The 72,089-nt window shown below is 39.3% G+C and overlaps 2 protein-coding genes and 1 long non-coding RNA gene across 3 annotated transcripts; all 3 read left to right on the forward strand.

Moving 5' to 3' along the window:
• The first annotated feature begins 2,671 nt into the window (after nt 1-2,671).
• LOC142175841 (uncharacterized) lies at nt 2,672-6,309 on the forward strand. The gene is made up of 6 exons (XM_075242841.1): nt 2,672-2,870; nt 3,002-3,544; nt 3,647-4,049; nt 5,112-5,382; nt 5,491-5,953; nt 6,098-6,309. Exons 1-6 carry the CDS (start codon nt 2,672-2,674, stop codon nt 6,307-6,309), a joined length of 2,091 nt encoding a protein of 696 aa, XP_075098942.1.
• Nucleotides 6,310-20,017: 13,708 nt separating this feature from the next.
• On the forward strand, nt 20,018-24,105 carry LOC107763177 (uncharacterized). The gene is made up of 3 exons (XR_001642954.2): nt 20,018-20,327; nt 22,015-22,397; nt 23,839-24,105. It is a non-coding gene; the product is annotated as an uncharacterized LOC107763177 (long non-coding RNA).
• A 3,770-nt stretch (nt 24,106-27,875) lies between these two features.
• LOC107763176 (uncharacterized) lies at nt 27,876-39,319 on the forward strand. The gene is given in 20 exon segments (XM_075249268.1): nt 27,876-29,136; nt 29,232-29,789; nt 29,926-31,233; nt 31,325-31,480; nt 31,483-31,651; nt 31,776-32,037; nt 32,178-32,394; nt 32,647-33,008; nt 33,142-33,234; nt 33,489-33,624; nt 34,008-34,144; nt 35,015-35,083; nt 36,171-36,243; nt 36,318-36,393; nt 36,695-36,768; nt 36,913-37,020; nt 37,461-37,625; nt 38,372-38,476; nt 38,587-38,667; nt 39,003-39,319. Coding segments are annotated over 19 exon segments (3,810 nt in total). The 5' UTR covers nt 27,876-29,136; nt 29,232-29,702; the 3' UTR covers nt 39,135-39,319.
• Nucleotides 39,320-72,089: the final 32,770 nt, after the last annotated feature.

Consider the following 72,089-nt stretch of genomic DNA (forward strand, 5'->3'; position numbering starts at 1 on the left):
ATGCTCTTATTAGTGTTTTTCATGCTTTGCAGGCTATATATGACCAGAGAAGGTTATAGAGTACTTTTGGGATCAAATATGGAGAAAAAGAGGCTGATCGTAAAATTCCGTCAAGTAAACCACGCGAAACAGCTCAAGTCAGAACTGAAAGAGTACTGCCGCGGTTCCACCGCGACCGCGGCAGAACCGCGGTAGAAGAGAGTTGAAGAATCAGAGGCCATGTTTGGCCGCGGTTTGACCGCGACCGCGGTGGAACCGCGGCAAGAGGCAGAAATTTCAGGGACTAAAGTGCAAAACACGGGATTTTTAGCCCAAACCCCTATTTTAAACACTAGACTTCGCCCAAGAGATGAGGTATTGTTTTAGAGAGTATTTTGGCAAGAAGAACAAGTGTGAGAGATCACCCAAAATATCTTGGTTTCTTCTTCTCTTTATTTTTCTTGCAAGTTTTATGATGAATATTGTTTTAGTTTATTTACCCATAGTTATGAGTAGCTAAATCCTTTGTCTAAGGTTTTGATGGAACCTATTTGGGGATGAACTTCTTGTTTATGTGAATACAAATTGCTAGTCTCAATCTTTATTTGTTCAACTTTGTGTATGTTGTAGTTAATTGACAGGATCCTCAATTAGCTGTGCCTATTTAGTGTGCATAACTCGGGAGAGAGTGCATATTTAGGTTATTGTTGAGCAACACCACTCCCAAAGTATAAGAGGGATCTATAACTGCGGGTTTAAAGGCGGGATTAGGGATAACGAAGCCTTGGGTGCAATCTTAAGTGAACTGTGTTAATTAAAGCTAGCTAGTGTATCTCGGGAGAGTGCAATAGTATATTACTGTGATTACTCGGGAGAGATTTACGGTAAGAAAAGTGTTCATGATTGATAGAGGTGTGTTGGTCAATTTGTATGAAGCATAAACAGAAGGGATTCCATCAATATGGGAAGTCATTACCTTAGCATTTTCTCATTATTGTTCACAACCTTAGCATCCTTAGTTTACAGCTGTTTATTTATTTGCAATTTTAGTTATTGAAGACACCATCAACTGTGGTTCAAATGTTTGGGGAAATTGGTTCTCAAGAGTTTAGTAGTTCTAAAGATAGTGATTGATAGGTTAATTCTCTATGGATTCGACTCTGGGAAGAATACTCAGGTTATATTTGCAACGTCCGCATTGTCCTTTTTATAAGGCATAGTTGGGCGTGATCAAATTTTAGCGTCGTTGTCGGGGATTTAACAAAATTATCAATTACCATTGATAGAAATACAAAAATTCTTAGTATAGTCAGTCTTCTCTACACCAAGTTTTGATTGAAAATTTTGACGGTTGTTGACGTGGTTGCACAGGTGTATGCCTAGAAACTCTACGAGGATTGGAGAAGTACTTAAAGGACTCTCAGACCCTGAGAAAACATTCCGGATATTGAACCGTGCCAACAAAAGACTTCAACAACCTCATCAAACACACAACCTCGAAATTGACGTGGGTGACGTAGACAATGTCAACGGAAATGTCAGAGATAGGGCACCTCCTATGCTTGAGGCTGCACTATATGACTGGGCACAACCCACAGCTGACAATCTGGCCACTGCCATTGTTGTGCCCGCGATACAAGCTGAATCGTTCCAGATCACGAACAATATGTTGCACTTGCTGCAAAACAAGGGACTATTTTCTGGGACAATAGCCGAAGATCCTCAGCAGCACTTGAAGAACTTCCTGTCGATTTGCAAAACTCAAAGGCAACCCAACGTAACTCCGGAAGCAATCAGACTGTTATTATTTCCATTCTCGGTGACAAGAGCTGCTCAAGTCTGGCTAAACTCACTCCCCATAAACTCTATAGAAACTTGGGATGAGTTAGTCAAGCAATTTCACATCAAGTTCCACCCACCCAACAAAACAGCTCAACAAATTGATGAGATCGTGAGCTTTAAACAGAAACCAATGGAGACACTGCATGAGGCATGGAGCCGGTTTAAAGGAATGTTGGTTATATGTCCATACCATGGTATTCCAGATCAGATATTGGGACAACGGTTTTACATGGGACTGTCAGATAGCATGAAGAACATTGTAGATGCCTCAGCTGGTAGGGCATTTTTTAGCAAAACTTGGAGAGAAGGTCAGAGTCTGCTTGACAAAATGGCTCAAAATTCGGGGTGGACGACGAGGAATGCACCTATCACTCCAGTGGTACACTCAGTGCCTTTTGACCCATCAAATTCCATGGCTGAAAATGTGGCGACCCTTTTGACACAGATGAGCATACTCACCAAAAAGGTGGAGGAATCGGGGCAGAAACAGCAAGTGCACATTGTAGATACTACCAATGGGGGCTTGTGCACATCTTGCATTAGTCGGCCAATTTGTAATCCGTGGAATGCTGAACATGATCATCATCATCAGTACCCTGAGGACATGAACTATGTGTCAAACTATGGAGGCCAGAGACAGGGCAATCAGAACTGGGGTCAGCAAACTCAGCAGCCATACAGACCACCTCAGCCACAGTACAACGCTGGAAACATGGGAGGTATGAGACCTCCCAACAATATGACACCTTATCCAAGACCACAGGGGTACAACAATCAGCAGCAAGGGTATCTCCCACCTTAGCAACAGCATGGTGGAAGGCAAGAAGATGGGTTCACAAGACTTGAAGCAATGATGCAGCAAGTGATTGGGTCCAATGCAAAAATAAATGAAAGAGTAGATTCACATGACGCAGCAATCAAAAATATTGAAGTGCAATTGGGCCAAATTTCAATGTCTCTGAAGAATCGTCCTCAGGGGACATTACCTACAGACACCCAGATTAATCCAAAAGATCAGAGCCCAAAGCAGCTGATGGCGGTGAGTCTCCGTAATGGTAGGGATCTAGATGTAGAACAAGAGAGAGCTCGAGAAAATATACAGGCTGAGACATTCATTCCAGTGCCCATTGAGCTGGATGAGTCTACGATACTGACAGAAGTGACAGTCCAACCTACTCAGGAAGAAAAGAACATTCAGCGGAGACCGAGAAAGTAGCTGAGCCAGTTGAAGAGCCAGTAGTTGAAATAGAATCTGATAAAGAGAAGTCCCAAGTGATTGGGAAGAAGAGACCTCTTGCACCCTTTCCACAGAGGCTGGCCAAGCATCAAAAGGAGGAGCAGTATAAAAAGTTCTTTGAAATGCTCAAACAAATCCAGGTAAATATTCCACTGATTGAAGCTTTAAAGGAGATGCCTGGGTACGCAAAAATGATGAAGTACTTGATGTCCCAGAAATTTGATTTTCAAGACTTGGCTACGGTTACACTTACTCAGACCTGTAGTGCAGTGGTGACGAGACCTATTGCTGAAAAGCTGTCTAACCCAGGTAGCTTTACAATTCCATGCACTATTGGGAATTTTGCCTTTGCTAAGGCACTCTGTGATTTAGGGGCCAGCATTAATCTCATGCCCCTGGCTATCTATAAGAGGTTGGGCATTGGAAGAGCTAGACCCACCTCCATGTTGCTGCAGCTGGCCGACAGGACTGTGAAGCGTCCATTCGGTATCCTTGATGATGTGCTGATTCAGGTGGGGAAATTTGTATTCCCTGCAGATTTTGTGATCTTGGATTGCAAAGTGGATGAAGAGATTCCTATAATCTTAGGAAGACCATTCTTGGCCACGAGGAGAGCTCTGATTGATTGTGAGACTGGGGAGCTCAAAATGAGACTTAATGATGAGGAAATAACGTTCAATGTGCAGAAGTCTATGAGGCGATCAAGCGAGTTCGCCAATTGCTCTCTTATTGATGCCGTGGATGTTATTGTAGAGTCTGATGATGAGGTGTTGACAATTGAGGACCCCCTTGCTGCATGTTTGATGAACTTAGATGAAGTGAATGGTGAGGATTTGGCGGAATGGGTGTTGGCATTGGAAGGAAGAGAGTTCTTGGAGATAAATATAGAGTGGAAGCCCTTGCACTTAGAAAAGAGAGAAACTCCGCCAGCCAAGCCATCCATTGAAGAACCACCAAAGCTAGAGTTAAAGCCATTGCCAGCCCACCTCAAGTATGAATTTCTGGTACTTGACTCCACATTACCTGTTATTATCTCATCTAGTTTGTTAGATGTGCAGGTTCAAAAACTTTTACAGGTACTAAAGGAGTACAAAACTGCCATAGGGTGGACCATGGCAGACATCAGGGGGATCGGTCCCACCTATTGCATGCACAAGATTCTGCTGGAAGAGGGGCACAAACCTTCCAAGGAACATCAGAGGAGGCTGAACCCCAACATGAAGGAAGTGGTGAAGAAGGAGGTGATAAAGTGGTTGAATGCGGGAATTATTTTTCCAATCTCTGACAGCAGCTGGGTGAGCCCAGTGCAATGTGTTCCTAAAAAGGGTGGCATGACGGTTGTGACAAATGACAACAATGAATTGATCTCAACAAGAACCGTCACAGGCTGGAGAATTTGTATGGACTATCGAAAGTTGAATCTAGCCACCCGGAAAGACCACTTCCCACTTCCCTTCATTGATCAGATGTTGGACAGATTGACAGGGAGGTCACACTTCTGTTTTTTGGATGGGTACTCAGGGTACAATCAAATCTCCATTGCACCAGAGGACAGAGAAAATACCTCTTTCACTTGCCCGTATGCCATTTATGCCTTTAGACGGATGCCCTTTGGCCTATGCAATGCACCTGCCACATTCCAACGGTGCATGATGGCCATATTCACTGACATGGTTGAGGATATAATGGAGGTGTTCATGGATGACTTCTCAGTGGTGGGGAATTCATTTGATGAGTGCCTGATAAATCTGACGCATGTGCTGAAACGGTGCACCGAGACTAACTTGGTTCTGAACTGGGAGAAGTGTCATTTCATGGTACAAGAAGGTATAGTCTTGGGGCACCGGGTGTCAAGTAAGGGAATAGAGATGGATCGCGTGAAAGTTGATGTAATAGCAAAGCTGCCCCCACCAACTTCAGTCAAAACCATCAGAAGCTTCCTTGGACATGCCGGTTTTTACCGGAGGTTCATAAAAGACTTCTCCAAAATTGCCAACCCCCTCTGTAAGTTGTTAGAAAAAGATCACCCGTTTTTGTTTTCTGATGATTGCAGGGTAGTATTTGAGGAGTTAAAAAAGAGACTGGTCACAACACCCATCATTGTTGCCCCCAACTGGGAGCAACTGTTCGAACTAATATGTGATGCTAGTGACTATGCATTGGGAGCAGTGCTGGGCCAGCGGAAAGACAAACTGATGCACCCAATCTACTATGCTAGTAGAACGCTGAGTGGAGCCCAGTTGAACTACACTATGACTGAAAAGGAGATGTTGGCTGTAGTGTTCGCGTTTGACAAGTTCCGATCCTACCTGATAGGGTCCAAGGTAATTGTATATACTGACCATGCAGCTCTCAGGTACTTAATAGAAAATAAATAATCTATGCCACGCCTGATTCGTTGGGTGTTACTATTGCAAGAGTTCGATCTTGAGATTCGTGACCGTAACGGCACTGAGAATCAAGTCGTTGATCATCTTTCACGACTTGAGGGAGCTAAAAATGTAGTTGAGGTTGAAGAAATACTGGAAACTTTTCCAGACGAGCAGCTGCTCGCCACCACTCATCAGGAAGCGCCATGGTATGCAGACTTTGCTAACTACCTGGCCAGTGGTATAGTCCCTCACGACCTTTCATCGGTCCAAAGGAAAAGATTTTTTCGTGAAAGCCGCCAGTATTACTGGGATGAACCTTATCTGTTTAGAATATGCCTTAATAATATGATCCGGATATGCGTCCCCGAGATAGAGCAATTTTCTGTTTTGCAGGCTTGTCACGCATCGGCGTATGGTGGATACTTTGGAGGGGTTAGGACAGCGGCAAAGGTGCTAGAGGCTGGATTCTTCTGGCCGACAGTGTTTAAAGATGCGCACCTATGGGTGAAGGGATGCAATGAATGTCAGCGAACCAGGAACATTTCCCGACGCCACGAGATGCCCATGCACCCAATTCATGAGGTGGAAGTGTTTGACGTCTGGGGGATTGACTTCATGGGTCCCTTCGTCAGCTCTTATTGCAATAAGTACATTATTGTTGTTGTAGACTATGTGTCCAAATGGGTGGAAGCTGCGGCGTTACCCACCAATGATGCAAAAGTGGTGGTGGGATTTCTAAAAAAGAACATATTCACCCGCTTTGGGACACCACGAGCAATTATCAGTGATGAAGGCACTCATTTCTGCAACAGGGCCTTTGAAAAGTTGCTTGCTAAGTACGATGTGCGCCACAAGGTGGCTACTCCTTACCACCCGTAGACTAGTGGACAGGTTGAAGTGTCCAACAGAGAAATCAAGAGTGTGTTAACCAAAACTGTTAATGCCACAAGAACTGATTGGGCGAGGAAGCTAGATGATGCTCTCTGGGCTTACAGAACTGCCTTCAAAACTCCAATTGGTATGTCACCATACAAGTTGGTGTTTGGGAAGGCCTGCCACCTGCCAGTGGAACTTGAACATAAAGCGTGGTAGGCATTGAAACAGCTGAACTTAGACATGGAAGTTGCGGGCACGTCAAGAGTCACTGAATTGCATGAGCTCGAGGAGTTTAGATATCTTGCTTTTGAGAGCACTAAATTGTACAAGGAGAGAATGAAGAGGCTGCATGACCAGAACATTGTTGAGAGAAATTTCAAACTCGGGGACATGGTACTGCTATACAACTCAAGACTACGTCTGTTCCCAGGTAAACTTAAGTCACGATGGTCTGGACCATTTCGAGTAGTTGATGGTTTCCCTTCAGGAGCTGTTGAGATTTCCACAGAGAATGACTCTCGTACATTCAGAGTCAATGGTCAGAGATTGAAGCCATATGTGGGCATGAGCAAAAAAAAAAAGATGTGTCTGAGTTGCACCTGACTGACCCTCAGAGGTCGAGCGAGCCTTAAATGCGCTCATCTTGTGTCGTGCCGTGACGTTAAATCAGGCGCTGCATGGGAGGCAACCCACGAAACTGTTGTAAGTGTAACACATTATATAAAAAAAAAATTATCAGACAACTGCCCAGACCGCGGTTCCACCGCGACCGCGGTCAAACCGCGGTCAGAGACCCTCTCTGAACTTCATCTACCACGCTTCTACCGCGACCGTGGTCAAACCGCGGTGGGAACCCATCTCTGAACTACGCGACCGCGGCAGAACCGCGTCAGACCCCGTCGGCCCAGGTATGAGAATTTTTTTTTATTTTTTTATATTCACCCCCCCCCCCCCCCCTTTTTTCTAATTAACCTAATCCTTCACCCACCCCAAAACATTTATTTCCCCTTCCCATTCAGAATCAAAAACAACCCCTCCCAAAAGAAAACCCAAATCCTCTCTTCTCTTTCTCTCTCAAATTCCTCCACACAACCCTCTCACCAACACCCACCCCTTCCAACCTTCATCAAGTAAGTGTTCTATTTTTTTATTCTCTTTCCTCTTCTAATTAGTGTAAGCTAATCTAACATTACTTAGTTAAACCCTAGGTGGGAATAATGTAGATTTTCTTTCGCTTTTGTTTCTTCTCTATTTTTATTGTTGTATTTGCTTCTTGTAGATTTGTTTGGTGCTAAAATGGTTGGTTTTTTCTTATACTTCGATTGTGGGGGTTGTTTAGATGATTTGGAGGCCTAGAAATAATTTTTGCGGTGTAGTTTGGTGGAGGGCCCTTTTTGGCCAAATATTTGGGGTTGGAGGTGCTATTTTGAGGCATTTTTTTGTCTATCCTAGGTTGTGGTGGTGTTGTATTTGGTGACTGGTGGTGTTATAATTAACGTGTATCACTTGAGGGAGTAAGTGTGGGGTGTTGTATGCTAGGATTTGTAAGAAAGTTGTGGGGCCATTGTGGAGGTTGTAACTTGGAACACCTCATTAGTTGGAGGTTTGGCATAGTGTATGAATCGAATAAATGGGGGTTAGTATTTGGTGTCATCGGGTGGTAAAGTCTGAGTACCTATCCGGCTGGCCCGTGTAGGATGTCTTTGATGGTTCTCTTGTATTCTTTGCAGGTCATATGGCTCGTAAGAAGCAAAAGAGATCGGCAAGCACGTCCCAACAGCCTACATATGATGCCTCAAGGTTTGACTCAGAATTGGCAGATGGCGACTTTCATGCCAAGGCATCAAAGAGCTTCATCCCTGAAATTCCGATTGACAGGGCGGCCCTCCGTGTAGAAAAAGAGGAGATGTATGAGGAAATCCGGTGGAGGGAAATGGAGTTCTTATTTAATGAACCTGAAACGGTGAACAGGATGCTTGTAAGGGAGTTCTATGCGAACTGCCCATCACATACGTTGCGGGAGGTGAATGTGCGAGGCAAATTGGTAGATGCCTCAGTTGACACTATTCAACAGGTGTTGCCGCTGCCCCGGTTTACTGGTGACGTCGACTATTACCAGGACGCACCAGGAGTCACTTGGGATATTATAACTGATGCACTATGCACAGGGGGGGCAACCAATCTGGATACGTGACCATATCACCCTGAACTCCAATTCATTCACCCATTTGGCTAAGTGCTGGCTCACTGTCATTTGCAGCCGGTTCTTGCCCTCTGGAAACACGACTGACGTGAACTTCCAAAGGGCCCTCTTGACGTGGTGCTTCGTCACAAAGAAAGATTTTGATGCGGCAAGACTTATTGGTGATGAAATGATCATACGGTCCCCGCTGAGGTCAAAGGGATTCTATTTCCCCTCCCTGGTGACTACATTGTGCCTACTGAATAATGCACCCACCATCCTACTGATGGAGAGTTTCCCCCTAAAGAAGCTTTCAGAGCTTCCAGCATAAGAGTGGGCAGGAGTACCTGCACCACCATTCAGATCGAAGATGAGGAGGATGACCCAGTTCCCATGGCATCATCCAGGAGATCTTATGACAGTACCGGACCCTCTCGGCACCCTCATGCTGGGATAGGCTTATCCAGATCACAGTCCACCCAGCCTATGTTGCGTACTATGGAGGACGAGGTCGCGGATCTTCGCACCTCGGTGGAGGGCCTACACACACGTATGGATGCCATGTCTCAGCGGCAAGCCAGGTCTGAGAGCTGGTTCATGTCCTAGTTCCGTGCTTTGGGGAGGGCGTGCCATGTGGACCCCAGCACCATCTCCAACTCTGATTGAGGCCCAGGGAAGTCTTCTTACCCTTCTGCTCGTTATTTTTGATATGACATAGGGACATGCCATAATTTTAAGTGTGGGGTGGGAGACTTGCTCGGGTAATATATTGTAGTGTATATAGACATGGTGTATGTTGTAGTATTTGATTGGTGTTGTGGTATATAATTGACTGTACTCACAATAGAAGTAACCGACTGGGCCCAACGACGGACACTTGTCGACGGGTCTCTTGAGGGTCAAAGTCGGATTTAAAAATAAAAAAAAATTGTTTAGAGGACTCTTCCTGAGGACGGACCACTTGGACAGTACTCTTGAGGGAAGTAGTCCATATAGTTTTAAAAAAATTAAACTAGGTAGTGTAGTAATTTTCCCTTGGTTTTTCTTTTGACCACGGTTCTTTTCCAAGGGCTTTTCTTGAACCGGGTTAGGTAGATTTTTCGTTTGTAGTTTTAGGACCAAAATGGGTGAAGGCTAGAATGCAACCCTTGATGTACACACCTGAGAATAACAAAAATGAACATGAGGGTGCGACGTCTAGGCTCGTTTGTAGATTCGTAAATCTATGCCTTAATTTTGCACATCCTGTCTTGCTTGAACGCTCGTATGAGTGTGTTGATAAACTAATTCGGAATGAGTTACATGCCAAGTGTGTGAGAGCTATTACTTGTATTCTGTGCTTGCATGTGATACCTAGAACTTGCCCTGTGTGTTTGAAAAGCGAAATAGAAGTTGTTTGGTTTTAGAGATGATTGAGGCATTTGTTTGTGTAGCCTGTATATTTGTGAATCCACCTGTATATATTGCCATAGTTAACCCCTTTGAGCCTGAAGCCTGTTCTTTGATAACCCTATAATGACCTATATCCCTGTGTTTGAATAGTTTGACTATTTGACCATGTACCTCCTAGAAGCACTTGAATTGCTAAAGAACATACAAAAGTCAAAGTGTGGGGTGGTAAGGAAGTAGAAAAAAAAAGGGGGATCAGGAAAGAAATACTTGAATGGTGCAATGGATTTATAAAAAAAAATTAAAAAAACAATTGCACCTAAAGAAAAGTGGGGGATCACCTATGAACTGAAATATGGAAGAACGAGTGGGCTGGGCATGGAAATTGAAATAAAAGGAAGTGTGTATTAAAAGTGCTTAGGGAGGCTAGTCACTATATCCAAATATATCCTACCCGTCCCTTAGCTGCCATTACAACTAAATAAAGACCTCTTGATCTTTAACTGAATAGTTCCAGTAGTAGAGTACTACACTAGGGGCAAACTTATGGTGTGTCTGTGTGGCATGTGAATGTTCTTTGTTGAGAGTGAGTGAATTCTGCCTATCTTTGGTTCCTTGTTGCTTGAATTTTATGTGTGTGGAACTTCTCTCAAAATTATGATGTGAGGGCATGTGACTCAGGAAGAAAAAGTGAGTTTTCACCTCTATTAGAGTAACTAGAGTGAGCATGAGTGTGTCATGGTGTTAGAGTCTTCATCTGAGGCGTGACTGTTGCATTGCTTAGGTTGTTCTTTCATAATGGCGGGTGTGGCATAAAAATTGGGTAATGCATCGAACGATTAGGCCTGGAAGTGTGGTGTAACTTGCTCGAGGACGAGCAAAGGTTTAAGTGTGGGGTATTGATAAGAGGTGAATTTAACTATAATTAGGCCCTAAATAATCACCTTCTTTTATAGTTTGGATGATAAAAGTGATAACAAAATGCTCTTATTAGTGTTTTTCATGCTTTGCAGGTTATATATGACTAGAGAAGGTTATGGAGTACTTTTGGGATCAAATATGGAGAAAAAGAGGCTGATCGTAAAATTCCGTCAAGTAAACCACGCGAAACAGCTCAAGTCAGAACTGAAAGAGTACTGTCGCGGTTCCACCGCGACCGCGGCAGAACCGCGACAGAGTGCAGACGCAGACAATTGAAGAATTAGAGGCCATGTTTGGCCGCGGTTTGACCACGACCGCGGTAGAACTGCGGCAGGAGGCGGAAATTTTAGGGACTAAAGTGCAAAACACGGGATTTTTAGCCCAAAACCCTATTTTAAACACTAGACTTCGCCCAAGAGAGGAGGTATTGTTTTAGAGAGTATTTTGGCAAGAAGAACAAGTGTGAGAGATCACCCAAAACATCTTGGTTTCTTCTTCTCTTTATTTTCCTTGCAAGTTTTATGATGAATATTGTTTTAGTTTATTTACCCATAGTTATGAGTAGCTAAATCTTTTGTCTAAGGTTTTGATGGAACCTATTTGCGGATGAACTTCTTGTTTATGTTAATACAAATTGCTAATCTCAATCTTTATTTGTTCAACTTTGTGTATGTTGTAGTTAATTGACAGGATCCTCAATTAGCTGTGCCTATTTAGTGTGCATAACTCGGGAGAGAGTGCATATTTAGGTTATTGTTGAGCAACACCACTCCCAAAGTATAAGAGGGATCTATAACTGCGGGTTTAAAGGCGGGATTAGGGATAACGAAGCCTTGGGTGCAATCTTAAGTGAACTGTGTTAATTAAAGCTAGCTAGTGTATCTCGGGAGAGTGCAATAGTATATTACTGTGATTACTCGGGAGAGATTTACGGTAAGAAAAGTGTTCATGATTGATAGAGGTGTGTTGGTCAATTTGTATGAAGCATAAACAGAAGGAATTTCATCAATATGGGAAGTCATTACCTTAGCATTTTCTCATTATTGTTCACAACCTTAGCATCCTTAGTTTACAGCTGTTTATTTATTTGCAATTTTAGTTATTGAAGACACCATCAACTGTGGTTCAAATGTTTGGGGAAATCGGTTCTCAAGAGTTTAGTAGTTCTAAAGATAGTGATTGATAGGTTAATTCTCTATGGATTCGACTCTGGGAAGAATACTCAGGTTATATTTGCAACGTCCGCATTGTCCTTTTTATAAGGCATAGTTGGGCGTGATCAGAGTACATATCATGATTTTAGTTTGCATTTTTCTGTTCATTTTAGCTTTCTTGGGGGACTTGTTTTAACAATCACCACATGCAGGCACCTCGAACAGTTTGTACTTATATAACATGGTTCTAGTTGATTTTGGACGCATGGGTTTTTCTTGATGCATTTCACAAAGTTAATAATGAACTTTGATTTGCTACACCTGTAAAGTTGTTGTTTTGCAGCTTCTCATAACTATTCTCTATTGGATGCAAAGTTATAGCTCTGTGTGATATCCATTTCAGCTAATTAACTCTGTTCAATGCTATCTTTCTCTCATTAGACAACTTCTTCGTATGATAAGTTGAGAGGAGTGCTTTTGATTTCTTTTTCATCTCTGCTTTTATGAAGGGGTAATCAGTTTTAACGGCTCTATCTCATTCAGCATAATTAGCACTTCTGATTAGTTGAACTTGCTACTTTACATACCAATGGATGAGCTCATTGTTCAACCTTGGATTAGGATATGGCTAAAGTATCTCCAATGGTATGCTGAGATTAGCATAAATTTTGATTTATGATCGTACTATGATAAGTCAATCAATTAAGACAGAGAAATGACTCCTTGATTTCTTTTGGTATAATCAAATGTTATGTTCTGGTTTACTGCAGAACTTTTGATAGGGTCGTGTGGTTTATCATGATAATTAGAGAGGCTTGGGTCCTGAGTCTTGATTATCATGCTACCCTATGTGTCTCTAAAGTCATGGAGTGAATGTAGTCCTTTTTCTAATCAAGAACAGGCCCCTAACCTGGTGGTTCGCTGAGAATCATGTTTTCGACAAGTATTATAGGTAGAGTGCATTGTAAATGTTCGAATTGAGGTATTAAACAAAAATAAAAGGTACCTTTAATAACTCAATTTAGTATATGACATGCACATTGAAATGAAGTAAATCAGGAAATTCGTACTCTACTTGTTCTCTTAGATAAAGTGCAGCAAAACTAAGCAATAAAAAGGAAATGGGGCAAAAAGAAATGCTGTAGTAACATCCGAATGACCATGTAATGCCAATTTCTCCTTTTAAAACTTATCATGGCAAGTAACTGAAGGCATAAAGAATCCCTTGGATTAGGATCAAATTTTCAGTTACACACTTTACCTGTGTAGAAATTCGCTTTTAGTCCGGGGGCTAGGAATGGCAGGCGGGGCGGGGCGGGTTTTTGTCTGAACTCGCAAAATTTAAACCCGTCCCGCCCCGTATAGGATTTAAACCCGCATTCACCCGCCCCGCACTCCACCCGCATTCACTCGTCCCGCACCCGTATTTTTTTTTTAATTTATAATAGTGGCACAGTGTCATTCGGACGATTCTAACAATTAGCATCCCATTCTCGTGGGGTTTCAAGTTTCAATTTTAGACTATAAATGTGAAAGATCTTTGTTTCCAATTTGAAGAAATAAGAAAATTCATCACACTTTAACAAGCACGTTATTAGCTCCTTTCATACTGTAGAATTCTTTTATAGTGATATTCTATTACTTGGAGGATTGACTTGTGATGACCCAAATGGTTATCACTCTCACTCATTTTGAAAGTAAATTCTGTGTTTCGAGGCTTTAAAATCTCTTTTTCTCTTACCTCGATTTGTGTGCGTAGTCCAGGCGCGTTTCTGAAAAGTTTTTATGTGAAAACTAAGTGAAATAAGGAAATTGACTTTTAAAATTGATTAAAGTTGACTTTGGTCAACATTCTTGGTAAACGGACCCGGACCTGTAATCCAACGGTCTCGTAGGGTACGTAGTAAAATATGGGACTTGGGCATATGCCCGGAATCAAATTCCGAGGTCCCAAGCTCGAGAAATAAATTTTTAAAGAAAATTATTTTCTGAAAAATATAAAGGCTTTTAGAAGTGAATTGATGTAAATTCTTGATGTTATCGGGACCGTATCTTGGTTCCGGAGCCCGGTACAAGTTTAAAATAATAATTAAGTTGAATCTGTGAAGTTTGGTAAGAATCGGAGTTCGTTTAGTATAAATCGAACCTTTATTTGAGAAAATAAAAATTTTGATGTTCTTGAGTGATTCCATGAATTTGAGGTTTAATTCATAGGTGTTGATGTTATTTTGATGATTTGATTACACGAGCAAGTCTGTATGATATTTTTGGACTTGCGTGCATGTTGGTTTGGAGCCCCGAGAGCTCGGGTGAGTATTGGATAGACCACCGAGTGAAATTGGACTTAGGAAAACTGCTGGTGTATTGCAAGTCTGCAGGTTTCGCAATTGCGAAGCCTGGCTCACAAATGCGAGCTCGCATTTGCGATGACTGGGCAGGGGAGGGTGACCTTCGCATTTGCGAAGCTCCAGTCGCAAAAGCGACTCCAACAGTGTTCGCAATTGCGAACGGTCGTTCGCATTTGCGAAGTTAACAAGGCAGGCCTTCCTTCGCAATTGCGAAGCCTTGGCCGCAATTGAAAGTTTGCATTTGCGAACATGACATTGCAAATGCGATATCTGCGCCTGTGTAAAATCAAACTTAGACAAAATTTTCTTTATTTTTCAAACTCCCTCAAACCCTAAGCTCTCTTGGGCGATTTTCCAAAGAAAAGTTTTTCTCCAAATCGATTGTAAGTCATTTCTAACTCATTTTCGTCAATCTATAACATCTTTTCACATGATTTCAATTCAAAATCAAAGGTTTTCATGGAAAAATTGGGTGTTTTTGGTAAAACTTAGGATTTTCGATTTTTGGGGATTTGGACCTCGATTTGAGGTACGATTTCAAAACAAATTACACATTTGAGTTCGTGGGTGAATGGGTAATCGAGTTTTGGTTCGAGCCATGGGTTTTGACCATGTGGGCCCGAGGTCGATTTTTGACTTTTTGGGAAAATCATTAGAAAACCTATTTTCATGCATTAGAATTGATTCATTTAGCATTTATTGATATCGTTAAGCAAATTGTGGCTAGATACAAGCAAATTGGTGGTGGAATCAAGAGGTAAAGCGGTAGTTGAGGCTTGAATTGTGTTTGTGGCATTGAGGTAAGTGTTTGGTCTAACCTTAGCTTGAGGGATTATGAGTTGTGTCTTATTTGCTATTTGTTAATTGTTGAGTATGATGTATAGGTGTGGTGACGAGTATCTATATGTCGGTGTCAAGCATGTCCGTGTGTCTTATACTATGATTGATGTGACTCCGTTTTGTATTGTCCATGCTTAATATGATGATTTCTAATGTTGAACAAGGCTTATGGAAGTATTCTTGGTAATTAAACATTGTAGAACATTGGCTCAAGTTGAGAATTGAGTTGTGAAGTAATTTGTGAAAAAGAGAAGAGGTTTATGATATTATCTCCCTTGTCGTGATGTTATTACTTTGTTATTATCTCCCTTGCCAGGATTATATTACTCATGATATTATTTCCCTTGCCGGGATATTATTGATATACCATTGTTTCCTTGCCGGGATTCTATTGTGACACTATTGATTTCCTTGCCCGTATTGCTTTATAGTTGTTGTTTGGGTAAGGAAGAGTGTAAAAGCACAAAAGGTGATGTCGTGCATGATGTTGGTGAGAGAGTGTTAATGCACGAAGGGTGATGCCATGCCATGATATGAATGATAATGCACGAAGGATAATGTCGTGCCATGATTATGTGATGTAAAAGCACGAAGGGTGATGTCGTGCCGATTATATTGATTCTTATGGTAAGGACGAGAGTAAAAGCACGAAGGGTGATGTCGTGCACTTGTCTTTATTTTCCTTATTCTTGCTTACAATTGAATTTTGGTATTCCGTATGTTTCTTTACTGAATTTCAGTTTGTACATGATATTTCCCCGAGCATGTTTCCCCTTCCCATCTTTAACTGCTAGTTTCTATCATTATTACTTGTTGTATATGATATAACTGCACAAGTTTATTTGATAGTCTTGTCCCAGCCTCATCACTACTTCGCCGAGGTTAGGCTAGACACTTACCAGTACATGGGGTTGGTTGTGCTGATACTATACTCTGCACTGTGTGCAGATCCCGGTGCTGCAGCTTTTGGACCACAGTGAGGTTGTTGCCTTCAGTCCAGTAGTGGAGACCCGAGGTAGTCCTACAGGCGTCCGCATGCCTTGGCGTCTCCTTCTACCTTTCCATTCTGTTTCTTTTATGTATTTTAGAGACAGCTTTGTATTTATCTTTTAGACCACTGTTTGTAATATTCGTAGATAGTCCGTGACATTATGACACAAAATTCTGGGTAGAGTTGTATGTTGGATTCTGCACTAGTATATGGTTAAACTATTAGTTTTCGTCTTTCGCATTTCTGTTTATTATAATTCTTCCGCTATTGATGACCTGTTATATTGAACTGTTAAAAAGGCTAAGTAAAAAGGGTAATGAATCCATAATACTCGGCTTGCCTAGCTTTCATGAGTAGGCACCATCACGACTCCCGAGGGTGGAAAATTCGGGTCGTGACAAGTTGGTATCAGAGCTCTAGGTTGCTTAGGTCTCACAATTTACGGACAAGCTTATTAGAGTCTGAGGGATCGGTACGGAGACGTTTGTATTTATCCCCATAGGCTACAGAGTTAGGAAAAACTTCACATCTATTCTTTCTTGTCGTGCTACTTGATTTCTCAATGCTAATTGAACTTCCACTCTGTTCTTTTGTAGATGGTGAGAACACGTACCGCTTCATCAGCTGACCAGCAGCCCGAGCCTCCTGTAGCAGCTCTTGCGAGGGGCAGAGGCCGAGGCCGTGCTAGGGTCCGAGGCAGAGGCAGAGCTCAGCCCAGAGCTCGAGCAGCAGCACTAGCGGCAGAGCCTTAGGTTGAGTTTGACGATGAGGTTCCACCAAGATAGTTCCAGCAGGACCAGCTCAGGTCACAGAGGGGTTCATCGCCACCCCGATACTTTAGGATGCTCTGGTCCGTCTAGTGGGACTTATGGAGAGTGTCGCCCAAGCAGGCTTGCTTCCTGTAGCACCAGCCGTCTCTCAGGCTGGAGGAGGAGCCTAGACTCCTGCTACTCGCACTCCGGAGCAGGTGGCTCTCCAGTTTCAGACTCCAGTAGATCAGCTAGCTGGGGTAGTTCAGCCTAGTGTTGTGGCACAGACCGGTGAGGGGCCAGCTATGTCTGTTGATGCCTTGTGGAGGTTGGACAGGTTCACCAAGCTCTTCATTACTACTTTTGGTGGTACATCTTCTGAGGATCCTCAGGATTATTTGGACAGCTGTCATGAGGTTCTACGGAACACGGGGATAGTGGAGACCAATGGGGTCGACTTTGCTGCTTTTCGTTTGTCTGGATCCGCCAAGACTTGGTGGAGAGATTATTGTTTGGCTAGACCAGCTGGGTCACCAGCTTTGACTTGGGATCAGTTCTCTCAGCTATTTTTGGATAAGTTTCTTCCTATCACTCAGAGGGAGAACTATCGAAGGCAGTTTGTGTGTCTCCACCAGGGTTCTATGACTGTTACTCAGTACGAGACTGTTACACCCCATAAGTTTAACAACCTTGATACCGTCATATATATATTTGATATGGTATTTTGAGTGGAACATTTTTGTAAAAAAATAAAAAAAGTTTGAAAAATATGATTTTATATAGTTATTAATATTACTACTTTCGAATTTGTTTTAAATTATACAAACAATACGAGAAAGCTTATGAGATTTTCTTTAAAGATAGAAATTATTTTTTTGCACAAGAAACGAAAGTTATCTTTTTACCATTTTAAAAATTAAGTGTACGAGAATTTATACTCTTTATATGAGATTAGAAAAATTAGAAGTTGAGAAAATACGTGCATTTTTTATAGAAGTTGAGAAAATACGTGCATTTTTTAACATGGATGTTTTAATGAAATAATAGTGTATGTATTTATTTTGTATGGTACCACATAACCATAATAGTAAAATATATTATAGTATCATATATAAAATGTATTAAAAGTAAGTAATATTTTAAGTAATTCGAAATAATTTTTAATTATGTGGGTAATTGATTAATGGAAAATTAACTATTTAATAAAGAAATGTTTGGATAAAGACTAACCCTCCCATGTGGCAGCCCCCATGCTAATTAAAGTGACTCGCCATTTTAATTGAAAGGTGGCAATATGTAGTGGTGCCATTGGAACTTTTGTCAAAACTTCTTCTAATCAAAATACGGGGGGGCTATATATATAAATGTTTGGTTATATGCTGTTGGATAGTTTTCCTTAAGATGTTGAAACTTGAAACTTGAAACTTGAAAGACTAGGAACGTTGTAAAAAAAAATCATTAGTAACAATGGAAAACAAAATCCATAAGACATGTTCCATCCATTCCTCTGATTTTTGACAAGTACTGATATGGATATGGATATGGATATGGATAGTACCACTTCAAACATGTATTCTTCTTCTTTGTCACTTAGTTTCAAAGCCAAACAATTTAATGGATGATAGATACTTTGTTAACATCTAATGAAGATCTACTGCTTAAGTCCAAAATGATGACAGTTATTGGTATGATGTTGAACCCCTCTTGTTGTGCAGATTTTAACCATGAATTTCTTAGTATATAGAATCATTAGATTCAGATGAATTTTAAAATGCGAGGCTATGTATGAGGAACTGTTTAAGTAGCAAAAGGAATAAAATGTAAAAGAGTTGGACAGTTCAGCATGGAAAGGAGTATTAATGGTGCAGAAAACCAGTGAATTGTATCTAAGGGTGTCTAACGGGCCGGGTCAGCCCGTTTCTAGACCGGCCCAGATCGGTTAAAATCGGGCTGGACCGGTCCAGATCGGTTAAAACCGGAACCAGCCCGGACAGGTAAAAGGGGGCCAGGTGGGACTGGGTTATAGGGGTAGGGGGTTTGGTCCGTTCACATTTTGACCACCGGTTAACGGGACCGATCAAATCCGGTCAACGAACAACACTGTTCATCCGGGCCCGGCCCAGACCGATTTAATGGTAACAAATTTTTTTTTTAAATGTGGGCTCAAGTTCTAACCGTTGGCAACGGTCCATTTCACATTATGGTCGTTGCCCAACGACTTAATTGCATTTTTAGTCTATTTTTGGCTTTTTTTTTAAAACTACCCCCCTTGAAAAACTATAAATACCCCCCCCCCCCTTCCTCTTCCTCATTTCTTCACTCATCTCTTAATTCTCAATCTCAATTCTCAATTCAAGTTAAATCATGCCCCATACTTCTAAAGTGTGCGCATATGTTTGGGAACACTTTGAGCTGGTAGAAGAACATGAAGAAGTTCAGAAAGTAAAGTGCAAGAACTGTGGTCAAGTCTTAAATCTTCGTTCAAAGCCTGGCACAGGCAGTTTAAGGAGGCATATAAAGAATTGTCTTGAGCGTCCTCCGGAAATTTGTATTTAAGTTGATTTGAGATAATTTGTGTTATTTTAAAATTATTAGACGTATTTATGCTTAATGTTTTAGTTTGTTAGATTAATTTGAAGTATTATTAATTTATTATGCATGAAAATTTAGTTTTACTATTTTTTTGTTAATTTACTTGTTAAATGCAAACTTCAATTTTGTAATTTTGAAATAAACGTAGCGCTTGCAATTTATAAGTGCAATTTTTTCTCATCTTCATTGTATTCTTATATTTTTACTTTATATTAATATAACTTACAATAGTTATACAAAAATACAAAATACAAAAAAAAAAAAATTAAAAATAACAATAACCCGCCCCGCCCCGCCCCATGAATCCGTAACCCTTACGGTTCGATTTTTACGCGGATGAACCCAAATCCGTTAAACCCGGTATGTCCCAACCCGTAACCGGCCCGTACCATAACCCGTACGGGTATTAAATTCCCCTACCCAGCCCGGCCCGGCCCACCCGTTAAACACCCATAATTGTATATGAGGTTTTTAAATTATTATATGATTAAAGGTGTTTTGCGGGAGGAAAAGGTTCTGCATATTCAAATAGTTAGAGAAATACATTAAGGGCCTTATCAAAAAAAGAGATAAGGGATAAGATTCTAATTTTATACAATCTGGGCGTAAACAAGACTTGCACTCTAGCGGATAATTTTACAAAGAGGGGACTTTTCAGAAGTATTTTCGATGTATCCGCGGGTGTATCACAAATATTGTGAGGTTGGGTCAGCTGTCAATATTATGTTCTCTTTTCTTCCTTGCCTTCCATTCCAATGTTTATTGTCGCTCGTACGTTACTCACTGCATCTGTGTGATACTGCGTTGAACACAACACTGAAAACACTGAAGGAATTGTTAAGAGAATCGGCTTAGGTATGTTAAGGTTATTTCTTCTTTCTTCTGGCGTGATCCAAATGATATAAAAGAAACGAGTAAACGCACAGCTTTCATAAACGACTCTATTAATAGAAATACTAGGGGTCTCTATGTTCTTGATTCCCCATGTGACATATTACAAAGATGTTATCAATGCATACTGGGGGTTTCTATATTTAAATTTTATATATGTATGTTTATTTGCTGATGATATAAATGGAGCATGTCAAATAATGAATTCACTTACCATGAACCCACCAAATTTGAACTTGAACCACATCATATAACTAGTTCCCTTGTGAGAAAATACCACTGCTCCACCTTTTTTAGTGCTACCTGGCGTTTATTATTATTTTGATGAAATTGGTAATTTTATTTATTTAATGAGAAATCCCCTCATACAAGGTGTATAAGAAAGTGGAGAATCTCACACACAAAAAAAACATGATCCTTTACAGGGAGCTATCTAGCTTTTATATAAAAAAATATGAAAGACAAATGAAATCCTAGGAGAAAAGAACACATGACTGCCAAACCAGTCATTCATGTCCTTTCTCTATGCAAAACTATAATTAACCATTAATGGTATACAAAGAAGAGGACGAATCAAATTTACAGTAAAGGTCAATTTGTTAAACCAGAAGAGATATCTGAAGAAGATGAATAGAAGGAAAGAAAGAAGGCCATCTTCCATCTTCTAACTAATTTTAATTGATTTACTCGTAAAAGAAAATAAAGAAGGAGACAGATCCGGGTAGTTTTTGGGAGGATTCAGTATCCAACTTTTTGAAATTTTTACTAATCCATCTGAAATTGGGAATGATTCTATTTTAGAATCTTTATTTGTTATGTGAATACATCTGCCATTCAACTTTTCTTTCTATCAAGAATAGTTCATGAGCCCCAAGCCAATATTCTTTCACGGATGCATTTGTGTTGTCTTGATTTCAAATTAATTTTAGTTACTGATATTGATATGTTTCTAGCATATTTGGTTTCCCTTTGTGTTGTCAGATAGTTAAACATTTTCTATTATATTGCAAATTCTTCATACGATTGTGATATTTCCTTTAGTTGTCCGCTTATTGTATCTTGAGATTATTAACATATTTTCATGCATTTCATTCATTTATACATGTACATTAACTCATGATCAGATGGCGTTATATACGTGTATATTATATGTGTATATTATATATATATATATATATATATATATATATATATATATATGTGTGTGTGTGTGTGTGTGTGCGTGTGTGTGTGTGTGTGTGTGTATGGGATATGGGAAAAGGTTACGACGTTATATTCGCACCACCACCTGATCAGCTGGTATACGATGATAAAGTTGCTCACAGTGGCTGAAATATAACTCAAACGGTGTTGTATACGCGTATATATGTATATGTGATATGGGAAAAGATTACGGCGTTATATACACACCACCACCTGATTATACGTTGATGATTTGCCCACAGTGGCCGAGATGATATGATGGGATTCCCTCATAAGCTTGATGAAGTTATGTACGTGTAGACCTATACATTACATGACATTTACATGCATATACATGACATTATAAATATTTCATGATTTACAGAGCTATCCAGACTTATAGGTTAAATTATCTACTCCATGTTTCTTCCATGTCCTTAATTAATGTTGACTTACTATTATGTTTCAGGTCCGCCTTACATATTCGGTACATTATTCGTATTGACGTCCTTTTGTTGGGGACACTCCATTCATACCGACAGGTATAGACAATCAGTTTGTCGAGCCCTCAGACTAGACGAGATTTGCATTTAGCGAAGGATCGGTAAGAATCCACCTCATTCGGAGTGGAGCCAAGTCTATGAGTCATCGTGTCAGAGTTTTTCTACAGATTTATGGGCGAAGCCTTGGCCGCAATTGCGAGTTCGCATTTGCGAACATGACATCGCAAATGCGATATCTGTGCCTGTGTAAAATCAAACTTAGACGAAATTTTCTTCATTTGTCAAACTCCCTCAAATCCTAAGCTCTCTTGGGCGATTTTCCAAAGAAAAGTTCTTCTCCAAATCAATTGTAAGTCATTTCTAACTCATTTTCGTTAATCTATAACGTCTTTTCACATGATTTCAATTCAAAATCAAGGATTTTCATGGGAAAATTGGATGTTTTTGGTAGAACTTAGGATTTTCGATTTTTGGAGATTTGGGCCTCGATTTGAGGTCCTATTTCAAAATAAAGTACATATTTGAGTTCGTGGGTGAATGGGTAATCGGGTTTTGGTTTGAGCCTCGGGTTTTGACCATGTGGGCTCGGGGTCGATTTTTGACTTTTTGGGGAAATCATTAGAAAATCTATTTTCATGCATTAGAATTGATTCATTTAGCATTTATTGATATCGTTAAGTAAATTGTGGAAAGATAAAAGTAAATTTTGGCTAGATACAAGCGAATTGATGGTGGAATCAAGAGGTAAATCGGTAGTTGAGGGTTGAATTGTGTTCGTGGCATTGAGGTAAGTGTTTGGTCTAACCTTAGCTTGAGGGATTAGGAGTTATGTCTTATTTGCTATGTGTTAATTGTTGAGTACGACGTATAGGTGTGGTGACGAGTAAGCATGCCCGTGAGTCTTATACTATGATTGATGTGACTCCGTTTTGTATTGTCCATGCTTAATATGATGGTTTCTAATGTTGAACAAGGCTTATGAAGGTATTCTTGGTAATTGAACATTGTAGAGCATTGGCTCAAGTTGAGAATTAAGTTGTGAAGTAATTTGTGGAAAAGAGAAGAGGTTTATGATATTGTCTCCCTTGCCGGGATGTTGTTGTTATGATATTATCTCCCTTGCCGAGATGTTATTACTCATGATATTGTTTCCCTTGCCGGGATGTTATTACTCATGATATTGTTTCCCTTGCCGGGATATTATTGATATATCATTGTTCCCTTGCCGGGATTCTATTGTGATTCTATTGAGTTCCTTGCCCGTATTGCTTTGTGATTGTTGCTTAGGTAAGGAAGAGTGTAAAGCACGAAGGGTGATGCCGTGCATGATGTTGGTGAGAGAGTGTTAATGCACGAAGGGTGATGTAGTGCCATAATATGAGTGATAATGCACGAAGGATAATGCCGTGCCATGATTATGTAAGGTAAATCACGAAGGGTGATGTCGTGCCGATTATATTGTTTCTTATGGTGAGGACGAGAGTAAAAGCACGAAGGTTGATGTCGTGCATTTGTCTTTGTTTTCTTATTCTTGCTTATAGTTGAATTTTGGTGTTCCGTATGTTTCTTTACTGAATTTCGGTTTGCACATGATATTTCCCCGAGCATGTTTCCCTTTTCCATCTTTAACTGCTAGTTTCTGTCATTATTACTTGTTGTATATGATATAACTGCACAAGTTTATTTGGTAGTCTTGTCGTAGCCTCGTCATTACTTCACCGAGGTTAGGTTAGACACTTACCAGCACATGGGGTCAGTTGTGCTGATACTACACTCTGCACTGTGTGCAGATCCTAGTGCTGCAGCTTTTGGACCACAGTGAGGTTGCTGCCTTCAGTCCAATAGCGGAGACCCGAGGTAGTCCTGCAGGCGTCCGCAGACCTTGGCGTCTCCTTCTACCTTTCTATTCTATTTCTTTTATGTATTTCAGAGACAACTTTGTATTTAACTTTCAGACCACTGTTTGTAATATTCGTAGATAGTCTGTGATATTATGACAACAAATTCTGGGTAGAGTTGTATGTTGGATTCTGCACTAGCATATGGTTAAACTATTAGTTTTCGTCTTCCACATTTTTGTTTATTATAATTCTTCCGCTGTTGATCACCTGTTATATTGAACTGTTAAAAAGGCTAAGTAAAAAGGGGTAATGAATCTATAATACTCAGCTTGCCTAGCTTTCATGAGTATGCGCCATCACGACTTCTGATGGTGGAAAATCCTGGTCCTGACATGACTGTAATAAACAAACAATGAAGTGTTATCCGTTTCAGAAAACCAAAGTGTGTTATCCATTTGTATTGGTACTCACTCTTTTCTTTCTTCTAAATAAAAAGAATACTCGTTGTATCTTATATTACAAAAATTAAAAAATCTAATTAGTGAAAACACTATATGTGAAACCAAAATATGAAATTTGTGAAGTGAAATTTGAAACTTCATTTAATAAAAATGACCATTTGATAATTACAACAGTAGATAATAAAGAATAAATTCTCCTCTTGATTATTGAATCTGATCAAATTAATGTGAAGGTGGTAATCTTTTATCGAATAAGGTAAAGGATAATACACGGAAACTGCCACTAGTTTGCTTCTCAAACCGAAAAATATTATTTAGCCTATTAAAATTAAATCCCCACCTGCGACCCGTCCCGCCCCGTATTTTCTTTTAATTTAAAAATTGAACCTGCCCCGCCCTGCAATCGCAAAATTTTAAACCCGCATCGCCCCGCCGACGTTTAAACTCGCCTCGCCTCGCCTCCACCCGCACCGTCCCATTGCCATCCTTACCGGGTGCGAGAAGAAGATATCTATGATTACATATGCAATTGGACGGACCAACTTTAGTAAAATAGAAGAGATGATAGAAATTTGAATGATTTGAGCATTTATAAATCCAAAGAGAAGTTGAAAGGTTAGAACACAAAGAGATACATTTTTCTAAAAGAATTCTGGTGTAGTTAAAGTTTAACGAGTTATCGATGTGTTTTAGCTAGCTTTTGGCTGTAGATTTTCAAATTTTTTAAAAAAATCTGATTTGGGTGAAGTTTGATTTAAAGATGAAAATATGTTTGGACATAGTTTTTCAAAACATATTTCATTTTTTTTTTGAAAAACATAAAATGTGGCTTATACCCATAAGTTCTAAAAACTATCAAAAATACCCAATAATACCAAACAAATAAACTTGTTAATCCTGTATATGCAGTACCTTCATCGATGCCGTTCATTATGATTATCACAAATCATAGTCCTGAACATAGATAAGTTTGGTACAAAATTATCATTTTTATAATGAACTACGTAATACACTATTCTAAAACCATAACCTGATATTTTAAATCAACTGCTAATCACACAATTACTAGCCATTATAATTCGTCAAATTACAATAATAAGATCCATCCGTCCAAAAAAAATGATAGTAATTAGATGGTGGTTAGTTGGGTCATAATAGATGGTGAACTTTTTTTTTTATAAAATATAAAAGTTTGGGGTAATATTTGAAATTGTTAAAAAATCATACAGTGATATTTTGGGCCAAAAACAGATCTAGAGCTAGTTTTGGGATTTGAAAATTTTTCTTTCAAAATCTACCAAAACATGAATATAAAATTAATAAACAAATATATTTTGCCAAAAAAATATTTAAAAAAAACTTGAAAAAATTTATGGCCAAATGGGGCTTAGCATGCGAAGAAAATATCAGCATATATATATATATCCATTCGTGCATGGCAAATGAAAAAAGGTGAAAGAGGAGAAGAATATAATTAAGGAGATCATGGAAAATGTAAAGCCTAATTAATCTTCAATTCCTAACGAAGAAAACGAAACAATTCCTAAAGTCGCATTTCCCCATGCATTTATGACTTCACTTCTTCCACTGCATGCATCTTATAAATTGCAAGCCCTTTCACTTCCTTTAAAATCTCATTTGCTTCATCTTCCTTGATTTAATCACTAGCGATTTGCAACACAAATAATTTAATCCTAAAACCAGAAAAGGGAAGGAAAAGCACTTTTTCCTACTATATATATATATCTTTTCTTGTATGCACATTTCAAGTTGAACGAAAGTATTACTCTAAAATATCATTTATTTACTTACAATATTCCCCATGTTCGATAAACTTGCTTCATTGTTTGCTTCATTGAAGCAAGAAAATATTGTTCCACACAAAGAAGAGGAATGTGTTGGTGCAAGAGAGAAAACAGGACAAGGTGTTCGAATAAGGGAAAAAACAGGAGGAGTAATTATTCCAGGCTTGACAGATGTGATTTTTTCTTGGTCTTTAGCTGATGTCCTGAACAGAGATCTTCTCAAGGACAAGGTTCCAATCTTTCTTGCCCATATGCATGCCTAGAAATTATCATTGACTTTAGTTATATACTTTACACTAATTTTCATATTATAGTTTAAATTGTTATAGCATACTACTTACTATTTAATAATATATAATTGTATAAATATAATTTAGAAGTTAGAATCTTTAAGAATTATTTCTTCCGCCTTCATTCCCCACTTCTCAAACGGTACAATAGGATTTTCTGTCCCAACAGTTTCTTTTCTAGCTGTAGATAACACTCGTGTTTTACTTTTCTTTTGTTTTGGTTAGTTTATTACCTTATACTATAGAGTTATACTCCTAATTAACATCGTCCTAACTCCCAAACATTGTTTTTGTTTTTTTGCTATAGAGTTTTTTACTATTTTTATTTTAATACATTCTCCATTTTTATACTACAATGTCATTTTATTAACATATAAAATGGTAAAGTTTACATATGACAAGATCCTGAGACAATCTCAAAACTTGTCATATTGACCCTTCAACTAATTTTAAGTGTTAATACCACCTTTTTGTGCCATCTGGCTCCTAATTAAGTATGCTGACATATTTTTTATTTATTGTTTGATTTAATGTATTAAAGTATTAAATAATTTCTAAAAGAATTATTTGTTTATAAAAATACCCTCATAACCGGTCCATCAATTTATCTTTTTAAAGAAATACGTTGAGGAATATTTTTATATGAAAAATATTTTAAAAAATTATTTGATTTGTCTACATGTATTGTAGTATATAATTGAATATTTATTTATAAAAAAAATACTAAGTATTAATTTATCTACTAGGGATATAATTTTATTTCTCACTTTCTTGGATTATTAGGCAAAGAAAGTTTGAATTAAAAAAATAAAAGAAAAATAAGTTGATTACAAGTGCATTATAGTACATAGTAGTAGAGTATATATTTATGAATTTACAATGAAGAACTTGGTAGAGTATAGATATAAATAGGTGGAACAATCTCAGTATCAAATTTGTATTAATATAATAACATATTTTAATCAAGTATAAACTTTGAAGGGCAATTTTAACTTTAACTAAGCTAATGCATGCATTAATACCTGTTACGTTGTTAATACCATGGTTTCCAATGCATTAGTTATGCATATAATAATACCAAAGGATGCATAACTAGTGCTTGTATAACTAATGTATAGATTCAAAAAGTATATCAAACAAGTTATTATTAATATATAAAGTTGATTCATACATTATTTTATCTAATGCATCTTAGCAAACGACCCAGAGTATTTTATACTAAAGAGTGCTGAGAACCAAAAAAAGAGTCCAAATTAGTGATTTTTTGCCACGTGACATTCTTTGTTATTAAAAATGCTTTTTTACTACAACAATATATCCCCTATTATTTTAATTTTGTTATACATTTTTCTTCATTATTTTTCTTCCCTCCTTTGCCTTAACTCATGCCGGAAGGGGTTCGGGTGTTGCTAGTTGCTACAGCTAGTTTTTGGGAGTAGAAAAATAGTTCTCTCTTTTACAGGATTTTGACATGGGGTATTAGGACCAATATTAAAAATAAAAGGATTCAACAGAAAGAAACAAAAAAAGGGTCAAAATACACACCAGCTTGTTCTTCTTCAAATGCTTTTTAGGCAATCAAAAGAGGGGGAGAAAATGGACAAAAATAAAAATGAAGAGAGGAGTAGGTGGGAGGAAGAAAAATGGACTCACTATAACAGACACTGAGTACCATGCTTTATAAAAATGAAGCGGGGAAAAAGAGAGAGAGAGAGAGAGAGAGAGAGAAGTGGTAAAACCCTATAACTAATTGAGATTTTTATACTAATATTATTTCTGAATAAGATTTTATAGTATCAGAGCACGAAGCATATAGTTAATGACTACGATGCAGAGGTGAAATTATGCAGATTTCTGATAATTTTGGCAAATGTTGCATTTTAAGAATTTGTGAGGGGAAACTATGAGGGAGTGAGATTTGTTAAATTATGTGGAAACTTCGGTAGTGCTCAGTTTCTGGAAATTAGTTGTGTGTATATGTGCTGCAAAATGGAATTTGAATCTGGAAAAAAGAAATGAGTTTAAGAAAACTAGTTTCCGGAAATGTCTGGAAATTCATTTTTTCAGTGAAAATTCCACATTTTCTGGCAATACGCGCGATCTATCATCAGCCAAGGAGGGGTTTTCAATTGAATCGCCTTCGTGACAAAATTATACTGAGTAAATAGGGCAAAAATTAGTTTTTTCGTGCATATATTACCTTTTTGAATCCTTTTGACATAAGGTAATGTAATTCAAAAATTGCTTTAGGTTGCAGGTTTGAATTTTTTGAATTCCCTTTTTAAAATTCCTGGCTCAGCCATAGCAAAGTCATGTCTAATAGGCACATTTTGCACAAATGTTTGCTGGCCTATTAATCATGATCTCAGTCGAGGTGTAAATGAAATTTTTTGGTATGCTTGGGGATTGTCTATGAATTCTGCCTTTAGAGATCCACTGGTCTTATGCTTCATGCTTTGTGGTTAGGTCCCGTCTCCTATTAAGCTATGCGTTGTCTTCGCGCTCGTGTGTTTTGGGATTGTCTATGATTCTCCCCTTAGAGATCTACTGGGTTTCTACTCCATGCTTGGAGCTAAGGTCTCGTATCCTATTAAGTAAAACATCTTTCCTCGCGATCATGTCTTTTAAAATAATGGTTGGAAGCAAGGCACTGAGCATTTATGTTTCTGGAGATCCCTGCTTTCGTCCTTGGTAAACATAGTGGTTTGAAATGATATTTTGTGTATTTTTCATACTTTGATATATGTGCGATTTGCTAAAGAGTTAGTTGTATTCGAATTTGTCAGGTTAAACAAATTCCTGAGACGTTCTTGTCAACTGATCATTACTTCCATTCATTCATCAGTCCGCTTATTGAAGAAACACATGCTGATTTGCTCTCAGGCGTTAGAGCTGCTTCGCAATCTCCTGCACTTAAGGTTATTGATGTCAAATCATCAGCAGATTTTAAGCCTCCTAGGGCTTTATACTACCACATTTGGTTGAGTAGAGCTAGCGTGGGAGAAAGAGTTAGAAAAACATATGAACCAGAGGTTGGAGATCTGATTGCTGTATCAGATGTGAGGCCGAAAAGCATTGATGATTTCAACAGACCATAGAGATCAGTTCTCATTGCTTTAGTACATGAAAAATATGAAGGTTCAGACAGGCTATCTATCCTGTCTTCGAAGCCTATCCCATTTATAAAACCAGACAGGGAAAAGGGTGAACGAGGAGACAGTCTTTTCATTGTTTACCTTTCTAATCTTACAACGAATATGCGAATATGGAAAGCTTTGAATTCAGACATGGAAAGTGCCAACCTGCACGTAATTAGGACTGTGCTGAAAGTTGATCCAAGTGTTGTAAGTAAATTTCTCTCTCTGTCTCTCTTACTCTTGTTGCAGCCATTCTGAAGGAATATTTTACGGACTCTTTCCCTATTAGTTTTGATCTACAATTTTCTTGATTAAGGTCTAATAAATTTCAATCATTTTGCAGGATGAAGAGAAGTGTGTTCTTTGCTCCTTCAGTGAAACGAAAGCTAGTGCCATGTCAAATCATAGGACTACCATTGAGTCATTTGGGCTAGATAATGCTCAACAAGAGGCTGTTATAAGTTGTATGGCTACAAGAGAATGTGGTCACTCCAATGCTATTAATCTAATTTGGGGTCCTCCTGGAACTGGCAAAACAAAAACAGTTGCTTCCTTACTTTATCTCCTTTTTAAAATGAAATGCAGAACATTGACTTGTGCTCCCACAAACATTGCTCTCTTGGGAATTATAAAGAGGGTGATGCAACTACTACAGGATTGTCTGGAACATGAAACATACGGATTAGGAGATATAGTTCTATTTGGTAATGGGAAAAGAATGAGCATTGATGATCATGATGATCTATTCGATGTATTTCTTGATAACTGTGCTGCGGCTCTTTGGAGCTCTCTGTCTCCTGATCATGGGTGGAAAAATCATATACTGTCCATGGTATCTTTGCTTGAAGATCCTGAAAAGCAATACTGTGAATACTTGGAAAAAGGTAAAGAAAATAAGGAACATAACAGGGATGACGTTGAGGAGGAAGAGAAAGCAAGGATTACAAGTATAAATGATCAAGGACTAGATAAGAATAGGAAGAGTAAGCTGCGGAAAACATTAGTCCGTCGGACCTTAAAAGATAATAAGATGATATCAAATGATGACAAAAATTCGCAAATGAGATCAGTTGGCAATGCGAACAAGGTCAATTCTGCTGCGAGCATTAAGAATGAAGGGGAGGCAACAAACAAACAAGGCAGTATTTGGACATTTGAGGAGTTTGTTATCAATAAATTCAAAAGGATCCAGGAGCATTTGACATTTTGTCTAACGAGCTTGTACACTTATCTTCCTACTTCTTTCCTTCCACTAGAAGTAGCTAAAGATATGATCAGACTTCTTGAGATGCTTCATACTCTTGGAACACTGTTCCGCACTGTGGAAACATATGGAGGTTTAAAAGAAATTCTGTATGCAACTAAAACAGAAAGCATCAAAATATTGAAGTCTCTTAGCGAGAGAATCTCTCTTCCAAATATCACTGATATTCGAAGTTTTTGTCTGAAAGGTGCATGTTTGATTTTCTGCACTGTTTCTGGCTCCTCAAAATTGTACACAGAAGGAATGATCCCTCTGGAGATGGTGGTAATTGATGAAGCTGCTCAGTTGAAAGAATGCGAATCCATTATTCCCCTACAGCTCCCTGGTATCCGTCATGCCATACTTATTGGGGATGAGAAACAATTGCCTGCAATGGTTCAGAGCAAGGTTTTCCATTAATCTTGTTATTATGATACTTGTTTCCTAAAAGTTGACTTCGTTGCTCTTATATCATTGACATAGTGTCTATTATTGACAGATCTCTGAGAAGGCTGACTTTGGAAGGAGCTTATTTGAGAGGCTGGTAATGATAGGGCACAAGAAGCACCTTCTTAATGTTCAATATAGGATGCATCCTGCAATAAGTTTGTTTCCAAATAGAGAGTTCTATGAAAACAAAATTATGGATGGGGTCCGAATGTGAAAGAAGCAATGTATGAGAAGAGATTTCTTAAAGGAAACATTTTCGGTTCCTATTCATTTATTAACATAAGCAGTGGAAAAGAGGAGTATGATAACAAACACAGCACAAGAAATATGGCAGAAGTTTATGTCATTGCTGAGATCGTTGCGAACCTTTATAAAGGTAATACTCCATCTTCCAGGAACTTCATTTATGCTTCTTATGAATTTTTCTTGTTTTCAGTTCTGTATTTTGGTTAGCTTGGAAATCGTGTTGGAAAATCTGATTTATTTTTTCCTAACTATAGAATCTGTTGCTTCAAGGAAAAAGGTTTCTGTTGGTTGTATATCTCCCTACAAGGCTCAAGTTTTTGCAATTCAACAAAAACTTGGACAGAAATATAGCACAGATGTCAATAGCCACTTCTCAGTGAATGTACGATCTGTTGATGGTTTTCAAGGCTGTGAAGAAGATGTGGTTATTATCTCCACTGTTCGTGATAATGGGAGTGGATTAGTGGGATTCCTTTCTAGTCATCAGAGAGCAAATGTAGCACTGACTCGAGCGAGGTACTAACCTATTGGACAACACTGTTACATGTAAAATTATTGAATGTTGAGGATGATTATACTGCCATCATTTGGTGGTGATTCAGTGATAAGACAATCGATGAGCACGCTCTTAGTTGTTTCATTGGCTTTGTACACAGGTTCTGCCTTTGGATATTAGGGAATGCCACAACATTGGTTAACAGTGGTTCCATTTGGAAGCAATTAGTCATTGACTCCAAGGCTCGGGGTTGTTTCTTTGATGTTCATGAAGACAAGAGTTTGACTCGAGCGATCTTGAGCGCTACCATTGAAGTTGGCCAGATTGAAACATTACTCAGCATGGACTCCCCTCTATTCGAAACAGCCAAGTGGAAGGTATGCTCCTTCATCTGGCTTATAATGGATGCTTTTTTTAAGCCAATTGATTACTTTGGAAATTTGAAGGCCTTACCATTTCTTTGTTGTTCTAACACATTGGCTAAAAATACTTCTCGCATGTTTGTTTGTTCTTGGGATGGCCAAAAAGCTCATCTGTTGATTTTGAATTTTGCTAGTAAGTGTTTTTGGTATTCTTTCTTTTCCAGGGCTTAATTCTTTAATTTTGTTTACAATTTGGAGAAATCGCAGGTTCTCTTTAGTGAGGATTTCTCAAAATCCTTGGCCCGAATTAAAGATGCCGAGATCCGTGAAGAAGTGATTTCCCTTTTGGTGAAGCTCTCAAGTGGTTGGCGCATGTCAGGAAAGCACAACATTTTCTACATTAAAGGTGGGAATTCATCTGGACTATTGGAGATCTACAGTGTCAATCGCCTAAAGCTGATTTGGACCGTAGATATCCTGCTAGAGAACTCCACATACTATCAAGTGTTAAAAATCTGGGACATCATACCAGGATATCAGATACCAAAATTGGCAAAGGACATTGAAATCCTTTTTGGTTTTTATACAGTGAATATGATGAACCGCTGCAGATGCAAGCGTGTTGAGCGGTACATACATGTCTTCATTCTTCCACTGATGTATTGCTGTCTCGCTGTCTGTTCTTAAAAAACTATACAACATTTTCTGATAATTGAAGAACTATTAGCTGCTGACTTCTTAAGTCTTCATTCTTTTTTGTAGAAATTTAACACTTCCAATGACTTGGGCAATTGATGGAAGTGATGATTCAATTGATAAGAACTTGGCACGTCAACTGGGTCCTATGAATTTCAGGTATACACCAGTATGTTCAAGAAGTTCTGAGTGATTACTTCCTTTAAGGGAACAACAAAAAAATAACAGGAGAGAAGGTCTAGTGTAGAAAATAAGCTTGTATTTACTAACTTTTTCATAGGTGGACATAATTCTTTCTGAGTAATTTTGCCTTAGTGAACTTAGATGAAGCAGAAGTGTGATTCCTGTTGTCCCGTACATGTGACTCGGAAATTCTTTGTTTTGTGATAGTGATGTTTTCTTGCCTCTTCCAGAAAAATGCAAGAGATTAATTTACAAGTTGTCTCAGATAACAATAATGTTAAGTTAAAAGAGGAAATTGAAGATTCTTACCAGATGAAGATTCGATGTCCCTGTGGAAGCTCATTACAAACTGAAACAATGATTCAGGTTTTACTTCTGTACTGAATCCATTCATCTTCCTTAATTATGAGAAATAAACATTCACATGCAAAAATGTTTTCCGTGGATTGTTTGATTGAGGAAAGGATTCTCTCATCTTCAGATTTTGTTTCAAAGAAAATGCCTAGTTGCTTTTCGAATGCTAAGCATCTTAAATTTATATAAGGATATTTTCCTCTAATTTAAGCCTCTACCCAAAAGATAACTACAAGTAACAAAAATAAGTGGGATTAGTAACCTGATAAATAAGGTAGCGACCAGCTACAATAGATTTAGTTTCTGTAAAAATTATTTGCATGGTCCGGGTATATAAATTTAAATCGTTAATCAATACAATTCATTTGCGTCTTATTAAGTAATTTCACATGCAGTGCGAAGATAGAAGATGCCGCACATGGCAACATGTGAGTTGTGTCATCATTCCAGAAAAGCCCATCGAGGGAGGTGCTCCGCCAAATCCTCCTGAGACTTTTTACTGTGAATTATGCAGATTGAGTCGTGCGGACCCGTAAGTATCACTTATTCTCTGTTTACACCTTGCTTCATCAAAAACAGCAGCCCGATGCACCCGGTGCACAAAACTCTGGCTATGCGCGGAGCCGGGAAAGAGCCGGATCACAAGGGTCTATTGTACGCAACCTTACCCTGCATTTCTGCAAGAGGCTGCTTACACCTTGCTTCTTAAGATTTTCTTATAACACAGGATGTTGTGATGCAAGCCCATTCTGTTTTCTTCTGTGTCAAAGGCCATAGTCCATGGAGTCATGTATACTCAATTATCCTTTCTTCCCCCACCCCCTTCTTTTTTTGTGTGTTGGGGGGAGGGGTTTGGTGGTTGGGGCTGTGGGGCAGAACATTAGCTATAAAGAGACTGGATTATTCCATTCAGTAGAGCAAGTTAGTGGCATTTCAGTTTTTTCTCCACTTTTTATGTCTGATATCTCTAGGCATAGGAATTAGATGTTTAGGCTTTCTCCTGATTCGAAGCATTTAAGCTAATCATTACTTGGTTTCGTCACTGTTGCCTATCTTCAGTTTTTTTCTTCTATCATATGAGCTATTGTTTAGTCTTCCATTATATGTGAATTTTAAGTAGTATGTATGAGAATGAAGCAATAGTAAGTGCAGAATTTTCCGCTGTAATTTGCTATTTGTAAAGCTTCATACACAAGATGTGGATGCTAACCTGGGATCTCCAATGTGTGGCGGTAAAATCTTAAAAGAGCTGGGTTTTAATTAGACTCTTTCGAGCTCACACTTCATTTTCCGTGCATATGGGTGCTTAAGTGACACATTGGTTGTTGACTCGTTTTTGACATTCGCTACATACGGAATTGTAAATGCTTTGACATTCACTGATTGAATTGGATATATGCAGGTTCTGGGAGACGATTGAAAACCCTTTAAATCCTGTGAAGTTGGCTTTTACTAGTGTTCCTGCAGATGGGTGAGTTACCTGTACCTTGTTATTTTTGTGAAGATATTCTGTCCACGAAATTGTTCAGTTACTGTTCTTTGCTGGGTTTAAGTTTTCAGTGTTAAGGTCTTAATTCCTTGATCAGTCAACGAAGTCAGAGTAGAGGGTTTCTGATGCCTGTTTTGGTGTTTACTAAGAAACGATAGTCTTGTTTCTTTACCCTCAAAAAGATAGGAAGGGCTGGGGTTTGGTTTCCAAAAGTCGGTTGGTGCCGTTTTCTCCCTTCTGATGTCTGATGTAGATAAAAGGCACAAAGAAGGAAATAAGATGAGGAGATCTTACTTTGTCTCCTTCAATCTTGTATCTTGTGCACATGCAAGTTAGTGTATCAGTAAGTGATATAGATATTCTGTTGGCATTCAGATCTACACCGTCTTTTAGGTCCGATGTATTTGTCCATTTAAAAGTGAAGAATGATATTTCACAATGTAGGACTGCCTTCATATTGAAACAGGTTACCTTACTTGAATCACTTTCAGTTACATGCAAGTGTTATGGAGCATCTAAAATATATGACTTCCTTTTGTCCTGTCTGTTATGCTTTTGTCTGCTTTCTACGTTTAGTTTTACTCTAGAACATAGGAAGATTCACCTGTTGAGGGGCACTTCCTCTATCACAAAAGCCATAGGATGGCAGGATTTGGGGTATGAGGGTCAATGAATCTAAATGTTCAGAGTGAATTTGGATGTTGATTTCTTAGATTTTTCGAAATTAGATTCACATATTTAAAAGGTACATATATATATATATATCTCTAAAAAGTACGTGAAAATCTTAGTCAAAGAAAATATGTTTAACTCTATAGTAATAATGGCATTCTTTTGGGGCTAAGGGGGTGTTCTTTTAATAAATTAGTAAACATATAAACTACTCTTAGTGTGCTTTCTAGGCATGACTATTATGACTCTACTTCAATATCCTCTTCATGCTATATTTTGGTTTGCCTTTTTGGTTGTTCTACTGTGAACTTTCTGCCTTATCATATTCACATTATATTGTGGTGATGCGAGAATGGACCCGTTTGTGAATCACTTTTTACATTTGCAAAATTTTCAGCACAAACATTGAACAGAGGATTGAGAAAACATTTCAACTCACTACAGCGGTGAAACAGGATTATGATCTTCAGGTTGTTGGTTGAATAATGACTTGATTTTAAGTAGGAACTCTGTATTCATAATTTTTGTTTTATAACATTTTCAGGCTTGGTGCATGCTTCTCAATGACAAGGTACAATTTAGGATGCAGTGGCCACAGCATGCTGATTTGCAGGTCAACGGTATGCTCTATTATGTCTTGCTTAAGTAAATGAAGAAAGTATATTTTTTCCAGTAATTCGTTGTGGGTCAGGCGTATCATGTGTTATATATGTTTCTTCTCTCCATTGCGAAGGCACTGTCAGCTGTAATATATAATATGCAGTTGTATGACTCACTGGTGCAAGGCAACTTGGAAAAATGCCTTTTGCTTCCTCCGAAAACTACAATTTCCATAAACTGGATAGAAATTGATCTACACTTTTATTTTTGTTAGTGATTTATTTGCCAGTTCAGTAACTTCATTTATATTTGAACCGACAGGAATTCCAGTGCACTGCATAGATAGAACTGGCTCACAATTGTTGGGTGCAAATGGTCGAGATTATGGTGCAATAGTGAGTGTTCAGTTGCGCATACCCTACCATCTTGTACTTTTTGGGAGGGGCAGATTAGTTGTATATATATGTGCTGTTTTTGTTTTGCTAAGGCAAAACTCTCCGTGATTACTTCTCATGTTTATTCCTTGTTTTATTTGACAGATCACACAATGCTCCAGAGATGGAATAAACAAAATTTTAATAGGAGGACTTGATGCTCGTGTCTTTTGCTTAGGGGTTAGACTTGTAAAGCGACGTACTTTCCAACAGGTAGTTAAATCTCTCTAATACACTTGTAACTTATTTGTTTCAAAAGCAAATCTCGTATTAAATATTTCAGAGAAGTTTTGAAATTTTATTTTGGAAATTTTTTTGTGTATGTGATCAGATTTTGTCATCATTTCCCCTATTTTATAGTATTGCCCATTAGCGGCATAGTGTGTTTCTAAGAGGTGTGCACTATATCTACCTTAGATGAGCAGTGTCTGATGTTATTACCGAGAGTCAGATCTCTGAGACTAGACCGCTCGGTTTTGTTTCTGAGATATGTTTTGCGTTTGACTCACATAGTTGTGTTGCTATTTTGACTCTTGAGCAAAGTTCAACACAATGGCTTTACATATTGGTTGACTAATAATGGACATGTAGAAGTGCCTTGGTCCTGTTATTGACTCTTATGGTGTCTGAATAACATTATCTTTTCTGTGTAGATTCTAAACATGATCCCTAAGGAGCCTGATGGTGAGATATTTGAAGATGCTCTTGCTCGCGTTTGTCGTTGTGTTGGTGGTCGAACAGCCACTGAAAATGCTGACAGCGACCCTGACCTCGAAGCAGTGGTTACTGATTTTGTTCCTGTCAATCTTCGATGCCCTGTAAGCAAATACCGATTGTTATCCTCTTTTTTTCACTACCTAGATAGCAGCAAAAATGCTATAGTTACATTACACAAAAATTGCTTATTTTGTGGGATATATCGTTACCTCTTTCTCTCTCTCTCTCTCCCCATAATGAGATAAATATAGATGTTTTAACTGCTGAATCCTTATCCTGCAAACAACTCGATTCTGTCTCTCTCTCTCTCTCTCACACACACACACACACACTCTCTCTCTCTCTCACAAGCACACACACACACACACACACACTCTCTCTCTCTCACAAACACGCACACACACACTCTCTCTCTCTCTCTCTATTTTTTCGTAACAGTCAAGCTTGAAGCTTCCAGATTGTGCAGTTGCACCAAGTGGCAGTAGCTTACTCCTAGACGTCTCTTCATATGCGACAAGAGAAACTGCATTGCGCATTATTTCTGCATCAGACATGATTTAAGTTTTTATATGATTGTTTAAAACAAGAAACGGTGAGGCATCACCTTGTCAAGACAGATGGTGGACCACAAATTAGCAGAGGGTGTTAATAGATAGATGTTGGCTCGCTTTATATGAACTTCCTCCTCCTAATATGTGATAAATTTCTTATCAAGGGAGGATAGGATGTCTTTAATTTGTATTATTTCCTTCCATTAGATTTGATTTATTCTTTGTTGGTTTCTTGTAAGTTTACCACTTTGTGGCACAGTATGAATCGCAGTATTTGATTTTCTCATTATGTACAGCTTAGTGGTTTGAGAATTAATGTTGCCGGAAGATTCAAACCTTGTGTCCATATGGGTTGCTTTGATCTTGAAGTCTTTCTTGAAATGAATCAAAGGTCGAGGAAGGCAAGCATCTAGGACCCTGATATCTAAGTTTATATCAGTTTCAGATAAAAAATCTATGTCATGTAAACAGCTGATATATTTAGTAACAAATATCATTCATATGATTGCAGTGGCAATGCCCCATCTGTCTCAAGAACTACTCTCTGGAGGATGTCGTTATAGATCCACATTTCAATCGGATCACTTCTCAGGTTTGGCTAGTTATTTCTTGTGACCATACACTGTTCCAACATTGTCATTCTCTTTTTTATTCACTTCTCAGATAAGGCTAGTTATTGCTTGTGGTCTTAATTCCATTATCCTTGTTATCCTTATAATATGCACTGACGATGTAAAACAACCTTATACTATGATAGTGTAGCATGTTATAGTTGGTTATCTGCTTTAGTTTTCAGGTTACTAATTTCACTGATTATTGGCAGTTACTTGTGCTTATATTTTGAATGACCATGATAATATGTAAACATTCACATCATTAGTGCGTAAAACTTAAAGGCTTCATTCTTTTTTGGCTTTTGTGGTACAGCTGCGAACTTGTGGAGAAAAAGTGGCAGAAGTTGAAATAAAACCTGATGGTTCTTGGCGGACAAAGGCAGATGGTGATCTGGGACATTGGCACTTACCTGTTGGCAGTGTCATTGAATCTCTGGATGTATAGAGTCAATAACCCAAGCCTGGAATTAATTCTATAAAATACATTTGAAACATTATATTAGGTTAAAAAGTGAGATAAGAAGTCTTTATATCCTAGAACTTGGTGGATATTTTTATCGGATCAAAATTTTAATTCAAGAGAATTATATGTTGCTATTTAATTCAATAGAATTTTATGTTGCTATTTAATCTTCTTTGACATGTTTCTATTTCTAGTATGTTCAGCTGAGTAGTTAGCTTAATACTATGATTATTATTCGTTTTGATTGAATAGGTAAGTGAAATGGTAACTTTTTTTGTTTCGCAAGTGTTTCCACGATCTTATTATTATAAAAATATTTCTGCTCAACAAGTAATCAGGGAAATAGAGAAATTTTGGTGCCATCGACAAAGGAGGATCCGAAGATTTACCAAAAATATAATTGCTCCGAACGTAGTGAACTAACTAAACGCCTCAACGGAAAAGACTAATCTCTTGAGGCTTTTTTATACTTTGCATAAAAGATACAACAACAACAACTACCCAATAAAATCCCACATAATAGGGTCTGGGGAGGGTAATGTGTACGCAGACCGTACCCCTGCCCTGATAGGAGCAGAGAGGCTATTTCCGATAGACCCTCGACTACTTTGCATAAAAGATATTTACCAAAATTATTAGAGTTTGTCTATTAGAGTGAAGTTTAAATAACACTCACTAACTGAAAAAACAAGAATATCTTCTGCATTTTGCACTTCTAATGAATATTTTTCTTTTGTGATTTATATCATATTCTACTCTTTTTAATAATTTGGCCATTTATTTCCTTTTGCAAACCAATAAAATCACTTTTTCCTTGAAGGCAAGAGAGGAAAAGTGTAAATAAAGAATAAAAATAAGAAAGGGTTAATATATGATAACTCTCTAATTTATCAATGTTTTACATTAATCCATATTCCTTCATATAATTATTTTTAATTAAATTAGCAAGACTTATAATCTAGTGATATCAATAATATATTTTTGAAAGAATTACAAGAAAATACACATGACTTCACCCTATAAAAAAAAATCGCTCATGTTTTTAAGTTGGAATTTTTACCTCATATAGCAAACGTTAACATCTTATTTATTTTAAATAAATACCATTTAAAAAAATTATATTCTATAGATATCTTTTAAGGTTTATAGCAAATTTTTTATTTTTGGTTACCTCCTATCCTAAGCCACTAAATACGCTATTCAGTTACATTATTTTCTTTCTCTCTTTATCCTCTTAATTAGTTCATCCAATTTTCAATGAACCAGTCATTCTTCAAACGAATTGCAGTCTGCCAAATTTCCGATTGGTTTGTAACCAGCAGCAGTCGCCGACAAGATTGATAATTACCATGAGAATTTTAACAGAGGGAGTATTGGATTAATGGAAAATTATCTTCCTCTCTTGTTTTCGGCCAAGAAAATATTAGAGGAAGATGTTCCTAGATATACATCTGTTGGTTTTGAGAAAGGAGAAGAACTTACTGATGATTCATCTGGATATACATCTGCTGGTTTTGAGAAAGGAGAAGAACTTATTGGATATACATCTGCTGGTTTTGAGAAAGGAGAAGATGTTCCTTAGCTCTTTTAATCCGGTTGGTTTCTCACTACCGGTTTCCAGTGAACGGCGAATTCGCCAGAAATTAGGGTTTGTTCTTGAACAAAGACGGTGGAGTTTGGGGTTGAGCAACTTGATTTTCTGTTAATATATTTCAATGTATTTTCATGTATTTCATTGTCTTTTTTTCATTGTAATTCAATGTATCTCGTTGTATTCCATGTATTTCATTGTATTCACTGTCTTTTTTTCTCATTGTATTTCAATGTAACCCGCTGTATTTTATGTATTTTATTGTATTCACTGTCTCGCTATATGCCATGAATGTATTCATAATTTTTTTTTAATTAATATAATTTATGTATTCAGATGTATTATATAATTTCTCTGAAGATTGCTATGTTTTTGGGCTATTTTTCGGTTGAGAATCTTTTATATAACTGAAAATACAAAATTTGTGTGTTATAATTGAGTTTGTTTATTATATTAGAAGTCTATTATGTTAATTGATTCACTTTCCGTTTCAAAAACAGTGTAGTCCCCTATTTCACGCCGTGAATACAGTCGAATACAATAATCTGTCCAGCTGTAATCCCATGTTTCACTCCATGAATACAGTCGAATACACTCGAATACAACAACTGATTAGTTGGACTTCCCTGATTCACGCCTATTTTTGCTATTGCATTCATGAATACAATAACTTAAATACATCAAATACATCTTATAACCACATAAAATGTATCTATAATCCGTAATATAGCAAATGATATCTATAGATGACTAATTACTACTAAAAGATAGTGTCTTATGAAAATTTTCCTTTTAAGTTTTACCCAACTTAGCCCATATTGTACATATTTTGAAAGCACTAGCAAATTCAAAACTTGTGTTCTTACAACCATTGCTTCTAAAAGCTATGGAGTTAAATATGTGTTATCACAATCATTGCTTTCACTCTCTATTCTTCTCACATCTTCTACATATACTTCAAGGGGTCGTCCGCCATTGCTGCTTCTTACCCTGTGTCACTTGGTTGCAATGTAAGAAAATTGAAGAATAGAAGTCCACCATTGAAGGTCATTCAAAGCTTTGCTTTCGAAAATAGGATTTTTTGAGTTTGTTAGTTGTTTGGATTGGGTGTTGTTCAATTGATTGAAAATATCAAAAGAAGTTCAAAATTTAAATTTGAAGTGATTTGGAGTAGATTTGAGCAAGATTTGAGTTAAATTTTAGAAAAGACGCAAGGAAGAAGACGAAGTCAGTTTTTTGTATAATTATGTAATCTGGTATAATAGTGTATATGAGTGTATAAACACATCTTATACACTATTATACACTTTTATACACCTTTATACAAGCGTCTGTAGATGAACTTCTTTCACGATTTTCAGTTGCAATTCTTGTTCAAAACTAGTCCAAATCTCTATTAAATGACTTCAAATTTTATATACAACCTCCTTATACTATTTCTAACAAGTCTAAATAACACCCACTCCAAATTTCTCACAAAATCAAATTCGAAATTTAAACACACATGTTTAAGCTTGTTAAAAATTTAATTTTCACCATCCAAATAGATTTGGTTTGTTGAACTAATATTTGAGTCACAATTACTGATTCGAAAATGAACTTAAAAGCTTGAGCAATCTTCTTTAAAAATTAAATAGTAATTTCTAGAACCCATTGGAGTTGGATGTTGAATCTTAGCCTGTCACGACCCGGATTTCCCACCCTCGGGAGTCGTGATGACGCCTACTCATAGAAGCTAGGCAAGCCACGAAATGCGGAAAATTCAACCTCTTTCATTTTAGCCTTTTTAACCAATTAAATTAGCAGGTAATCAGCATTTGTATAATGACGAAAGATGAAATTTAAGCGGAAGACTTAGATTAAATATTATACCAAAACCGATAAGAATAAAAATCTAACATAAATCTCTACCTAGAAACTGGTGTCACAACATTCACAGACTGTCTAGGATTGCTACATACAAGTGTCTGAAAAAGGAAGTATAGTCTGTCTCGGATACAAAAGAAAACAGAACATCTAAATGGAGAGAAGAGACGCTGGGCCTGAGGATGCCTGCAGGGCTATCTCGGTGTCTCGGTGGACTGAAGGCTGGCTCCCCTACCGCTGCTGACCAAGCGCTGCTCCTGTATCTGCACATAAGTGCAGAGTGTAGCATCAGCACAACCGACCCCATGTGCTGATAAGTGCCTGACCTAACCCCGACGAGGTAGTGACGAGGCTAGGACCAGACTCCAGATAAACCTGTGCAGTTATGTATATATATATACAACGGAAAGATAGACGGAAACAAACAATTAAAACTGGGGAGGGGAAACATGCTTCGGGGAATAACAGATAAGGCAGAATCTCAATAAAGTTATAAGGAAACCAAAAATTTAACTTCTAACAAGGATAAGGAAAATAAAGGTAAATCTCACTTTCAGTTTACATCTTGTTGCAGGCGTGCAACCCGATCCCATTTCTCATATCTTGTGGTAGGCGTACCACCCGCTCCCCTTTCGTTAAGTCTCGTGGTAGGCGTACCACCCGCTCCCATTTCATCAAACCTCATGGTAGGCGTACCACCCGCTCCCATTTCATCTTATCTTGTGATAGGCGTACCATCCGCTCCCATTTCATCATATCTTGTGGTAGGCGTACCACCCGCTCCCATTTCATCATATCTTGTGGTAGGCGTACCACCCGCTCCTATTTACAAGCCAGTACAAAATCACAAGGAATCCAGGCAAGGGAACAAAAGTAATATAATAACCTCCCTGCAAGGGAGCAACAATATCGAAACAATCATCCCGGCAAGAGAGAATCATCTATAACCAATCCTAACTCAACTTCTACTCAGCTCAATTAATACCAATACTTAATCATAAATAAAATCCACGAGAATAAACTAAATCTTTGCTCAATATCGGGAATCATCAATTAAAGCATCCGTAGTAACATTTAAGAACACAACAATTATCAATTTAAGACTCACAGTCATGCTAGACTCCAATGTAGATACCCGTCACCATGCCTATACGTCGTACTCAACAAGAAGCAATTAACAAATAAGACTCAACTCCTAATCCCTTAAGCTAAGGTTAGACCGAACACTTACCTCGATGCCTCGAATACAACTCAAGTTTCAATTATAACTTTACCCCTTGATTCCTCCGCCAATTCGCTCATATCTAGCCACAAGTTACTTAATTACATCAATAAACAATAAATGAATCAATTTGAATGCGTGAAAATGAATTTTCCAAAGTTTTACCCAAAAACTCAAAATTGCCCCCGGTCCCACGTGGTCAAAACCCGAGGTTCGAATAAAAACCCGATTACCCATTCCCCCACGAGCTCAAATATGTAATTTGTTTTGAAATTGGACCTCAAATTGAGGTCCAAATCCCCAATTTTTGAAAAACCTAGGTTCTACCTAAAACACCCAATTTCCCCCATGAAAATCATTGATTTGAAGTTGAAATCATGTTAAAAGATGTTAATGATTGAAGAAAACTAGTTAAAAATGACTTTCAATTGAATTGGAGAAGCAAGGTTGTTTGAAAAATCGCCTCTTATGTTTTAGAGTTTTGAAAAGCGAAAAATATCTGAAAAGTCCGTCTAAATATACTCCCCTCAGACCCTCTCCGCGGACCGCATAAAAACGATTGCGACCGCGGAGCTCCACCATGGACCGCATAAAAAAGACTGCGACAGCGGAGCTCCACCGTGGACCGCATAAAACAGACTGCGACTGCGGAGCTCCACCGCGGACCGCAAGAAATCGAGCGCGGCCGCGAAGGCTTGGCCTTGCTCACCGCGGACTGCACAAATGCCACCGCAGTCGCGAAGTCCCCACCGCGACCGCGAAGCTTCCACCGCGGACCGCGAGACCTGGCTTCAGAGACCTGCAACTTCTCTGAATTTGCAACTTTTCCCTAAGTGTAAAAATATCCCGAAACTCACCCGAGCCCTCGGGGCTCCAAACCAAATGTCATACTAACTCAAAAACATCATATGGACCTACTCGTGCGATCACATCATCAAAATAACATATAAAATCATGAATTAAACCTCAAAACTCAACATTTTCAACAAGAACTCTCAAAGTTCATATCTCTTCAACCGGAAGTCCAACTCACGTTAAATAAACTCTGTTTTTCGCCAAATTTCACAGTTACCTTTCAACTACTATAACAAGTTTGTACCGGGCTCCGGAACCAAAATACGGGCCCGACAACAATGGTTTCAAACATTAATTCTTTTCTTTATTCCTTAGATAATTCAGTAAAACAATTTCTTTAAAAAATTGATTTCTAAGGCTCGGGACCTCGAAATTCATTTCCGGGCATATGCCCAAGTCCCATATTTTACTGCGGACCTCCCGGAATCGTCGGAACACGGTTCCGGGTCCGTTTTCTAAGAATATTGACCAAAGTCATCCATAATCAAAGTTTTAACTCTAAAATTTCTATTTCTTATATTTTCACAAATTATCATATTTAAGCTTTCCGGCTATGCGCCTGGACTGCGCATGCAAATCGAGATGACTCTAAATGAGGTTTTCAAGGCCTTAAAACATGAAAATTTCGTTTTAAAACAAGTGATGACCTTTGGGTCATCACATTATCCACCTCTAAAACAACCGTTCGTCCTCGAACAGACAGAAGAAGGAAGTACCTGAGTCGGGGAAAAGATAGGGATAACGGCTCTGCATATCGGACTCGGACTCCCAGGTTGATGCCTCAGGAGGCTGACCTCTCCACTGAACACGAACAGAAGGAAAATTCTTCGACCTCAACTGACGAACCTATCGGTCTAGAATAGCTACCGGCTCCTCCTTATAAGACAAGTCCTTGTCCAACTAGACAGTGCTGAAATCTAACATGTGGGATGGATCGCCCTGATATTTCTGGAGCATGGACACATGAAAGACTGGATGCACGGGTGATAAGCTCAGCGGCAATACAAGTCTATAAGCCACCTCTCCCACTCGATCCAGAATCTCAAATGGGCCAATGAATCTAGGGCTAAGCTTGCCCTTCTTCCCAAATCTCTTCACGCCCTTCATAGGCGACACTCAGAGTAATACCCGCTCTCCAACCATAAAAGCCACATCTCAAACCTTGCTGTCTGCATAACTCTTTTGCCTGGACTGAGTTGTACGAATCCTATCTTGAATAATCCTAACCTTGTCCAAAGCCTCCTGAACCAGATCTATACCCAACAATTGAGCCTCTCCCGGCTCAAACCATCCAACTGGAGACCGATACCGCCTACCGTATAAAGCCTCATAAGGAGCCATCTGGATACTCGACTGGTAGCTGTTGTTGTAGGCAAACTCTGCTAAAGGCAAAAACTGATCCCACGAGCCTCCAAAGTCAATGACACAAGTTCGAAGCATATCCTCCAAAATCTGAGTAGTCCGCTCGGACTGCCCGTCCATCTGAGGATGAAATCCTGTGCTCAACTCAACCTGCGTACCCAACCCTCGCTGAACTGCTCTCTAGAAACGCGAGGTAAACTGCGTACCTCGATCTGAAATGATAGACATAGGCACACCATGAAGACGAATAATCTCCTGGATATAGATCTCAGCTAACCTCTCAGATGAATAGGTGACTGCCACAGGAATGAAATGGGATAACTTGGTCAGCCTATCAACAATGACCCATACTGCGTCAAAATCCTCCGAGTCTGCGGGAGTCCAACAACAAAGTCCATTGTGATTCTCTTCCACTTCCACTCGGGAAGCTCAATCCTCTGAAATGAACCACCAGGCCTCTGATGCTCATACTTAACCTGCTGACAATTTAAACACCGAGCCACATATGCAACAATATCCTTCTTCATTCTGCGCCACCAATAATGTTGCCGCAAATCCTGATACATCTTCGCGGCGCCTGAATGAATAGAGTACCGAGAACTATGGGCCTCCTCTAAGATCAACTCTCGGAGTCCATCCACATTAGGCATACAAAATCGACCCTGCAATCTCAAAACTCCATCATCATCTAAGGTAACTTGCTTGGCACCTCCGCGTTGAACCGTGTCTCTAAGGACACACAAATTGGGAACATCATACTGTCGATCACGGATACGCTCCAATAAAGAATAACGAGCGACCGTGCAAGCTAATACCCGACTAGGCTCAGAAATATCCAACCTCACGAACCGATTGGCCAAGTCTAAACGTCCAAAGCAAGTGGTCTCTCTCCGACCGGAATATAAGCATGACTGTCCATACTGGCTGACTTCCTACTCAACGCATCGGCCACCACATTGGCCTTTCCCGGGTGATATAAGATAGTGATATCATAATCCTTCAACAACTCCAACCACCTTCTCTGCCTCAAATTCAACTCTTTTTGCTTGAACAAATATTGAAGACTCTTGTGATCCGTGAACACCTCACATGCCATGCCATACAGATAATGTCTCCAAATCTTCAATGCGTGAACAATGGCTGCCAACTCCAAATCATGAACTGGATAGTTCTTCTCATGAATCTTCAACTTCCGCGAAGCATAGGCAATGACCTTGCCATCCTGCATCAACACTGCACCAAGCCCAATACGAGAGGCATCATAATAAACTGTATAAGGCCCTGAACCTATGGGAAAACCAACACCGGTGCCGTAGTCAGAGATGTTTTGAGCTTCTGAAAGCTCGCCTCACACTCGTCTGACCATTTGAACTGGGCACCCTTCTGGGTCAACCTGGTCATCGGGGCTGCGATAGATGAAAACCTTTCTATGAACCGATGATAGTAGCCTGCCAATCCCAAGAAACTCCGAATCTCATGTGGTTGATACTGGTCTAGGCCAGTTCTTGACTGCCTCAATCTTCTTCGGATCAACCTGAATACCCTCTGCTGACACAACATGACCCAGGAATGCAACTGAACTCAACCAGAACTCACACTTCGATAATTTAGCATACAACTGACTATCCCTCAAAATATGAAGAACCACTCTGAGATGCTACTCGTGCTCCTCCCGGCTGCGGGAATATATCAAAATATTGTCAATGAAGACTGTCACGAACGAATCCAAATAAGGTCTGAACACCCAATTCATCAATTCCATAAAAGCTGCTGGAGCATTTGTCAACCCAAACGACATAACCAAGAACTCATAATGCCCGTACCGAGTGTGGAATGCTGTCTTAGGGACATTGGATGCCCTAATCCTCAACTAATGGTAGCCAGATCTCAAATCAATCTTTGAAAATACCTTGGCACCCTGAAGCTGATCAAATAAATCATCAATCCTCAGCAATGGATACTTATTCTTGATTGTAACCTTGTTCAACTACCGATAATCAATACATATTCTCATCTACCCATCCTTCTTCTTAACAAACAACACCGGCGTACCCCAAGGCGAAACACTAGGCCTAATGAAACCTTTCTCAAGCAAGTCTTGCAACTGTCCCTTCAACTCAGGCGGGGCCATACGATACGACGGAATAGAAATAGGCTGAGTGCCCGGAGCCAAATCAATGCAAAAATTAATATCCCTATCAGGTGGCATACCCGACAAGTCTGAAGGGAATACCTCAGGAAACTCACGAACAACGGGCACAGAATCAATAGAAGGAACCTCAACACTAGAATCACGAACATATGCCAAATAGGCCAAACACCCCTTCTCGACCATGCGCCGAGCCTTCACATAAGAGATAACACTACGGGTAGAATGACTAGGAGTCGCTCTCCACTCCAAATGGGGCATACCCAATAAAGCTAAGGTTATAGTCTTGGCATGACAGTCCAAGATAGCATGGAAAGGTGATAACCAGTCCATCCTCAATATAACATCGAAATCGACCATGTCTAAAAGCAACAAATCTACACGAGTCTCCAGACCCCCAATCACCACCACACAAGAATGATAGGCTCGATAGACCACAATAGAATCACCCACTGCCGTAGACACATAAACAGGAACACTCAATGAATTACTAGGCATGATCAAATACGGTGCAAAATAAGATGACACATACGAGTATGTAGACCCTGGATCAAACAACACTGAAGCATCTCTATCATAAACCAGAATCGTACCTGTAATAACTGCATCTGAAGCCTCAGCCTCGAGCCTGGCCGGGAGAGCATAATATCAGGGTTGGGCCCCACCACCCTGAACTACATCTCTGGGATGACCTGCAGCTTGCTGGTCCCCGCCTCTAGCGGCCTGAGCTCCACTTCTAGCACCTCTACCCCCACCTCTAGCTGGCTGGAAGGCCTGTGGGACACTTGGTGCCCGAACCATAGCACGGGAACACTGATGCGGAGAACTACTCAAAGCTCGAGGGCAATACCTAGAAATATGCCTCGTGTCGCCACAAGTAAAACAAGCCATCAGCTGCTGGGGCTGATGACCCTGGAAACTCTTAAGCGATGGTGCATTAATAGGTGTTGGTGGCGCACTATAGGACTGCTGATTAGAATATTGCATCTGAGGACCACGACTACCTGACACACCGTGACAAACCAAGAGTGCTGACTGGAAAGGCCTAGGGGGATGGCCTCTACCATATGAATCTCTATTTCCAGACAAGGTACCACTGAATCTGCCTGAATGACGGGGCCTCTTATCTGACCCATGACCACCTCCCTGCTATAGGACCATCTCCACTCTCCTGGCCACATTGGCCGCCTCCTGAAAAGTGATCTCACTCCCAGCCTCCCTAGCCATCTGAAGGCGAATCAGGTGAATAAGACCCTCAATAAACCTCCTCACCCTCTCTCTCTCGGTAGGAAGTATGACAAGAGCATGACGAGCTAAGTCGATGAACCTGGTCTCATATTGGGTAACCGGCATGCAACCCTGTTGGAGGCGCTCAAACTGCCTCCGATAGGCCTTTCACTGAGTAATGGGGAGAAACTTCTCCAAAAATAGCTGTGTGAACTGCTCCCAAGTCAAGGCTGGCGATCCGGCTGGTCTAGCTAAGCAATAATCCCTCAACCAAGTCTTGGTTGATCCAGACAAGCGAAATGTAGCAAAATCGACCCCATTGGTCTCAACAATACCCATGTTCCTGAGAAGCTCGTGGCAACTGTCTAGATAATCCTGGGGATCCTCAGTAGATGCACCGCTGAAAGTGAAAATGAAGAGCTTGGTGAACCTATCCAGCCTCCACAAAGCATCGGCAGACATAGCCTCTCCATCACCGGTCTGAGCTACCACATCCGGCTTAACTGCTCCAACTGGATGAACCGCTGGAGTCTAGATCTGAGGAGCTACCTGCTCTGGAGTGCGAGTAGCAAAAGTCTGGGCCCCTCCTCCAGCCTGAGAGACAGCTGGTGCTATAGGAAGCAAGCCCGCTCGTGTGACACTCTCCATAAGGCCCACTAATCGGACAAGAGCATCCTGAAGGACTGGGGTAGCAATAAACCCCTGGGCCCACCGGAGCTACTGGAGCCGAAACCTCATCATCAAAGTCAACCTGAGGCTTCGCTACTGGGGTTGCTGGTCGGGGCTGAGCTCTACCCCTACTTCGGCCTCTGCCCCTCATGGGAGCTACTGTTGGGGGCTCGGGCTGCTGAGAGGTAGATGAGGAAGCGCATGTTCTTTCCATCTATGAAAGAACAGAGTAGAAATTCAATTAGCATTGAGAAACAGAACCGCACGACATGAAAGAACAAATGTGAAGTTTTTTCCTAACTCTGTAGCCTCTGGGGGATAAATACAGACATCTCCGTACTGATCCCTCAGACTCTACTAAGCTTGTCCGTGAATTGTGAGACCTATGTAACTTAGAGCTCTGATACCAACTTGTCACGACCCGGATTTCCCACCATCGGGAGTCGTGATGGTGCCTACTCATAGAAGCTAGGCAAGCCACAAAATGCAGAAAATTTAACCTCTTTCATTTAGCCTTTTTAACCAATTAAATTAGCAGGTAATCAACATTTTTATAATGGCGAAAGATGAAATTTAAGTGGAAGACTTAGATTAAATATTATACCAAAACCGATAAGAATATAAATCCAACATATATCTCTACCTAGAAACTGGTGTCACAACATTCACGGACTGTCTAGGATTGCAACGAACAAGTGTCTGAAAAAGGAAGTATAGTCTGTCTCGGATACAAAAGAAAACAGAACATCTAATGGATAGAAGAGATGCCGGGCCTGGCGACACATGCAGGGCTACCTCGGTGTCTCGGTGGACTAAAGGCTGGCTCCCCTACCACTACTGACCAAGCGATGCTCCTGTATCTGCACATAAGTACAGAGTGTATCATCAGCACAACTGACCCCATGTGCTGGTAAGTGTCTGGCCTAACCCCAACGAGGTAGTGACGAGGCTAGGACCAGACTCCAGATAAACCTGTGTAGTTATGTATATATATAAAAGGGAAAGATAGACGGAAACAAACAATTAAAACTAGGGAGGGGAAACATGCTTCGGGGAATAACAGATAAGGCAGAATCTCAATAAAGTTATAAGGAAACCAAAATTTAACTTCTAACAAAGATAAGGAAAATAAAGGTAAATTTCACTTTCAGTTTACATCTTGTTGAAGGCGTGCAACCCGATCCCATTTCTCATATCTTGTAGTAGGCGTACCACCCGCTCCCCTTTTGTTAAATCTCGTGGTAGGCGTACCACCCGCTCACCTTTCATCTTATCTTGTGATAGGCGTACCACCAGCTCCCATTTCATCATATCTTGTGGTAGGTATACCACCCGCTCCCATTTCATCATTTCATCATATCTTGTGGTAAGCGTACGACCCGCTCCCATTTATAAGCCAACACAAAATCACAAGGAATTAGCAAGGGAACAAACGTAATATAATAACCTCCCGGCAAGGGAGCAACAATATCGAAACAATCATCACGGCAAGGGAGAATCAGCTATAACCAATCCTAACTCAACTTCTACTCAGCTCAATTAATACCAATACTCAATCATAAATAAAATCCACGAGAATAAACTAAATCTTTACTCAATATCGGGAATCATCAATTAAAGCATCCATAGTAACATTTAAGAACACAACAACTATCAATTTAAGACTCACGGTCATGCTAGTCTCTACATATAGATAACCGTCACCATGCTTATACGTCGTACTCAACAAGAAGCAATTAACAAATAAGACTCAACTCCTAATCCCTCAAGCTAAGGTTAGACCGAACACTTACCTCGATTCCTCGAACACAACTCAAGTTTCAATTATAGCTTTACCCCTTGATTGCTCCGTCAATTCGCTCGTATCTAGCCACAAGTTACTTAATTAAATCAATGAACGCTAAATGTATCAATTTGAATGCGTAAAAATGGGTTTCCCAAAGTTTTACCCAAAAAGTCAAAATCGCCCCCGGGCCCACGTGGTCAAAACCCGAGGTTCGAACAAAAACCTGATTACCCATTCCCCCACGAGCTCAAATATGTAATTTGTTTTGAAATCGGACCTCAAATCGAGGTCCAAATCCCCAATTTTTGAAAAACCTAGGTTCTACCCAAAACACTCATTTTCCCCCATGAAAATCATTGATTTGAAGTTGAAATCATGTTAAAAGATGTTAATGATTGAAGAAAACTAGTTAGAAATGACTTACAATTGATTTGGAGAAGAAAGGTTGTTTGAAAAATCGCCTCTTATGTTTTAGAGTTTTAAAAAGTGAAAAATAACTGAAAAATCCGTCTAAATATGCTCCCCTCAGACCCTCTCCGCGGACCGCATAAAAAAGACTACGATCGCGGAGCTCCACCGCGGACGGCAAGAAATCAAGCGCGGGCGCGAAGGCTTGGCCTTGCTCACCGCGGACCGCACAAATCCCACCGCGGTCGCGAAGTCCCCACCGCGGCCGCGAAGCTTCTACCACGGATCACGAGACCTGGCTTCAGAGACCTGCAACTTCTCTGAATTTGCAACTTTTTCCTAAGTGTAAAAACATCCCGAAACTCACCCGAGCCCTCGGGGCTCCAAACCAAATGTTATACTAACTCAAAAACATCATATGGACCTACTCGTGCGATCACATCATCAAAATAACATGAAAAATCATGAATTAAACCTCAAAACTCAACATTTTCAACAAGAACTCTCAAAGTTCATAACTCTTCAACCGGAAGTCTAACTCACGTCAAATAAACTCCATTTTTCGCCAAATTTCACAGTTATCTTTCAAATACTATAACAAGTTTGTACCGGGCTCCGGAACCAAAATACATGCCCGATAACAATGGTTTCAAACATTAATTCTTTTCTTTATTCCTTAGATAATTCAGTAAAATAATTTCTTTAAAAAATTAATTTTTAAGGCTCGGGATCTCGGAATTCATTTCCGGGCATACGCCTAAGTCCCATATTTTACTACGGACCTCCCGGGATCGTCAGAACACGATCCGAGTTCGTTTACTAAGAATTTTGACCAAAGTCAACCATAATTAAAGTTTTAACTCTAAAATTTCTATTTCTCATATTTTCCCAGATTATCATATTTAAGCTTTCCGGCTACGCGCCCGGATTGTGCACACAAATCGAGGTGACTCTAAATGAGGTTTTCAAGGTCTCAGAACAAGGAAATTTCGTTTTAAAACAAGTGATGACCTTTGGGTCATCACATAGCCTATTATTTTTTGGCTAATTGGTTGTAAATTGAAATATATGCTATAAAATTGAAAAGCATGGAGCTCAGTTATTCTTATGTGAAATTTTCCCTATATTTTTTTGTACAATAAGGAAACGTCAAATCACCATTTTTTCCCCGCATCCATCATCTACTATATTGTATTTCCTCTATCCCAATTTATGTGTTATATTTTCTTTTTATCTATTTTACAATAAGTATCATACTTCTTTATTTAGAAATAACTAATTTCTCGGCGTGTGCATTGCACGTATATGCCGAGTTGTGTATTAGATGGTTTTGTAAAATAATACCATTATTTCTAAGAAAAAATTTAAGTAAATAATTCTATATAAAAGAATAAAGTATGATTTCTTTTAATGAATGATCAATATGCACCATCATATCGAGACTTATTTGTAGGAAAGAAAATGATTATTTGCCAGCTCATGTTTGTAGGCGTCTAAGTTTTTCTATTTTGCAATGTTTCAGTTATTAGAAGGGTAATTAGGCCTTTAATTTCTTAGTTTTGGGGTTTTCACCTTCATATTATATATATAATAAATATGAGAGAGACAGATTCATATTTATACCTATACTGGCTCTTTTTATTTGATGTTTTCTTGAGCAAACAGGAAATATATATATATTAAACTTACGTAACGTTTGTTACATCATGTCTTAATAGTGTGCCACTTAGGACACATTGATTTTCTAGGCTTATTAATCTATTGCAAGCATCCATAGATAGGTACTTAACAAAACAACGTTTACTGTCTACGTCATACTTAACAAGATTAAAAACAATATTTGGAGGGGATACAAAAACTTTTTTCTTCCTTCCTGGAGTCTTTCCCATCTTGGCCATGGTGTGAGCGACACTGTTGCATTCCCAAATGTGTGCTGGAGGAGGGTCACTTTCCCTTGGTGCATTAACGACCTGCAAATATTAACAACGTTATCAAAAAATCTATTACTACATTGTATAATTTGAATTGCCTCCGCACAATCTGTCTCTATTTTCAGTGGGAATAAATCCCACTCATGTGCAGTTTGAGACTTTCCTTTATTGCCTTTAGTTCTGCCTCCAGAGATCCCCTAGCTTGTGTGTATTTTGTGAAACGAACAATCCATTGACCATTTGCATTACGGAATACTCCCCGTAGAGAATTTTAGCAGTTGTTGTAACTAGCATCAATATTTAATTTGTACCATTCATTTGGGGGCCTTTGCCACTTGATTTGTAATTGAATCCTTTCAATGGGCAATGGGTTATTATTCGTAAGCAGCTTGAATTCCACAACTTTTTGAGTAATATTTTTTTTATGTTTACATCGTTCCTCAAGTTGTTTTGATTATTAGCATTTTTGTTAGTCCAAATTTCTAATAGGGCGAAAGGGAGGATATAATTCCATTCAAGAAATTTGTGTCTTATTAGAGAAAATTTTATTTTTTAATTGCTCAAGTTAGTGACCCCTAATGGGATCATAAAAGGTTACCCCTCCCAAGTTGTCCCAAAACGTTTTGTTTACTTTGCAAGTGAGAAAAATATGAGTGATAGTTTCTTCCTCTTTCATATCACATATAGGACATATAGGGTCACATTGTTGTCATATCCTCTACAAATCATCCATGTACTATTGTATAAGCTTTTTGAAAGGTCCAATATTTAAGTCATTTACTCGGAAATTTAGATTATGAACTTAAAATGTAGTAATTGTTCAAGTGCTAAAATAGTTATTAAAGAACGACCAATATCCCTTTGATATTTTTTTAACAAATAATTAAGTGTCACAAATTTAAAACTATTGTTTTCAAATTACAAATTTTGTAGGAGTTTTAATATGTGTCTTTTATAATTTGAGTTTGAATACAATCGTTCCTTAAAAACAAAATTTTCAGGAGTTTGAATATGTGTTTTGCAATTTGAGTTTGAATATATATATTTGTTTCAAATAAACATGACTCAATAGTGCTTATTGACTATTTCTTTCATTGCTTGTCACTCACTTATTACGTTATTGGACATGAAAAAATTAGATGTTTTAAAATTTACTCTTCCTTTAAGTTTAACTTTTTCTAATGTCCCGTATAAATGGTGGCCACGAAATAAATTATTCCTTTATAAATCAATATTGATTTATAGTTCATTTCACCAACCATAAAACAATATTGAATAGCTATGGATAATAGTTATTATTTAATAAACGTATATGAAATAAACAAAAAAGTTGTATCTTTTCTCTCACAAATAATTTTGTTTTTGCAATTAGAAACTAAACCTTTGAAAAGTTTTTTTTCTAACAGCTAAATATTTTTTTTTAAAGAAATAGTTACTAATGAAAGAACACAACTATTTAGAGAAACACAATATAAATATTTTTTTCAATTATTTATTTATTTATTTATTATTATTATTATTAAGAAAACATGACATGCTAATTGCTTGATTAATACAAATATTGATGAAAAAGGAATTTTATTCTTATCTAATTGTAAACCTCATTTATTTTCTTGAACACAAAAATTTGTTCTAAGTTGTAATGTAAGCCTAATGCACGTGCTATAATCTTTAATATTTTTTGTTCCTAATTGTAATATGCATGCAAGACATTTTTCTATTATATATATATATATATATATATAGAAAAGTGAAGATGATCGACCATCTGAGAGCATTTTTGACTTTGCATAACTTATAACAGGCGTGTCCTTTAGAAGTGACATTTATTGGCTAGAGTACCAAATTCTTTAGGGAAAAGGTCCAGATTTGTCCTTATAGTATAGTATATAGTTTATATCTGCCCCTGTTATACTTTCCGTCCAAATCCATCCCTACCATTAACAAAGTATGCAAAACTGCTCTCAACCCTAACATTTCTCCACGGTGACACTCGTTCCCTCGATTAATTTTGTCTATGTCAGCAATTTAATGGGTCCCACTAAAATAATAAGACCCGACCCCAAAAACAAAATTGACCCATTCTACCCGATTGATCCACTAAAAAAACTCATCTTCCTAAATAAAATTGTATCCTCTTCTTTCCTAACAACACATTTAGTCATCTTCTTCGAGCACCACCATATTATCGCCGGTATGTCCACCATAATCACCTCCCCTCCTTTAATTTATTTCTTCATCTGCCTCCATTTTCTCTCTTCAAATATTATTAATTTCTTTTATCATCTCTAACTTGAACAATCTTCAATTCCTCTAATTGGGTGTGGTAATTCATTAATTCCATCTCCACTATCCCTCAATTCTTCGTCCAATTTCTCCTATTTCAGTTTTTTCTAGGGGTACACAGAAGATTATTTCATAATTTATGAGTTTTAGAAAAGAAAAAGAAGAAGAAAAAGAAACCAAAATAAAAGGAGGAGAAAAGAAGTATAAATCTAAGAATAAAGCCGAAGAGAACAAGGGTGATAGCCTTCTCAACTCACAAATTTTAAGTTGAAAGTTATCGATGGTATAGGATGGAGTTTAAATTTAACTTTGGTCAAAATCCCTTAATGAATTTGAGATGGTCCATATGAAGTGTGAAAAATATGAAATTGGATTGTAAAAGTTGAAAATTAATAGTACAAAGGAACGGGTGGAGATCGAGCCCAAGAAGAAGGTGGAGCTGCTGTCATCGCTACTATCGGTGGTGTAAAACAAATTTAAAGAAAAGAGAAAAAAATTAAAAGATAAAGAACAAAAAGTGTGAATGGGTCAATTTTTTGTGGTGGATGAGTCTTATATTTTAGTGGGACCCATTAATTGCTGACATGGGCAGAATTAGTAGAGGGATCGAGTGCCACCGTGGAGGAACGTTAGGGTTGAGGGCAATTTTGCATACTTTATTTACGGTAGGGATAAATTTAGATGAAAAGTATAACGGGGGACAAATATAAACTATATACCAGAGTATAAAGATAAATCTGGATCTTTTCCCAATTCTTCGTCTAGAATTTTCCCTAAGCTCAGTTACCCTTCTCTACCTTCGTTGTCTTCTCTGTTGGGTCTCACAATGTTCAAGTTAATATTTCTCTGCAAGTTACTCTCTTTTATTCTTTGTTTATGTTGTTTGTTTCTCTAGAGTTTTGTTTTTTTCCTCTTTGTTTGTTATGTGTATTTTTATTTTTCTCTTCTTTTTTTTTGTAACGATCTGATCGGTTATTTTAAGAGTTATAGCCCAGTTCCCTCATTTACTACTCATTTTATTCTTATTAGTTGCTATGTGACTTGCCAGAGTAGTTGGTTCAGTTCCGGAAAGGTTTCAGAATGAATTGAGACACTTAGTCTCAAGGTTGGAAGTTTAAATTGAAATGGTTAACTGGATATTGACTTGTATGTAAATGGCTCCGGAATGGAGTTTCAATATTTCTGTTAGCTTCGTTGGGTGATTTTAGACTTAGGAGTATGTCCGAATTGTAATTTGGAGGTCCGTAGTTGAATTCGACTTGATATGGCAAAAATTGGAAATTTAGAAGTTTGGCCGAGAGTGGACTTTGTGGTTACCGTGCTCCGATTAAGGTTCCGGGAGTTGAGTAGGTTTGTGGTGTTATTTTGACTTGTGTGCAAAATATGGGGTCAGTTGGACGTGATTTATTAGGTTTCAACATCGAATGTGGAAGTTAGAAGTTCAAAAGTTCATTAGGTTTGAATCGATGCGCGATTCGTGGTTCTAGCATTATTTGATGTGATTTGAAGGCTCGACTAAGTTCGTATGATATTTGGGACTTGTTGGTATATGTTGGTTGAAGTCTCGGGAGCCTCGGGTGATTTTCGGATGGTTAACGGATCAATATTTGGACTTAGAGGTTGGCTGAAATATTGTGGTGTCTGTGTATATGCTTTCATCTTTCGTGATCGCGAAGAAAGGGACGCGATCGCGAAGAGTTGTTGCTAGAAGGTGGTGATTTAATCTTCGAGTTAGCGATATTAGGCCCGCTTTCACGAAGCTTTGAGAGTCTCAGGTCATCGCGGAAGCGAGAAAGTTCACGCGTTTGCGTAGAGGAGTGGTCAGTTGAGGCCTCAGGCTTTAAGCCTACGCGATCGTGTAGTTGTGAACGCATTCGTGAAATGTCAGGTCGGGTGAGCATCGCGTTCGAAGCAGTGTCTTCGCATTTGCGTTGACAGCTTTTTGAGGCTGTGATTATTTGTTCTTTGTGATCGCAACGTAGGTCCCGCAATCGCGATGCATAACGTCTGGGCAGAAACTTAAATATTTCAAAACGAGGGTTTGAGTTTATTTTCACAATTTGATTTTGTGATCTCGGTGGGAGGGGATTCTTGGAGAGATTTTCAAGGGAGTGATTGGGGTAAGTGATTCTTACTTAGTTTTGGTTAAATTCTATATTTATGTCTTTGATTTCATTATTTAACTAGTGATTTGGGTTGGAAAATTGGGAGGAAATGGATGAAAGTTCTTAGGTCAAATTTTGGGGATTTAATCGAGATTTTGGTATCGGATTTGAGTAATATTTATATGGGGGGACTCGTGGTTGAATGAGTATTCGGATTTTGTGACTTTTATCAGATTTCGAGACGCGAGCTCGGGGTTGACGTTTGAGTTGACTTTTTGACTTTTGATTAAGGACTTAGTATTTTTTATGGAATTGATTCCTTTAGCCCGTGTTGATTGTATCGAACTGTTTGTGGCAAGAGTTGAGGCATTCAGAGGTCGTTTCATGAGGCAAGGCTTGTTGGAGTAGGGATTTGCACGTTTGAGTTAAGTAACACTTCTAAACTTGGTTCTGAGGGTATGAAACCCTGAATTTTGTATTTTGTGATTGGTGTTGAAGTGACGCATCTGCTAGGTGACGAGCATGTAGGCATGTACTGTAAGAATTGTAGGCATGTAGGCATCTGCTAGGTGACGAGCATGTAGGCATCTGCTATTGAGCTGTCACTCATGTTAGAAATCCTGTTTAGGCTACATGTTGGTGCTATTGGGACCCACAAAGTTTGCGTCTCATGTTGAATTAATTTCTTAATCTTTCAATTTGTACTCACTTAGTTGTTATTTGCATAATATGTCTCAAACTTTGTTTTCCTTATTTGATACATCATATCATCATTGTTCTGGCTGATTATCATGATTCTGGTGAGCCCACGAGACTAGAGAGATTATTGACTTAGTAAGGTTGCGGGTCTATTGTGAGTGGTATTCATAGGATTGGTCAGCACGCCGCAACAAGTTTTATTGATTCATGCCAAAACTTGGCTTATTATAGTGCTTGGGCTGGATCGGTCCCTCTGGAGTCTGCATATTCATAGTGGGCGCAATGCCAACAGTAATTTACATTTGGGCTGGATCTGCCCTTTTCTGTGTTGAGTTTTATTGCAAAACCTGAAAGCATGTCTAAATTCTTGTACCCTTACTTGTGAATTATGAATTTTTGAGATATCACTGTCATATTTTCCGTATTTCTGTACTATTAATACTGCATGTGGAATGTAACACTCAAACTTGTCACTACTTTCAGTCCAAAGGTTATATTTGTTACTTATTGAGTTGGTTGTACTCACACTACACCCTGTACCTCGTGTGTAGATCCAGGTGCTTCCAGATACGGAGGTTGCTGATTAGTAGACATCAGACTTTCGAAGATCATCGAGGTAGTTGTTTGACATCCGCAGACATTGACTCTCCTCCCCTATCATTCAGTTTATTTATTCAATTCTACTTTCTAGACAGTGTACCAAACTATGTCATTATGTTGATTCTCATGTACTCGGTAACACCCCGGTTTGGGAAAACCTATGTTTGGAGTTATGTTATTCTATTCTGCTTTAAGAGATTTTTACTTATTTAAACTATTTTAGCATATTTCAAAGTGAGAGTGTTAGAAGTATTTGAGTAGACGGCTTGCTGGTACCATGATAGGTGCCATCACGATGGGTTGGATTTGGGTCGTGATAAGTTGGTATCACATCCTAGGTTACATAGGTCTCACGAGTCATGAGAAGGTTTATTTTAGTCTTGCAGATCGGTACGGAGACGTCTATAATTATCATCGAGGGGCTGCCGAACCCTTAGGAAAGCTTCACATTCTTGTATTTTTTTCATGCATATTTATTGATTTCGGGAACTAAACTTCTATTATTCTATTCTCTCACAGATGGTGAGGACACGTGCTACCGAATCGGACGGACAACCACTAGTACCACCGGCTAGGGCCATAAGAGGTTGGGGTCGCGGTAGAGGTAGAGGTGCAGCTCGTGCAGCAGCTAGAGTGGCACATGCAGATCCACCAATTTCTCCAACTCAGAAGCAGGTTCCAGATGTGGTTGAGCCAATGGGGACAGCTCAGGCACATGCTGTGCCCATTGTGATTCCAGGCCTTCAGGAGGCTTTGGCTCAGATTTTGAATATGTGCGCCGGCCTTGCTCAAGAGGTTCGGTTCAGATCGCGCCAGCCACTTCTTAGGTGATGTAGGGACTTCAGACATATAGGGTACTACCGGTCCTGCCGGTTGTAGTTGCTCAGGCCTAGGTGGGTCCCATTATGACTAATGATGAGTAGAGGAAACTAGAGAGATTTGGGAGGATCCAGCCTCCATCATTCGGTGGCGCTGAGTCTGAGGATGCCTAGGACTTCGTGGATAGGTGCAACAGATTCTTCGCACGGCGGGTATTCTGGAGACCAGTGGGTTCTCATTCACTACATTTCAGTGGGTTGACTTCAGATGGTGGGAGGCCTATAAGAGGCGCGAGAAAGTTGACGTAGTACCATTTACATGGCACGAGTTCTCTATTCTGTTCTTGGAGAAGTTTGTACTACAGACCTGCATGGAGGAGCTGTGCAGGCAGTTCGAGCAGCTACATCAGGATGGCATATTTGTGTCCCAATATGAGATTAGGTTTTTAGAGTTTGGTCGTCACGCAGTTTGGTTGGTTCCCACTGAGAGGGAGAGGATTAAGAGGTTCATTGATGGCCTCTATTATCAATACCGTTTTGTCATAACTCAGGAGAGTATATCAGGTGCTAATTTTGATGAGGTGGTCGGTATTTCTTGGAGGCTGGAGATGGTTCGTAGTCAGGAGCGTGAGGAAAGGGAGGCCAAGAGGCCTCGAGGTTCGAGTGGTTTCAGTGGTGTTCCTTCTGGGGGATAGTCTTACTATAATAGGGGTCGTCCTCATAGGCTCGCTCAGGTGGATCGTCCAGTTTATCGTGGCGCATCATCCATCCATGGTTCGTACAGTGCTAGACAGGGCCAGTCATCTCACAGTGCTATCCTGACTCTGATTTCATCTCGTACACCTTCAGTTTAGGGTTCATCTGCACCAGGTTCCTCTAGTTGTTATTCTGGTTCTTCGGAATCTGCCCCAATATTTGCCACCATTTTCTGATAGGAGTTGTTTCGAGTGTGGAGAGTTGGGTCATGTAAAGAAGTTTTGTCCCCGCCTTATAGGAGGTTCATCTCAGCAGAGGAGTTAGGACACGACTTCAGCACCAGTTATTTCACCACCCCGCCAGCCAGCTCGGGTGGGGCTCAGGCAACTAGGGGTCTCCTTAGAAAGGGAGGCCGATCAGGTGGCGGTCAGGCCCGATTCTATGCTATTCTTGCCAGGCCAGATGCCATTGCTTCAAACACAGTGATCACATGTATTGTCTCACTATGCCATAGGGATGCTCCTGTATTATTTGACCCTGGTTCCACTTATTCGTATGTATCATCGTATTTTGCTCATTATCTAGATATGCCCCATGAGTCCTTAGTTTCATCTATTCTTGTGTCTATGCCAATAGCCGATACTATTATTGTGGATCGAGTATATCAGTCATGTGTAGTGACTATTGGGGGATTGGAGACTAGAGTTGATCTCTTTTCCCAGCAAGGTGATTTCTTATTTGAAGGCCCAACAGATGGTTGGGAAGGGGTGTTTGTCTTATTTGGCCTTTGTGAGAGATATCGGTGCTGATACTCCTATTATTGATTCTGTTCCGGTGGTACGAGACTTCCCAGATGTGTTTTCGCAGACCTACCATGCATGCTGCCCGACAGGGATATTGACTTGGTGTCGGGGACTCATCCCATTTCTATTCCTTTGTATAGTAGAGCACCAACTGAGTTGAAGGAATTGAAAGAGCAGCTTTAGGAACTTCTTGATAAGGGATTTATTAGGCCTAGTGTGTTACCTTGGGGTGCACCGGTTTTGTTTGTGAAGAAGAATAAGAAGAATGGTACTATGCGGATACGCATCGACTATAGGTAGTTGAAAAAAGTTACAATCAAGAACAAGTATCCTTTTGCCGCGTATTAATGATCTATTTGACCAGCTTCAAGGAGACAAGGTGTTCTCTAAGATTGATTTGAGTTTTGGGTATCACCAATCGAAGATTCGGGACTCGGATATTCTAAAGACAGCATTCAGGACCCATTATGGTCATTATGAGTGCCTTGTGATGTCTTTTGCGGTAACCAACACCCCAGCAACATTCATGCATCTGATGAACAATGTATTTTAGCCTTATCTCGACTCGTTTATCATAGTATTCATTGATTATATCCTGGTGTGCTCACGGATCCAGGAGGATCATGCCTAGTATTTGAAGATTGTGCTACAGCGGCTGATGGAGGAGAAACTTTATGCTAAATTCTCCAAGTGTGAGTTTTGGATTAGTTTGGTGGCGTTCTTGGGGCACGTAGTGTCTACTGAGGGGATTAAGGTGGATCCGAAGAAGATAGAAGCGGTTAATTGTTGGCCCAGACCGTCCTCAACTACGGAGGTTCAGATCTTTCTCGGCTTGTCTGGTTATTATCATCGCTTCATAGAGGGTTTCTCGTCTATTGCATCGCCTTTGACCAAATTGACCCAGAAGGGTTCTTCTTTCAGGTGGTCGGATGAGTCTGGGGGAGCTTTCAGAAGCTCAAGACTGCCTTGACCACAACTCCAATTCTAGTTTTTCCTTCAGCGTCAGACTCTTATATAGTGTATTGTGATGCTTCTCGGATTGGTATTGGGTGTGTTTTGATGAAGAATGGTAGAATGATTGCCTATGCTTCGCATCAGTTGAAGCCCCATGAGAAGAACTACCCTATTCATGATTTGGAGTTGGTTGCTATCGTTCATGCATTTAATATTTTGAGGTATTATCTCTACGGTGTGTCTTGTGAGGTATTTACAGATCATCGGAGTCTCCAACACTTGTTCAAACAGAAGGATCTAAATTTGAGGCAGCAGAGATGGTTGGATCTGCTAAAGGAATATGATATTACTATTCAGTATCATCCCGGGAAGGCCAATGTGGTGGCTTATGCCTTGAGTAGAAAGGCGGTGAGCATGGGTAGCCTTTCATTTATTCATGTTGGTGAGAGGCCACTTGTAGTTGATGTTCAGGACTTAGCCAACCAATTCGTGAAATTAGATATTTCAGATCCTAGTCGGGTTGTCGCTTGTGGTTTCTCAACCTTCCTTATATGATCGCATCAGAGAGTGCCAGTATGATGATCCCCATTTTCTTTTCCTTAAGGACACAGTTCAACACGCTGATGCCAATGATGTTACTATTGAGGATGATGGGTGTTGAGGATATAGGATCGAATTTGTGTACATTATGTAGATGGGCTACGTGAGTTGATTATTGAGGAGGCCCACATTTCACGACATTCCATTCATCTTGGTGCCGCGAAGATATACCAGGACTTGAGGCAGTATTATTGGTGGAGGAGAATGAAGAATGATATAGTGGGGTTTATAACTTAGTGCCTTAATTGCCAGCAAGTGAAGTATGAGCATCAGAGACTGGGTGGATTACTTCAGAGACTTGAGATTCCGGAGTGGAAATGGGAGGGGACAACCCTTGATTTTGTAGTTGGACTCCCACGGACTTCGAGGAAATTTGATACTATTTGGCTGATTTTGGATCGGTTGACCAAATCCGCATACTTCATTCTAGCTAGGACTACTTATTCTTTAGAGAGGCTAGCTAAGATTTACATCCAAGATTGTTCACCTTCACGATGTGCTAGTGTCCATCATTTCAGATTAGGGCACTCAGTTTACATTGCAGTTTTGAAGAGCCATGCAATGGGAGTTGAGCACACAGGTTGAGCTGAGTACAACATTTCACCCTCAGATGGACGAGCAGTCTGATTGCACTATTCAAATATTGGAGGATATGCTACGTGTTTGTGTCATAGATTTTGAGGGTTCTTGGGACCAATTTTTGCCACTTACAGAGTTTGCCTACAACAACAACTACTAACAGAGCATTCAGATGGCCCCATATGAGGCTTTGTATGGGAGACATTGTCGGTCTCTAGCAGGATGATTTGAGCAAGGTAAGGCTAGGCTATTGGGTACTGACTTGGTTCAGGATGCTTTGTACAAGGTTAAGTTAATTCAGGATCGGCTTCGCACGGCGTAGTCTGGACAGAAGTATTACGCTGATCGGAGGGTTCGTGATGTTGATTACATGGTTAGAGAGAAGGTGCTGCTCAAGGTTTCACCCATGAAGGGTGTTATGAGGTTCGGGAAGAAGATCAAGTTGAGCCCTCAGTATATTGGTCCATTTGAGGCGCTTTAGATGATTGGAGATGTGGATTACAAGCTTGCCTTTCCACCTAGTCTGTCGAGTTTTCATCTAGTGTTTCATATATCTATGCTTTGGAAGTATGTCGGTGATCTGTCTCATGTTTTGGATTTCAACACAGTTCAGTTGGATGGTGATTTGACATATAATGTGGAGCCGGTGGCTATATTGGGTCGGCAGGTTCGATGATTGATATCAAAGGATATAACTTCAGTGAATGTGTAGTGGAGAGGTTAGCCAGTTGAGGAGGCTACTTAGGAGACTGAGCGGGAGATGTGGAGCAGATATCCATGCCTATTTGAGACTCCAGGTACGTTTCTAGACCCGTTCGAGGACGAACGTTTTTAAGAGAGAGGAGGATGTAACGACCCTGCCGGTCGTTTTGAGAGTTGTATCCCTTTTCCCCCATTTACTGCTCACTTTATTCTTATCAGTTGCTATGTGACTTTTCAGGGTAGTTGGTTCAGTTCCGGGAAGATTTTAGAATGAGTTGAGACACTTAGTCTCAAGGTTAGAAGCTTAAATTGAAATGATTGACCGGATGTTGACTTTATGTAAATGTTTCTGGAATGGAGTTTCGATGCTTTCGTTAGCTTCGTTGGGTGATTTTAGACTTAGGAGTGTGTCTGGATTGTAATTTGGAGTTCCGTAGTCGAATTAGGCTTGAAATGGCAAAAATTGGAAATTTAGAAGTTTGATCGAGAGTGGACTTTGTGGTTAGTGGGCTCTAATTAAGATTTCGGGAGTTGAGTAGGTCTGTTGTGTCGTTTCTGACTTGTGTGCAAAATTTGGGGTCAATCAGACATGATTTGATAGGTTTCAGTATCGAATGTGAAAGTTAGAAGTTCAAAAGTTCATTAGGCTTGAATCGATGCACGATTCGTGGTTTTAGCGTTATTTGATCCGATTTGAAGGCTCGACTAAGTTCGTATGATGTTTGGAACTTGTTGATATGTGTTGGTTGAGGTCCTGGAGGCCTCGGGTGTGTTTTGGATGGTTAACGGATCAATATTTGGACTTAGAGCTTGTTTGAAGTTTTCTGGTGTCTGTGTATCTGGTTTTCTCTTTCGTGATCGCGAAGAAAGGGACGTGATCGCGAAGAGTTGTTTCTAGCTGATGTTTTAAGTGTCAATACCACACAAGAGGGGGGGGTTGATTTGTGTGGTACCCAATTTTGGCTTAACTACTCTATTGAAAAACCTAGTTCTTCTAGGTGTTCCAACTACTACTGTTTGCGGAATAATAAATACAGAAAATAAAGAACACAGAGATTTTTACGTGGAAAACACCTGGATCAAACTCGGTGCTTTTTACTGATTTGAATCCTGCAAGAAGTCAGGTTAACCATCAATACTAAACTTAGAAAATTCACTTATCATCAAGGACCAGGTTAATTAGGTTATAAATATCACTTATTTTAAGTATGTGTAAAGCACAATATCTCTTTCCCCTTTTGGCATCATCAAAAAGTTGCATACGAAGTGTGATACCCAGATTTTAATAAGTACTCATGGCCACTGGGGCAACTGCAAGTGAAATCATGGTGCAATTATTAGTAATCAAACAAACATATTTAAACTATCAAGGATAGATTAATCATTGAACAAGAGAAAACAACAGTTATCATTGATAGAGATATGTTGCCACCTACAATCCACAAAAAGAAAGAAAAACATTCAAACCATGAGCATAAAACAAAAAAATCCCTAATCTGGGTCACTGGGGGTACTGAACAAGTTCAGGAGACACAAGCTAGGAATCCTAAGGCTTGGAGGAACTGGAGGGTTGAGTTTGAGTTTTGAGAAGATTCAACATGTTCTGAAGAATTCCATCATTCTTCTCCTTTTCTTTGGCAAGCTCAGTTCTGAGACCATCCCTCTCAATTTCCACTTTAACCATACGAGCCTTGAGCCTAGCAATTTCAACATCTTTGGCTGCACATTCCTGAACCAGAGTCCTAACTTTGTTGTTGATGGGTGTCTTCTGGGATGAACCAGGTTCAATGGGGATGGCATTGACTGAATAGTCACAGGCAAGAAGAGTTTTGATGCCAAAGTGTTCCTTGCTTGAAGCCATTTCCCATTTCTTTAGAGGCACATTTAGCCTGTCCAGAACTGTGGTCAGAATGAAGTCATATGGAGTAGCATGAGCTTTGGAGCCATTTATGACCATGTCTAGTAGTTTGATAATGAAGGCAGACCAGTTGATTTGCTTTCCTCTCTCTAGGCACTCCATAAGAACCAGATCCATGTAGTTAGCAGTGTGCCTTCTCTCCTGTCTGGGCAATAAGCACTTGTTGACAAATTCAAACACAACCTTGTGCTCAGGCCTCATTTCACTTTTCTGCACAGCCCTGGCTTCAGTCACCTCTTCTGAATCACAAAACCTCTTGGTGATTTCAAGGGCAGTAGGGAGGGAGTCCAGGCATGGCCACCTTTGCCTTGTATAGTTATCAAACCCTTCAGAGGGTATGTACAGGATCTCTTCCAGTTTCTCTGCATCAAACTGCAGTTGAACTCCTTTCACCAGGCTACTAACGACTCCATCCTAAATAGCAGCATTGGCCATAAATTCAATCAGCTCATTTCTTGCTAGCCTACCATCCATTTGAAGGACAATGTCCTTCCATCCCTGAGCAGCTAAAGCATCCACCAATCTCATCATTCCTAGTTCCACCTGGTCCTTCAACAGTCTACCCTTTAAAATCTATCTTCTGCCAAAAATGGCAAGCTTGTCCTGTTCCTTCTCAGAATCATTTTCTTCTTCTTCTCCACTCTAGTTATCATCATCAGAAACTTTTGATTGTTTGGTTTTCACTGCATATCTTGTCCTCTTGATTAGTGTGGGTTCAGCAGACACAGACACAGAGGAAGACTTCTTGGAAGAGGTCTTGGGCTTTTTAGGCTTGGGTGTAGGAACCTCCACTGTTGTTCCCCTTTCTTGATGGACCATTTCCATCTCCTCTTCCTCAACAGCCTCTGAAGATTCTGCAATCTTTCCCTTTCCTTTATCCTTTTTCTTTTTCTTACTTTCTTCTAAGGCCCTTTGTAGATCAGCTTTACTCTGTTTCAACCTGCTTCTTGTGGCTCTACCCCTTGGTAATGAGGAGGCAGTAGGTGTTGGAGATAAAGTCTTTCTTTTCTTGGAAGACTTGAGAACATTTGGGGCTTTTGTTGTGGGAGTTCTACGTTTCTTTGGGTCATAGCTTGCCCCAACCTTTTTCAGTAGATCAGCTAGGGTCTCTTCAGTATATGAAACAGGTTCATCTCTCTGTGTGCTTAGATGAACCAACCCCTCAGCAGCTTCCCCAGAACCACTTCCCCCTGACTTCATGCCACTCTCTTCTACCCTTTCATGTTCAACCCCACAGATGACAAGCACTATAATTTTCCCAATTTCCCTTTCTTTACCACATGCACCCTCTCTCTCTTTTTCTTTTTCAAAATTCTTTTTACCTCCACTCCTACGTTTCTCAGGCACTTAAACATCTCTAATTGGTCCAACCAAAACAAACCTAGTTGTGAGCACGTGATTTTTGCCCTATATGAATTACTCCCATAAATTCAAAACAAAATAATTTCTTTTCATTATTTGCAATTTTTGTGGATTTTGTGGCGTTTTCTGTTAATTGTTTGCATTTGTCTGTGCATTTCGTTTTTGTTTAATTAATGAAAAATACAAAAATATATTGCATTTGAATTTAGGATTTATTCTACATTTTGGGATTAATTAGCAAATTAATTGTTTTATAAAAATGAAAAAATCAAAAAATAACTTATTTTTGCATTTTTTTAATTTTAGTCTAGAATTTTGGAGGTTTTCTTTAATTTGGTATTTAATTAGTTATGGTAATTATTATTTAGAGTTAGTTGACTTAATTCGATAGGATAATTTAATTAGTTATGGGAATTAATTTAGGTTTTATATTTAATTTTTAATCTCAATTTAAAAAGAAATTAGAAGAAAAATGAAAAAAATAGAAAATGAAAAGGAAAGGGGAATAAGGGCAAATTCTGTTCTGGGCCAAATTTACCCCAGGCCCAAACATTCCCCCCGAAACCCGTTTGGCATGGCCCATTCCCCCCAACCCGGTCCGTTCCACACCCCAACCAAACGACGTCGTTTCGTTAAGCTTTGATCTGAGCCGTTGATCGTGCCTAGATCCAACGGACCAGAATTGGCCCTTACCCCCGTATAAAAGTGTCTGAACCCTCAGACCCCCCCTCTCATCGTCTCCAATACCCTCAAACACCCCAACGTAATGCCACCGTGCACCGCCGCCGGAAATCGCCCTACGGCGATGGAGGGTATCCGATGGCCATCCAATTTACACCCTAGCTCCCTCTCCTTCTCCTCATTCCAAATCTACACCCTTTTTCCCTCGAATCACACCTAAATCTCTCGAATCTTGCTCAGAAGCTGCAAACCCTAACCCGCCGCCCCCTTTTCCACCACACTAGCCGGAGGCGCCACCTCCGTTCACCACCAAAATAACACCCCATGACCACTAAACCCCCCTCATTCCAAATCCCTAATTGGTTCCCCTCGAATAATACCCTAGCTCCTCGAATCTTAGATCAGAAATGAACCCCAGAAATACCCAAGTCAAGTTTTGGCAAAATTATGTGTCGAATCTGATTTTATTCGTGTGTTCTTCACAAGAACGCACGATTAACATCATATTTGTCCGGAAAATCCGAGGATCTGAATACCCAGGCCCCCTCTTTCATTTTCTGAACCGTTCTTAGGTATTCTTCTTTTCTTCTCCTGGTTTAATCTGTTCTCCATTTGTTTTTCGGTTTTTTGTTTCTTCTCCTCTTCTTGAATTATTCTTCATTTGTTCCGGAATTTATTCTTTCATGCATGAGTAATTGGAGTCTTGTTTTTAGTTAGTATAGTTAGGCTGTAATCAAACTAGTTTTAAAATTGTTAGTTTGGTTAAGTTTAGTTAGTAAATCATTTAGTCTAAAGTTTTAATTGTCCTATGTTATTTGGTGTTTACAACTTGTTAATTAGATAATTGCTAGTTGGGCCAAATAGATTTTTGATCTTGAGGGTTGGGTTTTGGGTCTATTCCGGCTCATTTGGGGCTGAACAGTTGGGCCAAATTGACCCATGGCCCATTCGGTCTGTCTAGTATATCAACAGGGGTTCAGGGGCAACTTGGGAAGTCTAGGTGGGGGTAGTCTAGGGAATTGGCATAAGGAATCTTTAGTGTAACTGATTTGGAAGTTTCTAGTGAGGGTTTCTCTGTGAATTTCAAACTTTTAACAATATAACTTGAGTAACAAGCCAATAAGTGAGGGACTTTTAAGCTAAAGGAAGATTTAAAAAGGGACTAAAAAGGTAAAAATAAATCTGCAAGGCTACCCTAGTAACTTGCCTATAAAGGCACCATTTCTTGCCTTTCAAGGTAGACCCAAGAGAGTTTTGAGAGCTGGAAATCCAGAAGATATAGAAGCTGCATAATTTTACTATTTCATAGACTTCAATAGCTAAAAATTCTGAGAGGAAAGGGAAAAGGGATGAAAATCTTAGAATAACACTGTTTCATTGATTTCTTTGGTGATTTTTGAGGTTTTCTTGGTGTTAAGTCAATTTTCTGGTAAGTTGGTTCTAATATGGGTTAAGGTCGAGTTGTCTTGAGGTCTGCTGGTCCATCGAGTGACTGAAGTTAGTGTTTGGATTATTGAATCTTATCTGCTGGTTCAAACTTGGCTCAAAGCTGGTTTTCTTTGGTTATTTCTAGGCTAACACCATTGCTGTTGTTGTTCTGCTGCTGAACCATCAATTTCTGTTTTGTTTTAAAATCCAATTACCTCTTGGAACTATATACAACAGGTGCAATGCAAACTTGTGTTTGAGTGTGGAATACCATGTATACAAGTTGTCTTTTGAGCTTACTCTTCTATTTCATTCATTTCGGTAATATCCTGAATACAATCTTATATTCTGTCTAGTAGGGCAACCCTTCCTCCCCTCTCTTATGTTGTTAATGTCTTGCAAAAATCTGTGTGTGCGCTCGTTAATTTAATTCTGGGAATGTACAAGCATGGGGATGGTTTGAGTTGAGTTGAAGTTCAATCATATAGCTTGCAGGTTGTTGAATCTTTGTTTTGACAAGTGAGCCATGGAATTATTATAATAAAAGTTTAAGCTCACGCTAAGAATGTTTGTTTCATATCTGTCAAGGGTTAATGTCATTTTGGGGCTGGTTTGAATTTATTTGATTAACATGGTTGTACAAGAAAGCAGAATTGTCTAATGATGTACAACATGATTATAGGATGATTACAGTTTCCGGGTTATTTTTTATGTTATCTGTTCTGTCTTTCAGAAACGATCAAGTTTAGAAGCTAAATGGATGTCATAGCCATTTTGAGCAGATTTAGTCTATTTTATTTTGTTTGGGATCAATTTGGAACCATCTAGTTCCTTGCTTGTGAGCTAGTTATGTGGCTATAGTGACTCGATCTTGAGTCCCTGTTCACCATTGCAAAATTGGGCCTTCTTTTGGGCCCAACTCAAGTCCTTTAGAAATCAGGGAATTGGAGCTATGGCAACATGGTATTGGGCTCTCTTTGAGCCCAGATTTAAGATGGGGACTATACCCACATCAACATTGTAAATAATTCTGATGTTCTGCATGTCTAGAGGCTCGACCCTTCGCCTATTTTCTGGTGTTTGCGATCTGGGCCTCTGCTGGGCCAATTGCTCATGCAGAACCATCATAAGCGGTTCACCATTTAATAGGGCCTGACACAGATTTGGGCCCCTTCAACGTTAATAACATTTAGTTCGAATTCATTATCAATCCGTTGGCTACTAGAACTCAGTTTGAACACTTAATTGAAAGAAAAAAATAGGAATCCTCTTAGCCTTGTTAAGTAATCAACTAAGTCCATCTATTAGATTCGAGGTGCACCAAACCAAACAAATCTTAAAATGTGCGGTCCTCGCTTAATTAATAGTCCTTAGAAATTGAGGCGCGCCATTTAGTAAAATTTCCATGGCCATCGTATTTATTTAGATATAAAAAATTGACAAATGAACGGAGTTTGCTTATGTACGTTTAGTATACTATCCTAATTATGGACACGTTCGCGTGACATGATTATGGTTTCTAAAAAATCAAAAACAGGAGTATGCGTTCGCGCAACTTCGGCCGAACTTTCTTAATAATAACCAAGCGTTATTAATTGTGGACACGTACGTGTGACATGATTTTTGACGTACCAAACAAA

This window comes from Nicotiana tabacum, chromosome 3, assembly GCF_000715075.1.
Source record: "Nicotiana tabacum cultivar K326 chromosome 3, ASM71507v2, whole genome shotgun sequence".
Classification (NCBI taxonomy): Eukaryota; Viridiplantae; Streptophyta; class Magnoliopsida; order Solanales; family Solanaceae; genus Nicotiana; species Nicotiana tabacum.

Bases quoted from the DNA above. Each gene is read 5' to 3' on its own strand.
- LOC142175841 (XM_075242841.1), top strand. From the start codon at position 2,672: ATGATGCAGCAAGTGATTGGGTCCAATGCAAAAATAAATGAAAGAGTA. The intron at 5,383-5,490 runs GTAATTGTATAT...TTCGATCTTGAG, and splicing joins CCTACCTGATAGGGTCCAAG to ATTCGTGACCGTAACGGCAC. The intron at 5,954-6,097 runs GTCAGCGAACCA...TTGTTGTTGTAG, and splicing joins GGTGAAGGGATGCAATGAAT to ACTATGTGTCCAAATGGGTG.